Raw genomic sequence first — 72,089 nt, forward strand, 5'->3', positions numbered from 1 at the left:
CAACCTGTCTTTTGAAAATCATATTTCATATGTTACAAGAACAGCCTTTTTCCACCTTAGAAACATTGCTAAGCTACGTAATATGCTATCAGTTTCTGACGCAGAAAAGTTAGTTCATGCATTCATGACCTCGAGACTAGATTACTGTAATGCGTTATTAGCCGGTTGTCCTGCATCCTCAATAAACAAGCTACAGTTAGTCCAAAATGCCGCCGCTAGAGTTCTAACTAGATCAAGAAAATATGATCATATAACACCGATTTTATCATCCCTACATTGGTTACCTATAAAGTCCCGTATTAATTACAAGGTATTGCTACTGACTTATAAAGCCCTAAACGGCTTAGCTCCAGTCTATTTAACGGATCTTCTATCGCCCTATAATCCATCGCGCTCTTTAAGGTCACTAAATTCGAGGCTTTTGGTCATACCTAGGATATCTAGGTCCACCAAAGGAGGGAGAGCATTTTCACATTTAGCACCAAAACTCTGGAATAGTCTTCCGGATACTGTTCGTTGCTCAGACTCGCTCTCCCAGTTTAAAACTAGATTAAAGACGCATCTCTTCAGCCAGGCATTCATATAATACTTTTAATCCTACAGTTAAATCCGACCTCTAGTTCATAAACGCCAGAGGAGAACTGGCCCCCGACTGAGCCCGGGTTCTCCCAAGGTTTTTTTTTTCTCCATTAGGTCACCTGATGGAGTTTTTCGGTTCCTTGCCACTGTTGCCTTTGGCTTGCTCAGTTGGGGATATTTGGGGATATTTAATTTAATTAATCAATCAACGATACTATTGATCAGCATTACCGAACGTAGACGTTCCACTAGAAACAAACATTGATGTATTGTTCTAATTTATTACTGTGAAGCTGCTTTGATACAACCTGTGTTGTGAAAAGCGCTATATAAATAACCTTGACTTGACTTGACTTGACTTGTTTTTGAGCAAAGAAAAGCACACTAGGTTTCATTTTGTGTCACCAAAATAACACAAAAGCTCAAAAATCACACCGTAGTAGACTATTATTAAATGATGTACAAACAAAACACAAAAAAACAAAAAATTTCAATAAATTAGGCATAGGAACTGTTCTTTTACGAGAGATTCTCTCGTATTGTTTAAGTTGCTTACGCTTCGGGTAAAGTCATCTTTTCTCGAGATCTGAAGCCAAAAAATGATCCTTAATTTTGTATTTATTGTCAACACAGTGCGGCAGCCAGCAGACCATAGCAGGCTGTATAAGCGTGCTCATTGGCTGTCCTGCGGCATCTGCAGCAGCCTACCGGTGAGCCCTGCGTGACATCGCGCCCTCCACGCGTCACAGCCCACCAGAATAGGTGTGGCTTAGCTTATATAAGGAAGGGCTCAACTGGCTGAACTCTGATTTTCATCTCTTCGATCTTTGAGAGAAGCTGCCGCCGTCGAAACAAGCGACAGAGCAAGCCTAAGGACAGCGCCTGAAGAAGCCGGAAGATTCTCGCCGCCTTCAGCCATCCGTGCCTGCTACGCTATCCGGCGTCATATCCTTTCTGCTGTGTGTGTTCACCGCTGCGACACACACTCTCTTTTCTAAAAGAGAAATTTCCTACGAGGCGTTGTTTCAAATGCCTCGCACCTCGTCGGTGGAGACCGTCACATCCTCTGCGCTTCCTGTCTGGTCCGTTACCGTGCAGAAGCTGCACTCGCTAGGGCGGCTGCCCTGAATGTGACGAGATGGATCTCCCCACCCTGCACTTCCCGCTCTCTCTCCCTCTGTTCGAGCCGCGCAAACTGCGCCGTTCACAAGGGATGTCAGAAGCGGACGCTCACGGGGCTAGCTTTCTTTACGTTACAAGAAAGCTACCCCGCCCTCGCTGGCTACTCGCCGATTACGACCCCTCTTCCCGTGCTCCCTCCCTTTGTTGTGCCGTGCAAACTGCGCCGTTCACGAGGGATGTCAGAGGCGGACGGTCTCGGGGCTAACTTTCTTTCCGTTACAAGAAAGCTACCGCACGCGTGACTCACCGGCGAAAGAAGAAAGGACTGTTTTAGTCCCGTCGAGGCCAGACTAACCTCCATTTCTCACACGAATCTCAGTCCCCTCTCCAGTTCAGGCGGCTGGAAATATCAATATTGCAGTAAACGAGCCTGTTATAATACATGCACACCTGCAAACGAACGCCGACACAAAACATGATGACGCTCTTTGGGCTACTCGCCGATTACGACACCTCTTCCCGCTCTCTCCCTTTGTTGTGCCGCGCAAACTGCGCCGCTCACAAGGGAAGTCAGAGTGGACGGTCATGAGCAATGATCAGCACCCCGCGTGCATCACTCACTGGCGAAAGGAGGAGAGAGAGTGTTGTTAGTCCCGCCGAGGCCGGACCAACCTCCAATTCTCACACATTTCTCAGTCCCCTCTTAAGTTCAGGCGGCTGGAAATATTAATATTGCAGTATATGAGTCTGTTATAATACATGCACGCCTGCAAACAAACACCGACACAGAACCTGATGGCGCTCTCTTATATGCTCACACTGACCGAAAGCTTATGTGTGTTTCCCCCTGTGGCTCAGTGGTGAAACCTTAGGCTCTCGCACCAGAGACCCGTGTTCAAATCCTGGCTCTGGCGGCAGATAAAAATTATGCTGTTTCTTACATACGGAAAGCGAACTCGCCTCTCGCACCCTCCCGCGAGAATTTATGAGCGTCTAAACATATGAGCCTTCAAAGCATTACTCTGTCAGTCCCCTTGGAAAGGCTACTGCAGAAGTGTATTTTGCAGCCAACGAGCCGGTAATACAACCCGCTCGCCTGCACGCAACCGCCGTTTTCACGGCAACCCAGAGAAATCTCAAAAGAGTGTAATGTCTGGTTATCCGGTTCAAGCCGCTGGCATTTTAAGTGTAGAAAATGTGCCCACGTCTCAGTGCTCACCCCTACACATAAGCACGATAACCTCCGTGTCTCTCACGGAGCCCACTCTCATAAAGCTGGCAAAAGCCGCTGGAGTGTTAGAAGTAGGACATGTGCCCACAACCCCGTGCCCTCACCCACTCACTGCCCACTCCATTACACGACCACTTCCTGCCGGTCACGTTACGAATGTAAGTCTTGTGCCCGCTCACGAGCGCTCACACTTACTGACAAGCATTTTACCCCTGGCGCTGTTCTCGCGCTCCGTTCCTCGCACAATATGCTCCCCGTCCGAAGCCACCGGGACATCGTGTGTAAAGTGGCCAGCCATCGCTGTCTGCAAGCCGCCATATTCAAGTACCGAGAGCGCGCGCACTGCGCGCAGAGTACGGCAATTGGAACCCGGAGGCCATTCTGCCCCAGCTGTACCTGCAAAAGCATGGGAAGCTATTCCAGGCGTGTCAGAATGGGTGCTGAGCACAGTAAAGCAGGGCTATTCGTTGCAGTTCGCTCGCCGTCCCCCGCGCTTTCGAGCACGAACCAAGACGAGAGTGAATGGGGAAGTAGCACACCTACTTCGTGCAGAAATAGCGAAACTTCTGTGCAAAGGGGCCATAGAACTGGTACCTCCTTCTCTGACATAGTCAGGCTTTTACAGCCGTTACTTCCTCGTGCCCAAGAAGGACGGAGCTCTCTGACCGATCCTAGATCTGAGATATTTGAACAAAGCTCTTATGAGAAGACTGTTCAATATGCTCACAACCAGACAGATCCTCGCGCAAATTCGCCCGGGGGACTGGTTTATTTCCCTCGATCTGAAAGACGCTTACTTTCAGATTCAGATAATACCCCGTCACAGGCCATTCTTGAGATTTGCCTACGACTGTCAGGTATATCAATACACCGTCCTTGCTGTTCGGCCTGTCTTTGGCACACCATACATTCACGAAGTGCATGGATACGGCTCTCGCTCACCTGAGAAATCAGGGCATGCGGATTTTGAACTATTTGGACGATTGGCTGATTCTAGCACAGTCAGAGAAAGAACTTATTTCTCACAGAACAATGCTTCTCAGCCACCTGGAAAGCCTGGGTCTCACAGTCAACTGGACCATGAGCTCATTACTGCCCAGTCAGTCAGTCTCTTTTCTGGGTATAGAACTGGACTCTGTGGCAATGACGGCCCGGCTGTCGACACAACGCGCGCGCCGTGTTCAACGCCTGGCCGCGTCTTTCCAGAAAGGCAGCGTCGCTCCTCTAAAAACATTTCAGAGGATGCTGGGTTGTATGGCATCAGCTGCAGCAGTGCTTCAGCTGGGTCTACTGCGTATGTGCCCGCTGCAACGCTGGTTGAACGCTCGAGTGCCTCACCAAGCCTGGGCCTCCGGCGGCATGCGAATCAGAGTGACTCAGAGCTGCGTTTCAGCACTGAAACCCTGGTCAGCGGCCGACTGGTACCAGCAGGGAGTGACAATGGGAGCTGTCTCGTACCGAAAGGTTGTCTCGACAGACGCCTCCAACTTAGGTTGGGGCGCTCTTTTCGAGGTCAGACCAGGAGAAATGCCTTCATATAAACTGTCTGGAGATGATAGCGGTCGAGAACGTGCTGAAGCGTTTCCTCCCACACATACGGGGCCACCATCTTCTAGTCCGCACAGACAACATGTCCGTGGTATCCTACGTGAACCACCAGGGCGGTGTCAGATCCAGGAATCTCTGCAAACTGACAGAACGCCTTCATGTGTGGGCTCATCACTCGTTGCGCTCGCTGAGAGCCGCGCATGTACCGGGCCACGAGAATGTCGGCCCAGGCAAACTGTCCAGGGACAACATCCCCCCGGAAGAATGGTCCCTGCACCCTCAGACAGTCCAGTCGCTGTGGCGCCTTTTCGGCAAGCGGAAGTGGGTCCTCTCGAAGAGCGAGGACGCGCTGGCCCAAACCTGGCCCAGCTGCCCACTGTACGCTTTCCCTCCGGTCTCGCTGTTACCACAGGTAATCAAGAGGATCAGGGAAACGCGCCACTCAGTGCTCCTCATAGCCCCGCAATGGGAGAACCAAACCTGGTTCCCAGAGCTGGTGAGGCTGTCGCACATAGCCCCATGGCCGATCCCGGTGAGAAAAGATCTTCTCTCTCAAGCCGGTGGATCGATTTGACATCCCCATCCAGAGCGCTGGTCTCTGCATGCGTGAATAATCAACGGATACCCGTTGCCTTGCCAGAAGGGGTCGTGAACACGACCACACAGTCTAGAGCTCTTTCTACGAGAAGACTCTACGGATCTAAATGGTCAGTGTTCTCCAAATGGTGCGCTAAAAAGAGCCTGGACCCACGCACGTTTGGGGTTTTGTGGGTGCTTTTCTTCCTTCAAGATCTGTTGGACAAGGGCAGGTCCCCTTCCACGCTTAAATTGTATGTGGCGGCTATTGCAGCATTCGCAGAGTCGACGCGCAGCCGTGCAATAGGAAGGAACGAGCTCATCATCTGCTTCCTTAGAGGAGCCAGGAGGATGAATCCCCCGCGGCCCCCTTCGGTTCCGATTTGGGATCTTTCTTTGGTCCTAGAGGCCCTGAAAGTGTATCCCTTTGAACCGTTAGAATCCGTGGACCTAAAGTACCTCTCACTCAAAACCGTTTTTCTGATAGCTCTGTCATCAGTAAAACGTGTGGGGGATCTACACGCGCTATCTGTTAGCCCAGCATGTCTCGAGTTTGGACCAAATGACTCGAAAGTTATCCTCAAACCGAGACATGGTTTCGTCCCCAAGTCGATTGGCACTCCCTTTAGAGCGCAGATCATCTCCCTATCGGCTTGCCAGCATCCGATAGCGAGGGCAGTGATAATCTCCTATGCCCCGTCAGGGCGCTGAGAGTTTACATCACGCGCTCCGCCACCTTCAGGTGTTCTGAGCAGCTCTTTGTTTCATTCGGTGGGCGCACCAAGGGTCTCGTCGCCTCGAAACATAGCCTGTCCAGATGGATAGTGGACACTATCGCAGCAGCTTATGCGTCCAAACACCTGCAGTGCCCTATGGGCGTCAGGGCCCATTCCACTAGAGGCATGGCTTCGTCATGGGCTTGGTCCAGCGGGATTTCTATTCACGACATTTGTATGGCTGCAGGCTGGGCCTCCCCCTCTACATTCGTTAGGTTTTATAACCTGGAAGTTCCCGCCTTGCAGGCTAAACTTTTATCAGTCTAGGTGATGTGTATGTTCTGCCCAGTCGTTCATGTGTAGGCTACTCTCACGTGACTACTAGCTCTTCTGGTTGAGCTGCACGAAGGGGTGAAATTCTCCATACATAGACCGGCGGAGCCGCTCTGTATTTCCCTATGATGTGCTTATGTACTTGTGCTGGCCCGGGCTGCTGGCCGCCTGTTCTCCACACGTTTATACATAGACCGGCAGAGCCGCTCTGTATTCCTATAAAGTGCTTATTACATGTGATGGTCCACGTTGCTGACCACCTGTTTCCCACATGTTTTTGTGTTCCCCAGGCTTTCCCTGGGACTCATGCTGTGGATGCTCGGCGCGCACGGCATTGACAAGGGGTTCCCGTAGCGTAAGCAACTTACGCAATACGAGAGAACCTCTCTTAAGAGAACGTACTCGGTTACCTAACGTAACCTCGGTTCTCTCTAGAAGAGGGAATGAGTATTGCGTAACCTGCCGTGCTCGCGCCACGAGCTTATTCGCTTCAGTCAATAAAAACCAGAGTTCAGCCTGTTGAGCCCTTCCTTACATACGCTAAGCCACACCCATTCTGGCGGGCTGTGACGCAAGGAAGGCGCGACGTCACGCAGGGCTCACCGGTAGGCTGCTGCAGTTGCCGCAGGACAGCCAATGAGCACGCTTATACAGCCTGCTATGGTCTGCTGGCTGCCACACTACGTTGACAATAAATACAAAATTAAGGATAATTTTTTGGCTTCAGATCTCGAGAAAATATGACTTTACCCGAAGCGTAAGCAACTTACGCAATACTCGTTCCCTCTTCTAGAGAGAACCGAGGTTACGTTAGGTAACCGAGTACGTTTCCTACCAAGAAGGAAAATTCTGGACACACATCAACAACATTCAGAAATGCATTTAATTTACTTGTGAATGGCCTTGTGTTTTATTCATATACAATCACTGTTGATCTGTCTGCGTTCAAGGAGCAGCAAGTAGCAACAGGAACGACAAGATCTTGAGAAGAAGAGAAGCAGAGGCTGTCTAAAGAGGTACAGGCATGTATTACTGACTATTTAAATCGGTCTACTCAATTGTTGGAAAATCCAACCCGATCTCGAATTTTTAGAGGGGGCTAATTCGTACGAATTCATACGAATGACCTTCCCCTGACCTCACCCCTAAACCTACCCATCACTTGGGTTTAGACAAATCGTACAAATTCGTATGAGTGAGGTCGTACGAATTCGTACGAATTAGCCACCTTTTAATCACTCGTACGAATTTGTACAAATTGGTCGTGAGATAGCATTAGAAAATCACACTTTGTTTTTACATTCAGTTCAGGAATGGATAGTTTTTTAGATAGAAAGCAGTTTTTTTTTTATTCCTAGTATTGAAAGTCACTAAAACACTAAAACACTAACACATATTTGATTCACCCACACAATCTTAATCCTACATGTCAACAATTCTGCCAATGATATTATTTATCACCACCTAATGGAATCTTTAATAAGTCTCTAAACTATAAGAGTGGATTGGAAAAGACATTCGTTGTTCAAAAACCCAGGTTAAACTCCATGCAAAATTGCTTCAGGTATCTTATTTGGAAGCAATGCAGCCTCCTTATGTGGCTTTTGCAGTAGACCCAGTCTTCAGAGCTGATTAGGAGAATCATACTTACTACTGCAAATTTCTTTAGTGATAGTAACTTTGGTGTTGTTGAAAACTTTTTCTTCGTCGAAGCAAGAAACCAGGACACGTTGGGGATCACGTTCAAACAAAGTTATTCTTTATTGAGGACTTTGCGTTGATGCGGCTGCAGTTCTTCCCAAATCAGTCTGGCTAACATACTTTACATGGTTTCTTTATAGGCCTTTCAGTGGGCTGTCCTTAAAGGTGCTAAACATACACACAGCCTTAGAGGTAACCACTAAATCTAATCATCTAAAGACAATAGAGGCAATTGCCCCCAACTGAGACAATGGTACTTGGGACTTTAGCTTATTCACCTTATCCCCCAGAGTTAGATAAGTCCATACATACCTTTTTCATCTCCGTGCGTGCTGTAAGTCTGTTTGACGCACCCACCGCTAGCTTAGCTTAGCACAAAGACTGGATCTAAATGGCTACAGCTAGCATACTAATCCCAGAAAGTGACAAAATAACGCCAACATTTTTCTATTTACATGTTGTGATTTGTATAGTCACAGTGTGTACAAATAACAAGGTCATATGAGACACAGCCATTTTTTAAACGTTTAAATACTGGGAACTATTTTCTCAGAAGGCGAAGCACTGCTACTTGGGCGGAGTGATTAGCGCAGCACCCGAGAAGCGCTGTGGTGAGGAGCAGAGAGTTCGCTCAGTAATAGTAATAGTGTCAGCAATTACTATATAGTAAATGCAAAGTTTACAATCATGGGTGTTCGCTGTATTGTAAAGAGCTACGACAATAAACAAGGGAGACCAGGTAATACCATGATGTTTAATAGAATTCCAACCAAAAAGGCTGACCTGATGAATCAATGGCTACTTGCTCTGGAAATAGATCCAAACACACCTGTAAACATCATCAAGGACTATCGCGTTTGCTCAGAACATTTCACTGAGGACGACTATTTTGAAAAAAATTAATTTGCCACATGGACTATGAAACGTGTGCTGAAGGATACGGCCATCCCATCGATAGTAAAGACAGGACAAAGTGGATCACCTGCGGCCGCGGTAAGTGTTCCGTTATGTTTTTATATGACTAGCCTACTGTTACAGTGTCATTAGCTAGATGTAATGTAACCTTAGTGACACTATTACATGAATAGGGTGCTCACTACTATTACAGTTGTTCCTGGGCTTCATGTATCCCCTGTAATGTTAGTATTGTGTTGTCATAAACGCGCCCTATCGCCCTAGTAACAAATAAGCGGCGCTAAAGGTAACTTTCAGCACTGTAGCCTTCAACTTGCTAATGATGTGGAGGGGGGATGGGCAGTTTTAATTTTTGAGGAACAGTTAACTTGTTTGTGAAATAGTAGGCTACTCCCGTTCTGATTCTCCCCTCGACCTCAGTCTGTTCGGCATCTTGTCTATCAGCTTCCAAAGTTTGTAACTCCTCGTCTGTGTATTCTGGCTCAAAACGATATGGTTCTGGATCTTGGTTTGATACCAAATAAAAATTCCTCAAAGTCATCCATGATCACGAATCACGTTCGCTACTAGCTAGTTAGTCACGTTGGTTTTGTTGACGGAACGGCGCTTCTCGGGTGCTGCGCTAATCACTCCGCCCAAGTAGCAGTGCTTCGCCTTCTAAGAAAATAGTTCCCAGCATTTAAACATTTAAAAAATGGCTGTGTCTCATATGACCTTGTTATTTGTACACACTGTGACTATACAAATCACAACATGTAAATACATATGGGGATTTGAATATCAAATCCCCATATGTAAATAGGAAAATGTTGGCGTTATTTTGTCACTTATTGGGAGCAGTATGCTAGCTGTAGCCATTTATATCCAGTCTTTGTGCTAAGCTAGGCTAGCGGTGGGTGCGTCAAACAGACTTACAGCATGCACGGAGATGAAAAAGGTATGTATGGACTTATCTAACTCTGGGGGATATGGTGAATAAGCTAAAGTCCCAAAAAGTCGAAGTGTTCCTTTAATGTTTAAAACTGACATAGTTAAAAGTGTTGACTGACAGGCAGAGTTTGCTGTAGGCCTTCACTGCAGCAGCCAGTAAGGTTCACTCCTGGGGAGAGAGAAGACCTGCAAACCACAATGGTGGTTGCCTGGAGCCTTCGGATATTAAAAAGATTTCTGTCTAGCCTGAAGTCAAGAGTGATTCAACTACTACTTTAAAGCTTGCTATGAAGAAGCTCCATGACACATAGGAGGAATTATTATTAACACACACTCTTGTCATGCACAATTATTATTTTATTTTTTTAACTAATGCTATTCAGTCAGTTAAAGCTGTATTATATTACATATATTGTTTATTTTTGGCAGGCTAAAGACATACTTAAAAGGATTGTCAATGTTATTATCAACATTGTTTCAACATGTGATGTTTTTTTTTAAATAAAATTAACTAAATTTAAAAGCAAACAATCAGAAGCTGACCAATGATGCAATATAAACCTGGTGTTTTCTTTTTTCCATACACAGGTATGATCTCTTGTTTTAAGTGGTCAGAGTTTTATTAACACAAAAATAAGATAATTGGACCCTTGGTGATGTCAGCTGTACCTCATGGTTCAATCTAATCTTAAGCCTCCCCTTGAGTGCTACTTAGTGTGTTTATCGCCAAGTGTTAAGTTTGACCCTTGTTATAGCAACAAAAACATATAGGACCCTTGAGATGGGTCTTGCTAAACAAAGTCCAGTAATGAGTGATGAATTAGAGCTTTCTAAAAGTTCTCTAACTACTGTCATAATAGGGCAAAGTTACATAAAGTTTATCACCATGACTCTTAAATGTCAGTCAGACATTATAATAATTATAATAAACAGAAAAATAATACTTGTAAAAATTGCAGTATTATGAAAGAAAAGTTTACTGCCCATCCATCCACAGTGTTCCCATGCCAGTGGCCTGAGAGACTGGGATAGGCTCCAATTCCCCTAATCTACATAGGACAAACAGTTTGGAAAATGGATGGATAAATGGAAAATCACCATATGCACATTTAAACAGCCTGATCGTATTCTGAACTTTGATCTTTTAAAAGCTGCCTTTCCACAAGTTGATAACACCAAGGGACATCAGACAGAAGTTGTCAGCGATTCTTTCTTTTGTAAAGTCAATGTGAAACCTCCTGTCGCCCATCCAGCAGATGGGAGTTTTACTTACTCAAAAATGTTCTGAGGGCAGAAAGGAAAATGATTGGTTTACAGCTTCAACCAATGAAACTGAAGCAAGGGCGGGGTCAAGACGTTTGAACGTGCGGTGCGAAGGGATTGGGGAATAGTCTGAATACAAGACAGATGTTCCTGGGAGAACGCATTTATTGAAAGGTAAGTGAATTTACTATTAAATTTTGTTAAAATTCGTTTACTAAGATAATTAGCGAACATTAAAATGTATTGTATGCATTTTGATTTGACTGTTTCAAAAGTCGACAACAACAAAGCTGACAAGCTGTTCTGACACTGACAGTACCTGTCAACCTGTCTTTGTTTGAAACTGGTGGACAAGAAGATACAGCATTCATTCATTCATTCATCACATTTGTCATTATTCTAACAATGTTTTAGAAATCTGAATCACCTGCCAAAACAGCAGTCGACACATTAGACCTACAGTCAGATGGATTACCTAACATAATTGAAGGTTGACCACCAGCATAAACACACAGGACATCGTAGTAATTATACTGTTGGTACTATAACCCCATCGCTAAAATGCGAGCAAATTGTCTGCGAGCAAAAATAAAAGGCTAAACTACTGATAGCATACAAGTCTAAACTACATTTAGTCATTTAGCAGATGCTTTTGTCCAGAGCGACTTACAAATTAGGATTTAAAAGAAAAGGAACGTTTTTTTTTTAACTAACTACCTACTGGACTACTGAACTTTTTTTTTAACTAACTACCTAAACTAACTACTGATTGTTAGCTAACGCTATATCAGGTGTCATTAGCAAAAGCTACATATACTACATACCTTCATAATTATGAATAAATCTTAACGTTACGCTGATATTGATGATACTTCATCACTTATGCTTTGAAAGAATTGTGTTGTTGGGATTTCCCCACACAGATGCGTTTCGACAGAAATCACCATCAATCACCATCAATCAACACAATACACAGCCATCCGGCCAAGCAAACACTGAGGAGGACTTCACAAACTACTCAAAGTGCATATTTCTCACTATTTTGGTTACATCATCGACTTGTGTGGCCTTGATTCGACACAGCGTCCGCATGAGCATCATCCAAAACCACGTAGGGAAAACGCGCTGCTCACAGACCACTCTCGCGACACTTCCACCTCCAGAAGAACTGAAGTGAGTGTAACGTTTTATTAACCTTTATATTATTTATATTAATCTTTGCGTATCGCTTGCTGCACGCTTCACGATGAATGCGGCTGTTTATACTCAAGGGTACATTACGCCATGTTTTCTATGTACGACGATCTCAATATAATTCATGATCTCACGTTTATAATGAAAAATGCGTTATGGATATTGTGTTATTGTGTTAGAAATGGTGTACGTACAGAACAGAGGGTGGGGTGAGCAAAGCTCATTATCATTTAAAGACACATGCACTCAAACAGCGTGCTGAAAACAGAGCTGTTTTTTACCAGGTAAAATTTGTGTTTTCTTACAATACTAATGAATTTTTAATTAAAGTATATTACAAACTTTTAATTTAGACCCTAAAGAATCATATTAGCTTGTACAAAATTGGCATTATATGACCCCTTTAAAGGGCCAGCGTAACATTCCATCCATGGATGAGAAATGCACTAAAACATTTTATATGTGCAGTTCACTTAACCCAGGGCTTTAATAACCAGTCCAGTGATTGACTTTAGTAGCTTTTGACCTGGTTACACTCTCCCCTGCTGATAGTCTACGTCCCCGGTGACTACCAACCCTAATCATCTTGCCCTCCTTGAAGCTTTCCTGCGGTATAGAGCAGGGGTTCCCAAACTTTTTAACCCGCGACCCCCATGATAAAAGCGCAGTTCAGAGAATTGGATCTGTTGGATTTACAACACGTGAAATCGTCCACTTCTCTCGAAATACATAAAAGTAAGTGGCTGGTGAACTGGGAGAAGAATAAAGTAAACTTTAAAGTTACTTACACAATGTGTATCTGATAAGAATAAAACATGTCTAATTATAATGGAAAGGATTAATTATTGCCTCTTCCTTTTATATCAGTGCGTATTTTACAAACTCTAAATGTATTGGTTTTTTTTAGTACTTATATGTCTGAAACCTAAAATAAACATTACATGGTTGAAAACAGTAACACTGAAAAGTTGTGATATATGACAGCTCTGAGTGCGCCTGTCTCTGGCTCAGCGCCAGCCAACGCGCGAGAGCACATTTGAATTTCATGTCATGCACTGACCGTTCTAATCACATCGGTGTGATCTTACGCTCCAGGGACCAGCCTAGACTGATCACGTGTGATCGTACGTGCGAAAGGGTTAAATTAATTGCAACAAAAATATATAGGGCCTATATATTTTTTCCACTTTTTTTAATAGAAATCATCTTGCGACCCCTGCGCCGGGGTCCGGCGACCCCCACTTTGGGAACCACTGGTATAGAGGACCATTCCAGCTAGCACCTGGGAGAGCACATCAGGACTAAAAGACACTGCATTACACGTCGACTTGGCCAATCGGTTTGGGTTACTATGCACTCCTGCAGTTGTCCTTTGTGTTCTACGCACAGCAGAACAAGGCACTTCTGGCTTAACACACTCTTTTCTTTCCTTTCTAGGTGCAGGCACTGGTCTCTTCGCTGGATTCTCAGCAGGTAAGTGGACACTCTCTGTTTCTGATTCCAGAGATACTGGCGTCACTCCCAGGGTATCATCAGGGTCCTCGTTGCACTCTGGTTTCATGCAATAACCCCTCCTATCAGATTCCTCTGTTTGATCCTTGAAACAGTCTCTGCGTCCAGGAACTGGCTGTATTTGACGCTCAGATGCTGGTACTACTGTCAGTTTCTCCTTGGGAGAACTTCCTCCACTAGAACACACTCAGCCTCCAATGAGGTCATCTCTGATTTAGAATCTGGGGTAGGTACCTCTTCCACAGACTTTTTCCGACGCCTTGGCATGGGCACTGGGGCTGGATTATTGCAGGGTCTGAGGTTGGATCTGTGCACCCTCTTCACTGTACCTCCTTCGACAGGCTCCACGGTGTAGGTCATCCCTTGAACCTCTAAAACCTTGTACATTGTTGAAGACCACGCCTCCTGGATCTTGTTTCTTCCTAGTGGTCGGTGTCGTAAGTACACATGTTGTCAAATCTCTACAGCAGGGCAAAATACCTTTTCCTCATGCCGCGCTGCTCTTTCCACAGCCTTCCTTTCCGCATATTCCTTTGCTCGAACATGGGCATCTCTGAGGCGTTCCTGGTGTACTTTTAACCAGTCAGGTTTGTCATCGGTTACAGGCTCCTGGCCCAACAGAGCATCAACTGGCAGATGCGGCTGAATTCCAAACAACAGATAGTACGGTGAGTACCCTGTGGATGAGTGTGCAGTCACATTATATGCGTAGATGAGCTCTGATAAGTGTTCAGGCCACCTGCGCTTCCTTTCAGGTGGAAGGGACTTCAAGAGGTCATGAAGTGTTCTATTGAACCGCTCATATTGAGGATTGCCCTGGGGGTGATGCGGTGTCGTGCGCGTTTTCTTGACTACGTACAATTTGCAGAGCTCCGCAATCACAGCACTTTCAAAATTCCGGGCCTGGTCCGAGTGCAAGCGGGGGGGAACTCCATATTTCAGGAACCATTCTCTGAGGAGGATCTTGGCAGTGGTCTCCGCCTTCTGATCACGGGTGGGGAATGCTTGACTGAACTTTGTGAACACATCCGTCACTACAAGAACATTTTCTCGCCCATCCGTGGCTGGTTCGAGAATCGTAAAGTCTACTACTACAACCTCCAATGGACGTGTGGCCAAGAATGAAGCCCAAGGTGCCTTAACTTTTGGTTGCGGCATCTTCGCCAACACGCAACGCTGACATCGTACATAGTAGGATGTCCTGTTACTTCATCCTCTACAGTAAAAGACCTGGGTGTTATATTAGACTGCAACCTGTCTTTTGAAAATCATATTTCATATGTTACAAGAACAGCCTTTTTCCACCTTAGAAACATTGCTAAGCTACGTAATATGCTATCAGTTTCTGACGCAGAAAAGTTAGTTCATGCATTCATGACCTCGAGACTAGATTACTGTAATGCGTTATTAGCCGGTTGTCCTGCATCCTTAATAAACAAGCTACAGTTAGTCCAAAATGCCGCCGCTAGAGTTCTAACTAGATCAAGAAAATATGATCATATAACACCGATTTTATCATCCCTACATTGGTTACCTATAAAGTCCCGTATTAATTACAAGGTATTGCTACTGACTTATAAAGCCCTAAACGGCTTAGCTCCAGTCTATTTAACCAATCTTCTATCGCCCTATAATCCATCGCGCTCTTTAAGGTCACTAAATTCGAGGCTTTTGGTCATACCTAGGATATCTAGGTCCACCAAAGGAGGGAGAGCATTTTCACATTTAGCACCAAAACTCTGGAATAGTCTTCCGGATACTGTTCGTTGCTCAGACTCGCTCTCCCAGTTTAAAACTAGATTAAAGACGCATCTCTTCAGCCAGGCATTCATATAATACTTTTAATCCTACAGTTAAATCCGACCTCTAGTTCATAAACGCCAGAGGAGAACTGGCCCCCGACTGAGCCCGGGTTCTCCCAAGGTTTTTTTTTTCTCCATTAGGTCACCTGATGGAGTTTTTCGGTTCCTTGCCACTGTTGCCTTTGGCTTGCTCAGTTGGGGATATTTGGGGATATTTAATTAAATTAATCAATCAACGATACTATTGATCAGCATTACCGAACGTAGACGTTCCACTAGAAACAAACATTGATGTATTGTTCTAATTTATTACTGTGAAGCTGCTTTGATACAACCTGTGTTGTGAAAAGCGCTATATAAATAAACTTGACTTGACTTGACTTGACATCGCTTTACCCACCGTTCCACATCCTCATACATTCCTCCCCAGAAACATCTCTGTCTCAACAGGCCTAAGGTCCTCTCTATACCCTGATGACCCATCTGATCGTGAACATTCTTTAAGACTTGATCTGTCAAACAGGTAGGTAACAACAACTGATGACATTCTCCAGTGTGGACATCATTGATCACACAGTATAACGGACCATCTAACAGTTCCAGCTTCATGCTGCTGTAGTTTTTATCATTTCTCTCAGCCCCTCTCAACCTTCTACTGGAATAAGCAATCACAGTCTTCTTACCCTTTTGTTGCTGATACAAGACTGCTCCCAACCCCTGGTTGCTTGCATCAGTCTCAATCACAAAGGGAAGCGTAAAATCAGCATAACCGAGCGTGGGTGCACTGGTAAGTCTGTCTTTAAGATGTTCAAATGCCGTCTGACACTGAGGAGTCCAAACACTCTTATACAGCTGAACTGCCTTGATGTGGCTTGTCTCTGTAAGGCACACATTCACCACATCATGCAATGGTCCGGCTATCTGGGATGAATCTCCTCGATGAATCTCCGGTAATAACTACAAAACCCCAAGAACGACGGAGTTCCTTGAGAGTACTGGGGACTGGCCACTCCTATCAGGGTCTGTACTCACGCCTTGGGGTGAAACTTAATGGCCCAGGAATCTCACTTCAGGCTGTAGGAAATGACACTTCTCTATTTTAATCTTCAGTCCAGTTTCCCTTAACCTTCCAAAAACAGTTTCCAGTCGCACCAGGTGTGTGTGAAAGGTGGACGAGTACACCAACAAGTCATCCAAGTAGATGAGCACAATCTGGAACACCAAGTCACTCATGACGGCCTGCATGAGCCTCTGGAATGTTGCAGGCGCATTGCATAGCCCGAAAGGCACCCGCCGGTATTCATATAGGCCAAACGGTGTGATAAATGCCATCTTCGGTCTGTCCTTTTCATAGACCACCACTTGATGGTAACCGCTAGCAAGGTCTATTGTTGAGAAAACTTGTGCCCCGCTCAACGCATCCAAGCTCTCATCAATGGAAAAGCGTCACGTTTAGTCTTCGAGTTTGGTCTCCTATAATCCACGCACAGCCTCAGGCTTCCATCAGACTTGCGCACCAGAACGATGGGTGAAGCATAGGAACTCAAGCTTTCCTGTATGATACCCTTCCTGAGTAAACCCGAGATATGCTCCCTGACCTCGTCAAATTGAGTCGGCGGTATTCTGCGATATGACTGAGCGACAGAAGTCTCACCCGTCAAGTGGATCTCATGTTTCACCCGATCTGTATATCCCAGGTCTTCATCACAGGCCGCAAACATATCTGCATACTTCAAAAGTCGCACTCCAAGCCTTGCTTGCTGTTCCGGTGTACCTCCTATATGCAGTCTACTCAACAAATTACTTAGGTCAGTACCAGACTCTGGTTTGTCCTTCTGATCGACTCTCACTTCTTCGTGATCGGCAGAGATACGCTGGAATCTCACCTGACAAGCTTCACTCTCAACACACTGACAGTGGGTAAGTATTCCAAGCTGAACTTTAGGTGGCAGCCAGACATCTTCTTGGAAGAAGTTGACCACTTAAACTGGAAACACTCGACTTCTGGACGACACTAACGTGGGCATAAGGATCAATCCACCTGGTAATGGGGTGCTTCCCGGTTCCAGCAATAGCCAAGCATTGGCATCAGTGGCTCTCTTGTTTACTCTGGCATAAACGGTGGCTACAGAGGATGCTGGAATATGGGTTTTGCCCCGACAACCGACTCTGGCTGTTGACATTGTCTTCCCTAGCTCATCTTCCTGTACACGGGTGAAGGCTTCTCGCCACACAAAGTCCAACTTTCCTCCTAATGTGGTGTCAGACTCCATCAGTGCTAACTCTCTGCATCTCTGAGTGATATTCATGCCTATGATACCGGGTGGAGTTGGATCCGGCTCTGCAGCATCCACATCTCAGACTTTCAGAAAACCACACTCCGGTATAGTTAGCCCCATCACTTGGATGTCCAATTCAACATATCCCAGGTACGGCAGGGGTAACTTGTTCGCTGCAGTTATTCTTAGCCACTTAGAGGTGCAATGAAGGTCCCCGTCCTCTCCGTGTAGGTTTGCTCTGAAGAAGCTTTCTGTTAAGGTACTCACATTACTTCCTGTGTCTAGCAGACATCTCACTGGAACACCATCAATGCAAATATCGACTTCAGGGCACCTTCCAACGGCACGCTCTAAGAACCGTTCTTTTGTTAATGTACTGCATCCCGAGCCTTCTGGTTTTCCTCGCATTGCTCGGCTCACTGCAACAGAGGGACCCCCTTTCCCTGTACCGCAGAACTTGTGGTGGCAGTGGGCTGGCCTTTGAAACTACGAGGGGTACAGGACACTGTCTAGCTATATGTCCCACTCCTTCACACCTCAGAGAGATGGGTTGGCTATCATCTGTATACTTGGGCTTAACTTTGGGATTGCCAGTCTGGGTACCACTTGAACCAACCTTCTGTACGATGAGTTCACGAACTGCATTAGTAAGCTCTCCAATAGCTTTACACCGTGTCCTAACTACACGCGACGCGATGAAATTCCAGCGACAGGCAGTGTGTCTGTCCACACTAGACGCGGCGCGACTGTGAGACGCCACAACGTCAATCAAAAATCACATCCAATCAGAACGGCGTGTGGGCGGAGTCTCGTGGCAAGTGCACAGCACTAGAGAGTAATCTTGACGGCACTCGCAAGAAAATGAATAAGTAGCTACATAATCAAATTCACAAATATTACACCATTTAAAGAATACATAGGCTACTGAGTTACTAAAACAATCTTTGTCAAATAATACACTTGTTTGTTCACAGTTTGAACGTTCATGTTTCCATTTGCACTAAATGATATTCAAAGTCACATGTCACGCTTTTAAAATTAAATAAATCACATAAACAGTACCTGAGATTATCATTGCCACACTTTGTGTTTGTTGTTCCAGCGCGACGTCGCAGAAAAATAGAAACTGTTTCTAAATTAGAATCGTCGTGTGTCACCGTCGCGGCTGGTTAGGATAAAAACTCAGATTAACATGGAAAAGATACCTTTTATCGCGTATCGCGTGTCGCGGCATCGCGGCGCGTGTAGTTAGGACACGGTGTTACCCTGCTGAGTGATTATCTTTACTACCTCCTGCAGAGCCACAACCATGTCACTTTGTGCGGTACTGACCAGATTTGAAGGTTCTGATATCCCTTCCGAACATGTACTCACGATGTGTCAATTCCGGGCCACATTAGCTCCACGGGGTCTGTCCTCCATAACCCACATCATGGCCTCTTCACGGACATTAAACAGGGTAGACTGAGGCTCCGGGGCGCTCCAGTGCGTGTGCGACCCAGCAGCTCTGCCCATCCATAGTTTGTTTTTACTCGTTTTATTGAGTTTTATTGAATGTTTATCGGGGATGTTAATGTTTATGCGTGAGTGAAAGTGTCAGTGATCCAGAGATGCGGCTTATAAAGACTTTCGATCAACTGTTCGCAATATCTATTGTGATAATGCTACTGCTTGAACTCTCCACCTGTTACGGTCCGGACTCGGAGTATGGAGTACTAGGGAAAATTACCCACAGCCGGGAGTTTCTGATCTCCCTACGAACTGCGTCTGCCGGTATTATACCAGATATTCCGGCAGAGTTGTGCAGACTGCATGCACGAAGCAAACATCGGAAAAGAGGGAGAAGAGGAGGCCTGCATCGGAGATTTAAAAACCTCAGGCTCGACAATCGCCGTAGGCTACCCCCACTCCCCACAATCCTGTTGTCAAATGTGCAGTCATTAAGACACAAGACAGATGAGTTTGAAGCTTGGATCAAGTGCAAACCCGGCATAAAAGACACGTGTCTTCTTGCTTTCTCAGGAAAACATGGCTAAGGGAGTCAGACCGGGACGAGGACCTGATTATGAGTGGGTTTGGTAGCCCGATTCGCCTGGACCGAGATCCGATGACAACTGGGAAAAGTCGGGGAGGAGGAGTGTGCCTCTACGTAAATAAAAGGTACTGTAACACTGTGGTAGTGAGAGAAAGAATATGCACTTCGGATATTGAATTGTTGACTGTGTCTCTCCGGCCGTTCTATTTACCTCGAGAGTTCCAACAGCTGTTCTATACACTTGTGTATATTCATCCGCGAGCCAATGCTTCAACTGCAGCGCAAGTGATCGCTGATGTCACTCACAGACTGGACTCTATTTGCCCAGAGGCCCCCAAGTTTTTTATAGGAGATTTTAACCACTGTACTTTAGACAAGACCTTAAGATCATATGAACAGTATATAACCTGCTCTACAACGCAGAGGAACACCACTTTAGATCTATGTTATGGCTCAGTAAATGGAGCCAATAGATCTGTGGCTATGCCGCCACTGGGTGCCTCCTACCACAACAGTATTTATTTGATGCCTGTGTATAAGCCCGCGTTCAGACGCCTTGAGCGTGAGGAAAAAAACATAAAACTTTGGACAGAAGACAGCATTTCCTCTCTACAGGGGTGTCTGGAATGTACTGATTGGACTTGTTTTTATGATACTTGTAATGATATTAATGATCTCACGGAAACAATGTCTGCCTATGTCAAATATTGTGTTGATATGATTAATCCATCTAAAAAAGTGGTTATTTATCCTAATAACAAGCCTTGGGTAACGAAGGAATTAAAAAGGGTTATCAACAGGAAAAAAAAGACATTCTATTTTGGGGACCTGGTAGAGAAAAAGGCTGTCTCAAGAGAAGTAAAAAATGAAATAAGGAAAGCAAAAAGCCAATACAAGAATAAAATTGAAAATCAATATAATAGCGGGGATTTAAAGGCAGCCTGGCAAGGCATTAAAACCATGGCAGCCATTAATCAGCCAGTGTGTAGAACAGGGCAACCAAGAAAAACGAATGGTATAGATGACGGTGATTTGCCAGATATTTTTAATATTTTTTTTTGCAGGTTCGAAAGGTCCTTCACAGATAGTCTAGTCACATTGAGAGAGACGTGGAAGCCTCAGAGAGGGATACAAATACAACAGGAAAAAGTCACAAGACTATTTAAAAGTACAAAAATAGGTAAGGCTGCCGGTCCCGACGCCATCTGTGGGCGTACACTTCATTATTGTGCTGAGCAGTTATCAGTTTACAGTTATCTTTCAAAAATGTGCTGATAGTGGGGATATACCTGATCTATGGAAAACATCAACAGTAATACCCATCCCAAAAATAAAATTTCCCTAAAGACCTTAATGAATTTAGACCAATTGCATTAACTTCCCTGGTCATGAAATGTTTTGAGAATATCTTGAAGGACATAATCATCTACCTAACGGTAGACAAATTAGATCCACTACAGTTCGCATATCAAGCGGGCAAGGGTGTAGAGGATGCAAAGCTTTTTATCCTTGACAAAGTGTATAAACACCTTGAGAAACCTGTATCACATGTAAGAATTTTATTTGCTGACTTTAGTTCAGCTTTTAATAAAATGCAGCCTCATATTCTGGTCGAACGATTAGCCTCATATTTTAAGTTACCTGAGCAGATTCTATTACTCATCTTAAACTTTTTAACAAAGAAGGCAGCAGGTCTATGTAAATGGAAATATGTCATCTGTTATCGTATCAAACACAGGCTCTCCTCAGGGCTGTGTGCTGTCCCCTCTTCTTTTCATATTATATACTGACAACTGCAGATCATCTTGGGAGAATAGTTACTTAGTGAAGTTTTCAGATGACACAGCCCTGCTGTCCCTTTTACAGGGCAATCAACCGGATCATAGCAGTACCCTTGAGGAGTTTGTTAGATGGTGCGACGATAGTCTTCTTGACTTAAATGTGTCAAAGACTAAAGAATTGATCATAGATTTTAGGAAGGTTAGTGACGAACCAAAACTGAGTTTAATACACAATGAAGGTGTTCAGGTGGTACAAACATAAGTATTTGGGCACAGTATTTGACTCACAATTGAAATTCAGAGAGAACATTGATAGCATTATTAAGCGAGCAAACCAAAGAATATATCTACTGAGGAAGTTGAACTCCTTTGGGGTTTGTAAAAGAATCTTATGTACATTCTATCAGGCATTCATTGAGAGTCTATTAACCTTTTCTTTCTTGGGTTGGTTTAATGGTTTAGCGGTGAAAGACAAAAAGAGTTTGAGTGACATTGTTAAAGTATGCTCAAAAATCACTGGTACCCAATTAAATGATCTTGGTTCTCTCTGGAAAAAAAGAATGGTCCAAAAAGCAGATAGAATATTGTGCCAACCAGACCATGTGCTTAGGAATGAATTTGTTCTTATGCAGTCAGGTCGGCGGTATTATGTGCCAATACGGAAAACGAATCGCTATGCAAACTCATTCATTCCCTCTGCTATAAGATTTTTAAATGATAACTCATAACTACACAAATGGTTCTTGTATTACACCGCTGTTCTGTCACTGGCAGGTGAATGTGTGTGTTGTGTTGTGTTGTGTGTGTGTGTGTCAGGGTATGATCGTTTTGTATACATTTTTTTTTTATATTTATTGTGTGCTAATAATCTTAATTTAACCCTTATTGGATGGGTTGGCTGTAGAACTGAATTGCCCCCTTGGGGACTAATAAAGATATTTGAATCTTGAATCTTGAATCTTTTTTCTCTGACAAGCTTGCACAGCTCCCAACGCAGGGTTGCATCTCTTATGCCTTCGATGAACTGATCTCTTAATGCAAGCTGGGGGTCAGACACAGCGTTATGGGACTGCTGGAGAGCAAAATTAAGAAGCTGGGAGAGAGCATGGGAAAAGTCACGGAGATCTTCCCCCTCTAACTACGCGCACAGAAAGCATGCAACAACTGTGGGGTAGTACATTTCTCCCTAAATGCCCCCCTCAAATATGAAAACAGATCACTGGGTTGTTTGGTCTCCCCTCCCCCCATACACAGCTTGCAGGGTTCAAACCCCTTACTCGAATTACACGTTCAACCTCATCAATGAACTCATCTACAGATTGACCATCTTTAACATGATCACCACTAAATGGCACAATTTGACGTTCCCTTGGAATAAAAACATATGACCTAGTAGCATTATTCATATTAGCCAGGGTTGACATTACTTGGTCGTGTCTTCGACCTAACTCCAGAATTTGTGACTGCAGTTCTGGCCACAGGATTACCCTCATCATCATGGACCGCAGCCCCAGCATTGTCCACATCACGGCTGGCTCCAGCCCGGGCAGCTGGCATATCGTCTACCTGGTCCATGGTCTTGCAATGTCTCTATCTCGAATGGCACATGGTAATAAAACACAGTTACAGTCACTACAGTTTAACCTGAAAGGCTATTCTCTGCGATCGCCTTTGCCAGCAATCTCAGCGTCGAAGGGAACACCCTCCTGCGTTCCTGAAAGCTGGCCCCTTGCTTCTCCGCAGGCTCTCCAGGCACGCCACACTTCACGTCATCAACCTCCTTGGCACCGGTTTCTCGATGCCTCTTCACCACTACTGTTGTCTATGTTTCTCCTACTCTACCTAACTGTCACCCTAAAATTAGCAATAGTACCCCACTCCTGGTACCAAAATTATCTGTAGCCCGGTATGTGAGATAGTGACAACATCGGACACAGAATGAAAAGTATATAAAGGGGTATTTTATTCCAGACTGCACTTGGAACAGCGCAGCGTTAATTAAGCAAAATTTCAGGAACTTAGCGTAGAAAGGTTTGTGTAAAGTGATTAAAATAAATGAAGTTTGCTTCTCACATCAAAATGAGTCTCTCTATCTCTCTTGTTCTCAGTCACAACATTAAATTAATCAATCACAAAAACTAGGCTAGCTAACATAGACAACAGTAGCAGCCTCTCATTCTAGAAAACAAATGCACAAATAATTATAACATTTGTCAGCACAAAAGACCAAAAAAAACTGCTTATGTTACATGCAAAATACATGGCAATGACATTAGAAGTTAATTTTTTGAGTATTTGCAATACCTTTCAAAAATGATTAAACAATTTAACACTTAGTCTTAATAAGACAAAATTACCACTATCAAAAACAGTGGTTCCCTTTCGTTGTCACTCCGAGTTACGTCGGATGACGACGAATGGGGTTTCGCTTAGAAATCCTATCATCTTCGAGTATTAAAACACGAGCCAATGGCAAAGAAATGCCATGGGTCTGCGGAATTTGCATAGCGTATCTCCGCCCCGCCCTGGGGGTATAAAGGAAGTCGCTGGCAACATGCAGATATGTTTTCGCTTCGGAGCCAAGTTGATGTACTTCACTCCACAGCCAAATCCTGAGTTTATCTCTTCATCTCTTCGAGACGAGCCTCTCTCCAGGTGTTGGTGTGACAGCGAGTTCCAGCGAGTGCACATTCCCTGCTGATCTGTGCAGTGATTTGCCAGAGTTTGTGTGTTCTCTCCCTGGTCGCTTCAGCACTCTGCGGAGAAATCTCCTTTCACAAAAGAGCATTGCACACGGCACGTCTTTTTAAAGATGCCTCGCCCGTGCACTTCTGGTTGCGGTCTATTCGTGTCTGACTCTGATGGGCACAATCACTGTCTTGTGTGTCTGGGTGTCGATCACGCTAAGGCAGCGTTTGTGGATGAGTCATGTTCCCACTGCAGGAACATGCCCATCGCACGGTTGAGATCGAGACTCAATGATCTTCATGTGAGAGTCCCCTCATCCGCACCCCGATCTACTGGTCCCGAGAGGGCTGGTACTTCGGCTGGCGGCCAGGGTGATCTGAGGGTTACAGTGTGGAACAAAGCGCTGACTATTCCACGCTCCACACTTCCCTCTGTTCCCGTGCAACCCGCGAGTGTCCGCGTCGAAACCGCTGTACAGTCCTCGGACTTGCCGCGAGTTTCATTCGGGGCTCCAGAGGATGACGTGATGTCGATCACTGCATCACAAGGTGGGCAGGAGTCCTCGGGAAGTGAGGATTCGGCTGTGCTGCCACCCTCGGGTGTCCCAGCATTGTCCGAGTCTGATCCCGAGATGACGGCCATGCTTTCCCGGGCAGCCGCGGCGATCGGTCTAGAGTGGTCCCCGCCACCTGGGCCGGTTCGTTCGCGGCTGGACGATTGGTTTTTGGGTGCGGCTGCTGATCCGCGTCGGCGGCCAACCCCAATGCCTTTTTTCCCGGATGTGCATGAGGAGGTCCTGGAAGGCACCATTGTCTTCCCGTGATCGTTCGGCGACCGCCTCCGCCTTGCCTCCCCTTGATCAGGCGGCCGCCAAAGGGTACACTGGGGTTCCCCAGGTTGAACGCTCTGTTGCGATGCAGCTGTGTCCTCAGAGTGCTTCTTTCCGCGGGGACCCAAAGCACCCCTCCAAGGCCTGTAGGTTCTCTTCCACCCTGGTGGCGAAGGCCTACAGAGCTGCGGGGACGGCGGCCTCCTCACTGCATGCCATGGCGACTCTGCAGGTCTACCAGGCCCAGATGTTGCGTGATATGCACGAGGGAAGGTCTGACCCAGCACTCTTTGATGAGTTGCGTGCCGCCACCGACCTTGCTCTCTGAGCGACGAAGGTGACCGCACGCTCGCTGGGTCAGGTGATGGCCACTTCGGTGGTCCAGGAGCGACACCTATGGCTAAACCTGGCTGATATGCGGGAGGCCGAGCGGACCCGGTTCCTCGACACCCCCATATCCAAGGCTGGCCTATTCGGCGGTGCAGTCGAGGATTTTGCCCAGCAGTTCTCGACTGCCCAGAAGCAGACTGAGGCTTTAAAACATGTCCTGCCCCGGCGGCCCGCTGCTTCGGCGGCGCAACTGTCGGCACAGGTGCCTCAGCCCGCTCGCCGCCGAGGGCACCCTCCTGCGGTTCCCGCCCCTCCCGATCGGCCCCAGCAGTCCGCTGCTCCCGGGTCGCGTCGTAGAGGAAGCCGTAGGAAGGCGCCACAGCCCTCTCCCGCCCCGCGCCCCGCTAAACGCCAGGCTAAGCGGCGCTCCTGAGACGGGCTGCTCAGAGATGGCGATGAGGCCTGTCTGGGCCTTCGGGTCAACTGGGAAAAGAGCAAACTTTGCCCCGTGCAGAGGATCTCTTTTCTCGGTATGGAGATCGACTCAGTCGCCATGTGCGCGCAGCTTACGAGCGAGCGCGGGCAGTCACTGCTGACTTGTCTTCGCCAATTCGAGGGCAAGAGTGCGGTTCCACTGAAACTATTTCAGAGGCTCCTGGGGCATATGGCATCTGCAGCCGCAGTAACGCCGCTCGGATTGCTTCATATGAGACCGCTTCAGCTTTGGCTTCGCGATCGAGTCCTGAGGTGGGCATGGCAACACGGCAAGCTCCGGGTCCCAGTGACTCCGACCTGCCGTCAGATCTTCACCCCGTGGTCGAACCTCAGCTTTCTACGGGCCGGAGTGCCCCTGGAACGAGTTTCCCGGCATGTTGTTGTCTCAACAGATGCCTCCACCACGAGCTGGGGCGCCATGTGCAATGGACATGCTGCCGCGGGCTCCTGGACAGGACCCCAGCGCCTATGGCATGTCAGTTGCCTCGAGTTGCTGGCTGTACATCTCGCCCTGCACCGCTTCCATGCGCTGCTCAGGGGTCAGCACGTATTAGTCCGATCAGACAATACCGCGACAGTAGCGTACATCAACCATCAAGGTGGTCTGCGCTCCCGCCGTATGTCACAACTCGCCTGCCACCTCCTCATATGGAGTCAGAAGCATCTGAGGTCGCTTCGAGCCATTTATATCCCGGACACCTGAACCAGGCGGCCGACGAGCTGTCTCGAGTACGGCCTCTCTCTGGAGAATGGCGACTCCATCCCCAGACGGTCCAGCTGATTTGGGATCAGTTCGGCGACGCACAGGTAGACCTGTTTGCCTCCCACGACTCGTCCCATTGCGACCTGTTTTATTCCCTGACCGAGGGCACGCTCGGCACGGATGCACTGGCGCACAGCTGGCCGCGGGGCCTACGCAAGTATGCGTTTCCCCCAGTGAGCATTCTTGCGTGGACCCTGCGCAAGATCAGGGAGGACGAGGAGCAGGTCATATTGGTTGCCCCATACTGGCCCAACCACACCTGGTTCTCAGAACTCATACTCCTTGCGACAGCACCTCCCTGGCCAATTCCTCTGAGGAAGGACCTCCTTTCTCAGGGACGGGGCACCCTTTGGCACCCTCGTCCCGGTCTTTGGAACCTCCACGTGTGGCTCCTGGACGGGACGAGGCAGGTTTGAGTACCCTACCACCAGCGGTGGTGGCTACCATCACTTCCGCTAGAGCATCGTCCACGAGACATGTCTATGCGTTGAAGTGGAACCTCTTCGTCACCTGGTGTTCTTCTAAACATCAAGAACCCACAAAATGCCCCATCAGTGTCGTGCTTTCCTTCCTGCAAGAAGGGTTGGAGCGAAGGCTTTCTCCCTCCACCCTGAAAGTGTATGTAGCCGCCATTGCCGCACATCACGACGCAGTTGATGGTAAGTCCTTGGGAAAGCACGACCTGATCGTCAGATTCCTGAGGGGAGCCAGGAGATTAAATCCTCCTCGTCCTCCCATCGTACCCTCTTGGGACCTCTCAGTGGTTTTAACTGCCCTGCAGAGTGTTCCCTTTGAGCCTCTGCAATCAGTGGAGCTTAAGTTCCTGTCATTGAAGACAGCGCTCCTGGTTGCATTGGCCTCCATCAAGAGGGTAGGGGACCTGCAGGCATTTTCCTTCGTGCTTACGTAGACAGAACGCGGTGTTTCAGGACCTCAGACCAGCTCTTTGTCTGTTATGGTGGGAAGCTGAAGGGAAAGGCTCTCTCCAAGCAAAGGTTGTCTCACTGGATAGTGGACGCCATTGCTTTGGCTTACCAGCAGCAAGGTCGACCGTGCCCCCTTGGTGTGACGGCCCACTCCACTCGGAGTGTGGCATCCTCTTGGGCTCTAGCGCATGGCGCCTCGCTAACAGACATCTGCAGAGCTGCAGGCTGGGCGACACCTAACACATTCGCGAGATTCTATAATCTCCGAGTGGAGCCAGTTTCTTCTCATGTACTCGCTTCAACTAGCCGGTGCTAGATTCTGCTCAGGTGTCTTCGCTTGCTCGCCATTCCTCTCCATGGACGAGATACGTGCGATATTCCTCAGATGAGCCTCATAAGCCCTGAGTCTCCTCCAGCACTGACGACGTCAACGCCAGAGTTATGCCACTGGCAGCTTTCGCGCTTGGCTAGGTGTCTCCATGTGCATGGTTCCCTTCGGGCGACCCCCACATGTGTATTTCCACTGTAAGCCTCTTTGAGCATGTGTCTTTCCCTTGGCAAGCCACCTTGCCACCCCTGGGGTTGAAATATTCCACCTGCGGCTGGACACCCCAGTGTTACTCCGTATGCAGCCCTTCGGGGTCATATGTGTATTCCAAGTCCCCCCCTTCGGGTTGGGCATGATTGCATATTTCCACTGGATATGCTTCCCAGTGTACCTTGGTATTCCTGTGTTAAGTAGGACTCCTTCGTCCGTGCTAGTCTCACGACAGGGAGCTCAGACTTACGCAGGGCACTGGAAGACAGTCGAGAGGTGGCGTGATTATACGGGAACCCCATTCGTCGTCATCCGACGTAACTCGGAGTGACAACGAAAGGGAACGTCTCGGTTACGTATGTAACCCTCGTTCCCTGAGTAGGGAACGGAGACGTTACGTCTCCCTGCCACTTCCGCTGTACCGCTGGAACGCCTGAGTTCAGTCTCGGCTCCTCAGCGAAGACATATCTGCATGTTGCCAGCGACTTCCTTTATACCCCCAGGGCGGGGCGGAGTTACGCTGTGCAAATTCCGCAGACCCATGGCATTTCTTTGCCATTGGCTCGTGTTTTAACACTCGAAGATGATAGGATTTCTAAGCGAAACCCCATTCGTCGTCATCCGACGTAACGTCTCCGTTCCCTACTCAGGGAACGAGGGTAACATACGTAACCGAGACGTTCACATCAAATTATACACAAAATAATCTTAACGTTACGCTGATATTGATGATAGTTCATCACTTACGCTTCGAAAGAATTGTGTTGTTGGGATTTCCCCACACAGAGATGCGTCTCGACAGAAATCACCATCAATCACCATCAATCAACACAATACACAGCCATCCGGCCAAGCAAACACTGAGGAGGACTTCACAAACTACACAGTAAATTTGAAATCCGTAAATCAACACCAATAGAGTTATTTCAACACTTTAAAAGTGTATATATGGGAACCACCCACAAAGTGTTAGTTCAACACTTTCAAAAGTGTTGCCTCTCGCAACACCGACGCAGTGTTACAATATGAACACTAAGAGAGTAAAATATTAACACCAATGCAGAGAACAACAACACTGTCACAGAGCTGGGTGCAGTTAAAATTCTACACTGTTCTGGTGTTGACCTAACACCTTTAAAAAAATGGAAATCACAATCTTCTCAAGCTTATAGGAGTGAAAATTTACACCATCCTGGTGTTGATAAAACACATTTTTACAAATAAAAACACTAAGGGAGTTACCAGTTTTTTTCTTATTAGTGTTCTGCATCTGCCACTTTAAAGAACTGTAAAATAGACTCTTTGAAATAAACACATCACTCTATATTACTCTTTCAAACCTTTATTTCAAAACAGTCCAGAAAGTTAAATTGTAACCTCAGTCTGGGATCATAGTAGAATTCTGTTCCTTGTAAAATTAAAAATAAAGGCAAAATGCAAGCAGTTGTTTTAACAAACTAGTTTTTTATTAACTAACAAGCCCCTTTACATCATAGGTTAACTTTTAAAATAAATGATGAAGGCACAATATAGGCATTTATGTCACCAGAATTATATGAAAGCTGGTTATTCAAATGGTCTGTAATACCTCAAGTCATGTACATGTCAGTGAATGTAAGTTATGTGTCAGTGAAGTTGATTCAGTACCTTCAACTTTGCAACAGTACAGCAGTGCTTGGGTCAACAACATTCAGCAGATGAAAAACAATTGCAGAATATGAGTGGATCAGTTGTGTCCAGTTGCTAACACTAAAGTTCAGTGCATTGTTGTTTCACAGAGAAGGAAAGGCTGTGCAGATCCAACTTTTTCGAAAAATCCTGGAGTGCTGGTTCCCTAGACAACACAAAACCAGACCAATTACAATCAATACAATTTGTGTTTTATAAATACAGCAAAAGTTTATGGTGGAAATAAGTTAAACCGTTTTAGACTTTCGTGACTCAAACAAGAAACTATTTTGGTAAGATTAAGACTTGAATTTACTGATTTCCAAGTAAATTAAATACTTTATTCATCCAAAAATTTGTATTCTGTCATTAATTATTCACCCTTATGTTGTTCCAAACCAGTAAGAGTTTTGCTCATCTTCAGAACACTTAATGAAGATTAAAATAGAGATTTCTGTCCCTTGATCGACAGCCTTTTCAACTACCACTTCCAAAGCCACGGAAAGGTACAAAGAAAATCACAAGTAATCCATGTGACTCCAGTGGTTTGACCTCAATTTTACGAATTTTTTTACTACAATTTTAACTCAACTTTATTTACAAAATATTAATCTTCAATGCACAATCACACAACAACATCTGCTCTCGCATTAACAACATGCACGTGTTGTAATTATCTCATGAACACATGTTGGAAATTCAGGGTTCTCAAGTTTTACCAAAAGCTTGGAGTGAGATCACATGTGGTTGGGGGAGGAGCCTAATGGAGCCCCGCCCCCACCTGTCCCCGCCGCCCAATTTTACCCATTGTTCATAATTAACCAGCACAAATTGAAATTATAACAATTGGTAAATCTAATAAATGACAGAGCAATTCATCACATCAAATATACTCTTTAATGTTATATTTCAAAATTACAAATAAGTTATACAAAAATTACAAAAATATAACAAATTGCTCCAAACAGTTTGGAAAAACAAATATTTTTGCATTTTGAATGTGTCTAGTTGAAACGGCATAATGATTTATTGTGTGGTGGGACATTGTGAACAAATTACATATTAGTGTATTATTAAGGTGTGTGTGTGTGTGTGTGTGTGTGTGTGTGTGTGTGTGTGTGTGTGTGTGTGTGTGTGTACAAGAGTACACACTCCAGCTTATGAAATGTGTTTTGTGTTGTAAGTGTTTGAAAAATACAAATGCAATGGCAATGATTAATGTATGTTTTGACAGGATATATATTACCCAGAGCACTCTGCTTTAATACGTATGTAGCCTTAATGTAACTAGAAATACTATTAATACAGTATAATATATAATTTAAAATAAAATAAAAATAAATACATTTAAATTTATTTAAAATAAAATGAAATAAAAAGAAATACATCTTCATTCCTTCCCATACCCACTAACATTTCCCTTAGTTTCAGATAACGTAAGCTAGCCAAACTGAGCCAAAGCTTCTGGCCTGGTTGCAGAGTAGTTGTAGAGTTTTTGACTGCATCAATAGTAATGTATACGATGGGCTATATATTAAATGTTCTAGCCTAAAAATGTTAGACGAGCTTTCTTCCAACTTACCTTCTCCATCATCACGACGTGTGTTCACGCGATGTTGTTGGTTACCTAGTAACAAACGTACGGTGGCCGAGAATGTTCCGTCAACTTCCGTGTGTTCGCGCATCTATGTTGACTATTAACGAACGCAATCTGGCCGCGAGATTCGTGCTGGCGCCAGGAAACTTCACTTTGTGTGCCCGCGCCTCGTATACAACGTTATATATAAAGCTTGTAGGACAACTTGGTTGGCATTGCCTTTTCAGCGTGAGAAATACACGGTGTGGCGTGTGAACTGGTTGAATTGCGTGTGTCTCACGGCCAATGCGTGAGACTTGAGAACCCTGGAAATTAATATTTTATAAATTAAGTGGTAACTGGTTTTTGCTGCAAACACAGCACTTGCATAGTTTAATAAAATGTATGTTCAACCACTGAAGTCGCATGGAGTACTTTAATGATGTACCTTTCTACCTTTCTGGGGCTTGAAAGTGGTAGTTGCGTGGACTGTCAATGGAGGGACAGGAACCTCTCAGATTTCATTAAAAATATCTTCATTTGTGTTGTGAAGATGAAAGAAAGTCTTACATGTTTGGAACGACATAAGGAGTAATTAATGGCAGAATTTCCATTTGTGGGTGAACTAACCCTTTAAAGGGATAGTTCACTCAAATAAAATGTTGGTATGTTTTAGCTTACCTCAAGGGCATCCAAGATGTAAGTGTCTTTGTTTCCGCAGTAGTTTCAATTTTGATATTTTTAGGTCAAACCATTCTTGTCTGTCAGTCATATAATGCAGGTCTATGGTCACCACCTCAAAGAGCATGCACAGAGTCCAAATTAAAACAATTCCCCATCGTAAGTACACGAGCGGTTTGTGTGAGAAAACGAACAGTATTTATATAGTTTTTACCTCTTGTACACAACCACGTCCAAGTGATCTGAGGGCGCACGCGCTTCCTGGTGTGTGACGTGTGCGCGCGTTCTGGCTTAGTCTGCGCAAGGGCCGGAAAGCACCGGAAGTGATCTCTCATGCGTATACGTCACTCATTGTTTACACAGAACAGAGATTGTAGGTAAGACGGCTAATAGAAATGGTACTAATTTGCGCTTATCCGGGATGTTTAAACCAACGTAAAAGAAAACAATTACGTATGCTCGCGCGAACTCATCCGGGAGTGGTAAACAATGAGTGATGTACACACCAGGAAGCTCGCGCGCCCTCAGATCACTTGGACGTGGTTGTGTACAAGAGGTAAAAACTATATATTTACTGTTAGTTTTCTCACACAAACCGCTCGTTTCGTGTCTTAGGCCATCAATGTGTACTTACGATGGGGAATTGTTTAATTTGGACTTCTCTGCGCATGATCTTTGAGGTGGTGACCGTAGACCTGCATTATATGACTGACAGACAAGAACGGTTTGACCTACAAATATCAAAATTGAAACTACTGCGGAAACAAAGACACCTACATATTGGATGCCCTTGAGGTAAGCTAAAACATAACAAAATTTAATTTCAAAGTGAACTATCCCTTTAAGAATAAATTAAGACCTGCACCTTAAGAAATCTCACTAAATAGTCAGCTGCCAGAAGAATCTTTGCTCTGTTGTTGTGGCTTTGTGATGTTGGGGGCAGGTGATTGGCAGATTTTTTTCAGATCAGTTGAGTCTAAAATTAAACAGCAAGAAAACATATACCTGTCAAATCATAAAAAGGTTTGAAAACTCATTTTAAGTAAAAAAAAAAAAAGATTTACTTTTGTAAAATAATTTGACTGGACAAATTCAAAATGAGTTATGAAACACAGAAAATCTACCAAATAGCAACAAAGCTATGATTATTTTTTATGTTTGTGCCCATGATTCTCTCATACATGTATGTTATCTGTTAAATCTTACCATCACCAGGTTCTAGTCTGTACAGTCTTTAGACACCCAGCCTGCTACTCTTAGCTACTTGGTGCATCATAGAAATGCTCTAAGCAAACACAAATAGCAAAATCAACTTTTAAAGCATATCCAAACATCAACCAAATATAAATCTGATAAATACATTTTGCATACATATTTAATCTGAAAGAATTACTTAACAATTTTAAGAAAATTGGTCATCCAAATAAGGAAATAAAGTGACAATTTCACGTGCATTGTAAGTCCGCAGTTTGTGGAGTTGTTGTTCTGTTTTTCAGTTAACGTTATACGTTAGGTGTGCTGGCAACGAGAGTAAAAGATAGTTTGAGGATAAATACATAGGCTACTTTATGATATTTGCACGTCACAAATATTATCATAAAACAATATAACATTATAAAACACGTAACGTTATTGTAAATAAGTTAAAACACTTACTCGGTGTTTTCACTGTTAAAAGCAAACTCCGTGTCTGCACTGCGTCATGAGTCAAAGAAGATGGAGGGCCTAACGTCAGTCTGGGAGAAAGGTTTGAGCGCGCACATCACATAAATATCGTTACAAAACAATATAATGCCATGAAATACATGTTGTAAATTAGTTAAAACACTTACTTTCGTCGTTTCCCTGTTAAAAAGCAACACCATCCTGGTCTGCTCCACATCGCGCGTCATGGAAAATGCCCCTCTGAGAGCAGTTTAGCCATGAACGGCATATACATATTGTTATAAAACAATATGATGTTATAAAATGCATGTATAAATGCGATATAACACTTAATTGATGCGTTTTCCCTCCTCGTATGCCTTGCATCGCGAGTCAAAGAGAATGGCGTCTTTGAAAAAAGTTTCAGCTCGTCTGGTCGCGCCCAGCGCGTAAATGTCCCGGATGTAACTAATTACACTCTCTCTGTGTTATTAATTTAACTCATAGGCGTAATTGGGGGACGGGTGGGACATGTCCCCACCACTTTTTGCTAAGGTCGATATTGTCCCCACCACTTTTGAAACATCTCGCGGCACGAATGTACCAATACAAATAAATAAAACATCTCCAGTTAACTAGCAGAGCATTCATTTAGTTCGTTTGTAAGAGGCGATCTACCGCTGAAATGTGTTGTTTTTGAAATCAAGTGGTCAAAGTGCTCGTTGCCGCTGCGATCAGTGGCGCTGATACTGTGTTCTCTTGTGGCTCGCGCACAGTCTTCACTCGGACGCACGCTTCAATCCGTTGTGGAGACTCTCTATTCGTTCTGGTGAAATTCCCAAACAAAATGCATACAAACGTATGCTTGCCTGATATACAACCACTGATAAACATAATCGGTTTTAATGAGAAGAGAAAAAAAAAACTATACGAGTGTGGATTAGAACCCACAACCTCTGACACGCTTGGCAAAAATTCTACCACTGGACCATTTCAATATGCACTATTTCAATCGATTGCTGGACATCGTAATGTTATTGTACATACATCGATTTATGATTCAGCATTCATACCGCCCCCCCCCCCCCCCGTTTAAAAAAAAAAAAACATCCCACCCACTTTTTAAAACAAAGTTACGCCACTGATTTAACTCCACATATTTTCACCACCCAGAGGGTGCAGTTTACACCCTTAATCCCTTGAAATTCAACACCAGAAAATTAACACTTTACTCTAAAAGTCCTTAACACCAGGATTTCAACACTGGAGATTTTACTGTGTACTAAAAGTGCATATTTCTCCCTATTTTGGTTATATCATCGACTTTTGTGGCCTTGATTCGACACAGCGTCCGCAAGATCATCATCCAAAACCACGTTGGGAAAACGCACTGCTCACAGACCACTCTAGCGACACTTCCAGACAGTGACGTTTCTTAAAGCAGCACTCAGTAGCTTCGGGATTTCTTCGCTGTATTCTCGCTTTTTGCTCGCAGGTTTCTCTCTAGAGCTCCCCCCACAGCTTCGGAATAGATATTTGACAACACTGTTGTAAAAACTCTTTGGTGATTCTCAGACACCAGAGGCTAGTAGATCAACGACATCAAAGCAGATGGGACATTCTTTAAAACATCTTCTTCATTCGGGTTCGAACAGCGTGAGGGAGCGCAATAATGACAGCATTTTAGCAGATTTCTTTTGGCCGTAAAGCAATTGTTTACATCGCGAGACCTGATATCACGCGAGACTTCCTGCCGCGGCGGCCGGCGGCCCGCCGGCTCAAAGTTGCAAGTGCGAATTTTCCGCTCACGGGCACCAGGCGGGTGCGAAACGACCACCATTCAACCCGAAATAAGTAATATAACCATTCCAATGACTCCGAAGCTGTTCAGTTAAGGTAAAAAAGTTACTTAGTTCACCTTTAAAGGGCCAGCGTAACATTCCATCCATGGATGAGAAATGCACTAAAACATTTTATATGTGCAGTTCACTTAACCCAGGGCTTTGATAACCAGTCCAGTGATTGACTTTAGTAGCTTTTTACCTGGTTACAGCTACATTACATTTTGCTAACTTTTGTGACGCATTAGTATTATAAGCATCTTAAAGATTCTTGTGTTGAACATCCAATCAGATTACGTTCAAAGACAATGGTCGTAAAATAATTTCCCTCCAAAGGAAAATCCTCTCATTGGCACTTGCACCTCCAGAAGGTGTTACTTCTTCACACTTTAAAAACCCAAGATCAGCTTTTAGCCCCTTGCCTGGCAGGGATCACCAGTGATCCCAACTATTTGTTGTTCAAAATGCATTACTATTTTAAAACATCACACTCTTACTTGATCTGGACAAAATCAGCATCATATGGAAGGTTCAAGACTCCAGCTTCGATATTTGACCACGGTTTATGATTAAACTGGTTTGCAGTGACATTAATTTTTTAATTTATGACAGGAGTGCAAAATAATTCATCTGTAACGATCGTTATTTTGAATAGAATTAATCACTCACACAACATCCATTCTCGTCTTCTCCAGTTTATTTGTGCTCAAATACATATAATAAACAGAATCCGTCAGGGCAATTATTACAATGGTGCGCATATTTGGAGAAATATTGATTAATTATCATATGTTAGTAAAATATTTCGACAATGCAGAATACAATTCCTATTCATTTTTCACTGAATAATACCATATAAACAGCTGAAACAGCGCACGGAGCTTGCTGTGTATCTCCTCTTCCTGATTTGAGACAGACATGACCTCGAAGAAATATGATTCGGCTGTCCATCTGTCAATCACCATCATGTGATTCAACGTGACCTCTTCTGCATGACGCGTCCTGTGTATACTTCCTGATTCAGCACATTCATGATAAACAAAGCGAACGTGACATTTCTTCACCGAAACAAGTTCTAATAAATGCACGATTTAAGTATGTGTGTTTTGTGTGTTATTTTCGTGCGATTTGGGGTATTTTTATATGAATAAAAAATAAAGGTAAGGATAAGCATAGCCCATAGCTTCATATAAAATGCTAAAAATGACATATTTCACATTCGTTTTCTGACTTAAAACCATTCTAAACCGCGACCGGAATATAATACAAACACTCGATGGTGTTTTAAAGTGAGCTTTAAATAAAAGTGTAATATTAATAAATTAAATTGTGTCATGTAGCTTGAGGCTAACTGTTGTGCTAATGCACCTGCTGCAGGAGCTGTCTATTCCATACAATCATTTTTTAAAAATAATTCGCATTTAAAAGTTCCAAGAATATTTTTTAGTTGTTTGTTTTCTGACAAGGCTTAAGTTAATAGGTGGATTATAGTCTATGAGGGTTACACATTATGTGTCAATGGCTAAGCATTATGCTAGAAGAAAGGCTATAATGGCTGCATTCAAACAAAAGAATAAGAATAAAAGAATGATGAAGACCATCACAGGTGTGAAAGCTTGGTCGATTTAAATGAAAAGAACATGAATGGGGCCAGTTATCTTTGCCAGACATAGTCAGAGACAGTAAATAGGTGTTTAGAGTGCAATAAACTATTTGTTGAGAAACTTGTTTGCTTTCTCTGAGAATTCTCCCCTGACATGGTCTCACAATAGGCTTCATAAAATGCATAATTTTAGAGATATCATTCTCAGACTTGAAATGAAGCATGACCACAGTTGTGGCTACACTTTAGTTGTGGTTATAAGTTGCTATCCTAAATTCACATAATATGTTTATATATTTAATAAATATATTTTTAATATTTGTTGTTTTTGTTTTATGTTTGAGCTTATATATCTCAATATTAATAACAGTCTGGTTAATTTTGAGTCTTGAACTGTAAACTCTCAAGGGTTGGCTTTCTAAATATATGTTGGTTATGTGTCTATTCAGAATGACTTATGAGCAGCAACCTTTTTATTTTGGGTATGTCATGTATGCAGCCCTTGCCAAAATTGGGGGTGAGAGGTAAGGGGTTAGCTAGCTCTCTCTTAGTCCCTTTCTGAAATGCTGACGTGAAGATGATGAACTAGAAGCTTCTAAGGACCCACCAAGCTTGTGCCAGGCTGCGGCCTTGTCTTTCCATTCACCAAAGATACTCTGAAACCCACTGGTTCTCTCTCATCAAGACTACATCAGCAAAGATCAACTGGAGCCTCAACAGATTGCATCAGGACAGTTTAATTCAAATGGGCGAGACATGCAAGTATCAAACTTAGTCTCATTATTTGATACATTAAGTATCCTTACCCCTTTTAAAGAAGGGTGTGTTAGAACTAAACTGATGGTTTGCTCAAGGCTGTTGATCTGCTGAATTTCAAACAATGCTATAATTTCTTGCTTTCCTGTATTCTGCTTCAGCTCTCTTTCCCTTGGTAAACTGTATGCATGTATGTGTGTGTATGTTAGAGTAGTTTAAGACTAGTTAATAAAATCTTGTTCATGTCACACGTAAAGTTGTCCGTGTCTCAAGCTCATAACTGGAGTCACTAATCATTTAGATCTTGGTTACTGCTCTTAGTAGTACTGTAAATTAAGAAAGACATTTCCCATGCCCTGGAAATGTACATTTCTTAGAGTTAATAAACAATTAATCCCGAGTGTTCACAGGACAAACAGGTTAATTGATTGTAATATTAATTCACGACATTAAGTTAATTATATTAACTGATCCAAATATTCATAATCAATTATAACAAGTTATTATTGATTATTAATATTTCATAGAGCTAATTTGCTACACTCAAATTTATACTTTTATAAATGTAACAATATTAGCTCAAAGGGGAAATATTAATAATAATCCATAATTACCAATTACGATTAATTATTAATATTTGGGTCGGTTAATTAGATTAACTTTGAGGTAAGCTAAATTAATACTACAATCAATTTATCAGTTCCAAAGAACTCTTTGATTATTCATTTATTCTAAGAAAAGTGTATCTTTCATGGTCACTGAAAAATAATTATTCCTTAGCGTGTACAGCACTTAAAGCATGTAACAAGATCAAGATCGTAAAAGGGACTTTGTATGCAAGCAGAGACTTAGAAACAAAATCCATATTGTGCACACGTTTTATTAACTAACTCTCAAGCATAACTAGCACTAAACAAACATACATGCATAGGTAAAGGGGGTGAGTGATGTGGAACCGGAAGCAGGAAATAGAACTATGGAAAAGATCTATTTAACATTGAAAAGAACCATAAGCTTATCATTTTCAGAGCACCTCATTAAATTGATACTTGCATGGTCAATTCTTGGAGTGGTTGAAGATTGAATTTGTTGCTGGGTCCTTGAGTGTCAAATGTCACTGTATGAGTTGCAATCGTTTCTTCTCTGCTGGATGGAGAAGATATGCTGGACTTTCGTGGTTAGTTCGACACTGTTCTCATAGCTGAAGTGCAGATTGGGGCCTGCCAGCCCTGGGCCGGAGAGGACACGCAGAGCAAAAGGTGGGAGTTGTGATGGTCTTCTTCTGCATTGAATGAAGATGTGGAACTCCTGAGGTTGTCCTTGATGCTGTTGTGGTGGAGAGAGAGTCCTCTCTCTCCAGATGAGCACATGGCTGTTGTGATTCGAGGCCTGCTGAGGCCACGCTGGACAGCACGGCACCCTGAACGTAACAAGAAGGCCAAGAGTTGATAGTTGTCCATTCCGTGATATTCCGTGACATTCATTTCTAGATCAGTTTGTTTCTGATTAATGCAGCGAAGTCTGCAATGGAAGATTGTTTCTGTTTTCCCATTGTCTCTCTCTTGCACATGCGGCCACATTCCTTTGGATCGTAAAACTCTCTGTGTTTCCTGTAACAATACACTGTCCTGCCAGTGTGTTAGCTTCATTTGGGATGTTAGTTTTTGGTGAAAGTTTCACAGTGAGTTTGCTGGATTATTCATTAAATAAATGAATTGTGTGTGTCCGATTGGTCCAGACGCTACATAAACTAAAAAGTGGGCCAATTAAGTCCCAAGTATTACTGAAACAGTACACTTACAAGTATACTTCTAGTACATTGGTATTGGTATACTTACTTCATAGAGCATTCTTAAAAATATACTTGAACTTTACTAAGGTATAGCCTACTTAATAAAATGAACTTGAAGCATACTTATTTTTTTATAAGGGATATATACTGTGTATATATAATGCATAAGTGAAAACCTGTGGCTGTTTCTATTCCAACATGGGAATAGTTTACAGACTCATGGGAACACGACATAGTGTATTTAGAGACCATGATTTCATGTCACGCTTTCATTTCGCTCTTACATGTAAGAAAAAGAATTATGATAGTTAAACAATAGTTATCGAGAGCACAGGTTAATGCATGAAAGGCCTATGTAATTAAACACAACATCATATCTTGTATCTGTATCTTTATCTTTATATAATGAAACATTCACTGAACATCTAACTTGTAACGGTCAGCTTGATTTTTTTCCTCTCTCTTCACAGCAACCAAGTACAACAAAGAAGCCTCACAAATAAGGTAAAATTAAGTGTATTCTAATCATTTCATAATGATAATAGATGAAAAGCACATTCACTGGGCATTTTAATTCATATTGTGAAAGTGAAATCACTGAATAACATAATTGTGAGTAATACTGTAGAATTTTTTATTTATCACTCTCAAATGTAGCACAGCCTACTGGACATACATGGAAAAATGGTTTAGTTTTTATCTTTAGGCATTAATTCCTTTTTTTTTTTTTTTTATGAACAGCATGAAGAATCTTTCTACACAAAATATTTCATTCACAGACTTCAATCTGATTGGTTTCTACAGCCTAGGAGAATGGAGGCCTTTTTTATTTATCCTTTTCTTTCTGATGTTTTTACTGTCTATCACAGCAAATTCTGTTCTCATATATTTAATCATATGTCAAAAGTCTCTGCATTCTCCTATGTATGTACTAATAGGTCTAATGGCTGTTGTAGACTTGATCTCACCTGTATTTTTTGTACCTAACATGCTTAGTTTTTTATTTAATTGGAGTGGGATATCTTTAACTGGTTGTTTGATACAAATGTTTTGCATTCATTTTGTTGCCTCATTTCAGTCCACTTTGCTTTTTTGGATGGCACTGGACCGTTACTTTGCAATATGCAAACCGCTTTACTATCATAAATACATGGAAATTCCTAACTTTCTAAAGTTTATTGTTGTCCCATTATTTAGAAATGGACTTCTGAATATCACCATGGTCTCTATGTCTGGAAAACGTCTCAGGTTACGACTGTAACCTATGTTCCCTGAGAACAGGGAACAAGACACTACGTCAGAATGACGCAATTCAATTCAATTCAATTCAATTCAAATTTATTTGTATAGCGCTTTTCACAATACATATTGTTTCAAAGCAGCTTTACAGAAAGTGCATTTCAGAAATGTACATAGAGAAATACAGTTAGTTAATCATGTATTGATTTAGGGCATAAACATCGCCAGCGTCGAGTTGTCTCTTCACAGGCGCCGAGTCGTCTCTGCACGGGTGTTGGAGAATCTGTAGTTTCCATGAGAGGCTGGATACAAACTGGAGCTGACGATCTGTATTTACCTCGGGACTAGCGTCTCGAGATAACAACAGAAAAGTATATGGGAAATAATTAGCGTAGCTGCTGTTCGCAATATTAATGCATTCAATCTGATTCAACTGTAGTATAAAATGTAAGTATTATGTGAATGCCTGGCTGAAGAGATGCGTCTTTAATCTAGTTTTAAACTGGGACAGCGAGTCTGAGCCTCGAACAATATCAGGAAGGCCATTCCAGAGTTTAGGAGCTAAATGTGAAAACTAGATTACTGTAATGCTTTATTAGCTGGTTGTCCAGCTAATAGGACAACCAGCTAATAAAGCATTACAGTAATCTAGTCTCGATAAACATCCTCAATAAACAAGCTACAGTTAGTCCAAAATGCCGCCGCTAGAGTTCTTACTAGATCAAGAAAATACGATCATATAACACCAATTCTGTCGTCTCTACATTGGTTACCTATAAAGTTCCGTATCAATTACAAAGTATTGCTACTGACCTATAAAGCCCTAAACGGCTTAGCTTTCGTGTATTTAACGGAACTTCTATCGCCCTACAATCCATCGCGCTCTTTAAGATCACTAAATTCGAGGCTTCTGGTCATTCCTAGGATATCTAAGTCCACTTAGATATCCTAGGACAACCAGCTAATAAAGCATTACAGTAATCTAGTCTCGAGGTCATGAATGCATGAACTAACTTTTCTGCATCAGAAACAGATAGCATGTTACGTAACTTAGCAATATTTCTAAGGTGGAAAAAGGCTGTTCTTGTAACATATGAAATATGATTTTCAAAAGACAAGTTGCAGTCTAATATAACACCCAGGTCTTTTACTGTAGAGGATAAAGTAACAGGACACCCTTCTAAATTAAAGTTGTATTGTAAGAGGTTTTGTGGGCAGTTTTTTGGACTAATAAGTAATACCTCCGTTTTATCTGAATTTAATAGCAGAAAATTACATGTCATCCAGTATTTTATATCTTTAACACACTCTGTTAATTTAGATAATTTAGCGTTTTCATCTGGTCGTGATGAAATATATAATTGAGTGTCATCAGCATAACAGTGGAAATTAATTCCATGTTTTCTTATAATATTACCAAGTGGCAGCATATATATTGAGAATAGCAGAGGGCCTAACACAAATCCTTGCAGTACACCGTAGTTTACTGACGTTATCTTCGATTTTTCCCCATTTACGCAGACAAAATGGCAATGGGGAACGCCTCAGGCGTGACAGGTGTCTGAAATCACTATCAAATCACGGCAATCATAATGACCGGCGACAGCCCGTGAATCATTAACGTGAATGATTAACGTGCGACCTGCAAGTATAAAAGGGGGCCTTGCAAACATGACAAACATCCTATCGTCTGAAGGGACTGTTGCAGGCAGGCCCCGAGGCATGGCAGGAAGACGTAGTGTCTCGTTCCCTGTTCTCAGGGAACATAGGTTACAGTCGTAACCTGAGACGTTCCCTTTCGAAAGAGAACTCTACACTACGTCAGAATGACGCAATGGGGAACGATATACCAACGCCACCATGCTAAGGGGAGTGCATGCCCAAAGGCAGTGACAACTGTCAGAACCGGCAATTCAAATGAACGCTAGAACCACTCACCCCCAGGTCACACTGGGCTGTCAGTGACAGCACTCCCTACGGTCATAGCCCAAGCTATAAGATTCCACACAAAACCTCCATAAACAAAGTTTAGTGAAAGATCTACCTGGGCCTGCTCAAGGGCCTAGAACCACAACTTCAACCTCTTAGAAGGGGTCCCTTCTAGGGAATGTGGCTAGGGAACCTGAGGGAACCCCAGCCAGTCACTATTCAGGGGAACGTGCCACCTGAAATGCCACCAGGCAGGCCTGACCTGGTGTCACTATATAAGACACAACAGTCTGGCCACTTCCTGTCTGTCCGAAGACAGAGCCTCTGGACACTTGCCTTTAGGAAGGCATCCAACCCGAGGGACTGCGAAGCAGGCAGTGAACCACTCAGACCGGATCTCAGAGACGGGATTTCCTGGAGAGTATGACTCAGCATAGTGCTTTACAACCCTTGCCAGCGAGGGGAGTTTCTCTACTCGATCCACGGATCAACCCAGTGTTTGTGTTTCAAAACACTGAGGAGGCCTGTGAGGGCCTAAGGACTGATCTAACTGGGAGGCCTCATGAGAGGCCTACGACCGACTGACCAGACTCAGGAGACCACATACTCATACTGACCCTCAGTGAGGGGAGCATTAGATCTACCTGGTAGGCAACCAGGCTGTAGCAGGATAAAGAGGTTCCAGAAGGGAACCCGTAGCAGAGAATAAAAACTTGAGTCGAGCCAGGGCACAAGCTCACCTTCGGTAGCTGTCTGATAAGGTCTGCTAAACTGAAAGTAAGCGGCCACTAGCTTACAAAACCCAGCACCACTGTGAAACTACTCTCAGGGAGACCTGGAGAGGCCTACTACCTGACAACCACAGTATGTGGGAGCTCACCTTCAGAGAGGCCTGGTGAAGCCTACTACCTGATAACCACAATACGTGGGAGCTCACTTTCAGAGAGGCCTGGAGAGGCCTACTACCTGAAAAACCATGCTAAGTGAAAACACACAGTAAGTGGGAGCAAACCCTTCAAGGAGGCCTGGTGAGGCCTACTACATGACAACCACAGTATGTGGGAACTCAACTTCAGGGAGGCCTAGCGAGGCCTACTACCTGGAACACCATGCTAAGTGGAAACACACAGTAAGTGGGAGCTAACCTTCCAAGGAGGCCTGGAGAGGCCTATTACATGATACCCACAGTATGTGGGAGCTCAACTTCAGGGAGGCCTAGCGAGGCCTTCCACCTGATAACCACAGTGCATGGGAGTTCACTTATAGAGAGGCCTGGAGAGGCCTGCTACATGACAACCACAAAATGTGGGAGCTCAACTTAAGGGAGGCCCAATGAAGCCTACTACCTGATAACCACAGTACATGGGAGTTCACTTACAGAGAGGCCTAGAGAGGCCTACTACCCGTTACCAGAAAACCACATTAAGTGGAAACTCAAGGTATGTTGGAACTCAACTCCAGGGAGGCCTGGTGAGGCCTACTACCAGAGAACCATGACATGAAGGAGCTTTCTTTCAAGGAGGTCTGGAGAGGCCTACTACCTGAAAACCACAGCTGACAGTGGGCCAGACTGGCAGTCCAGTTGACTGTCTATGGGGCTTTGCCTTCAGGGAGGCCTTATGAGACCTACTACCTGATAGTTCAACCTCAGGGAAGCCTGTGGGGCCTGCCACTTAATACCACAGTATGAGGGATTTAGCCCTCAGGGAGGCCTAGTAAAGCCTACTACCTGATCACCACAAAAAAATGTGGGAGCCCATCTTCAGGGAGGCCTGAAGAGGCCTACTTCCTGAAACAGTCTAATCAGCTGGATGTAACTGCTGCTGGGGACTCGCCTAACAGGGAGGCCCGGTCGAGCCTACTAGCTGATAGCAAGTCTTTCTGCTACATTAATAAACACTGCTGGAACCATACTTATAAAAAAACTTTTCCTATAGTTTTTTCCTAGTGTATGCTTCACAATGTTGTGACCCACCTCCGAGGAGGCCTGTTAAGACTTACTACTCGGTAGTGAGCCTTCTGCCCGAACTACCAGGGCCAACCACCGAAGGTGAGCCGACCTAGGAGCCCTATTTTAGGGGCTACCCGGTCAAGGAGGCCTGCTGGGGCCTACTACCTAACTGTGCAGCCTTCAAGGCAGAAAAACTGTTACTACAGCGCTTACAGCATCCTGGTACCTAATCACATTGCCAAAGGCAGTGTACTCAGCAAAAGCAATACCCTCATAGCCGGGGAGTACAACATACGCCACTCTGCCTAGTGGAGGCCCCACTTTAAGGGCCTACCTACTATATGCATGGGTGTCAGCTCATGGCAATGCTCTGGCTTCAAGGGAGCGGAGTTCAAAAGACCGGAATGAAATGTAGTTAGAACTCCCTACTCAACCGGAGCCATCATGGTGTGAGGTAGATAATACAGAGCTGAGAATGGACTACTCAAAACTACCCTGAGTTAGCGGGGGAGTAACACCATATGCCCCTGAAATATTAGACAGGGAGCGGGCCTGCAAGTGGCTCCGAAGGGTGACAGGGATTTGTCCTGTGCCCAGCCTGGGGGAGCGGGGCTTGCTTGCAAGCCAACCAACTTTCACCCATCGTTCGAGCGGTTCAGCCTACTTGATTGAGAGGCTGTGAAACACTCAACCTACTGACACCTTACAGAGCTCAGAGGAGCGAAGTACTCAGGATACCAATGTCACAAACCGAAAGGTAGGACAAAAGATCTATCTGAAGCGCCAGCGTCAGTCTAAACCTAAAGTAAAAAAGCTTCTTTTTTTTTTTTAGGAAGACCAACTACTCTACCTCTAGGTGGCTTAAAGCCCTGAGGCTAACATAGAAATGAGTGGTGGCCCACCATGCATAAAAATGTTATGACAGGAAGGCCATCACCTACTCACACGGGAGCCAAATCTTTTTTGAGCTTCCCCTAAATCGTTCTAGCCACAAGCTGGGGGGCTTCAGGGCCCTGAAGTTCCAATACCTTACCTCATTGCTCCTCTAGGAATGACCCCCCTAGGTCTATACAGGGAACAAGGTCTGTAGAGAAATACAAATTGGTGTTAGTATACACACAGAAATTATGTTAAAACCAACCAGTTCACCTACGGCGTGCGAAGTGAAGACTCGCCAGAGAGTTCTTTATGAACCTGGGGTCCACCACTTTACATGCCTGAAAGAGGCGCTCTCACCAACCAAGCCGAGGCGGGCCATCAGAACTTTGTTCTCATCATAGGCCCAGCCCCAGGCCTGGTGTAAAAACGCCTGGGGAGTCGGGAAAAAGAGGAGAGGGCTGGGATTGTAACCACCCTCCAGGAGATGATCCATTACTAACGCTGTGATCGTTTGTACTGGATCACCTCCCTCAGATCCTTCTTTTTCCTGCGGGAGTCACGCCTCCTTTGTGACCTGCTCCTACATGGAGGGGGTGCACGAGAGGCGACACTAGCTCTCTGGCCCTGTCTACGGCCATCAGGTCGTGAAGGGCCAGGCTCTCCCGCCTGTCTGGGCTCGGATCCGGATCTCAGCGGTATACAGGTCTTGAATGCCGCTGAGCGCGCCTTTGCCTCCCTGAACTTTCCAACCCCCGTCTCCACGGAGGTGCCAAAAAGTTCAGAGGGCGAAACCGGTGCATCAAGGAGAAAGGCCTTCTCTTTCTCCCCGATGCCAGCCAGGTTCAACCACAGATGCCTCTCCGTGGCCACCATTGCCGCCATTGATCGCCCGATCGCAGCGGCAGTATGTTTAGTGGCCCGGAGAGCAAGATCTGTGGTGCGGCGCAGCTCAGCCACCGCTTCAGGGGACAGCCCTGCCCCCTGGTCAAGATCCCTCAGCAGGTCGGCCTGGTACGCCTGCAACACCGCCATAGTGTGCAGGGCAGCACCGGCCTGACCCGCTGCCGTGTATGCTCTGCCATTCAAACGCGCTGTGGTCTTGAGCGGTTTGGATGGCAGGGCTGGAGCACTCAGCGTCGACGCCCGCCCAGACACGAGATGGTTCGCAAACGTCTCGTCAATGGGCGGCATCGACACATACCCATACTCGCCGATCCCTTCAACATCAGCAAAACTAGCCCGCTGATGTCGGTGGATCCGAGCAGAGTATGGGTTCTTCCATGCCCTCTCGATCTCAGTATGGAGATCGGGAAGAAATGGAAGGCTCGCCTGAGCTGGTGGTCTATGGCCGGGGAGAAATTGATCGTCCAACCTGCCACGAACAATTTCTCTCCTAACGCGCCGCCATGGCAGTTGCAACCTGTCAGTGGCGCGTTCCATTACATCCAGCAGCTCAGCATACACGGGGCAGGGTGGCTGAGAGGGTTCAGGATCCACCTGAATGACCTCCTCCACATCCATCACCTGCCCGTCCTGAAGAGCACCTGTTGCAGGAATAGTCGGAGAAAAATCTTCTTCGTCATCCACCTGCAACTCACCCTCGTCATCCGCCGAATCATCTGAGAGGTTAACACCCCTCTCAAGACGATCGGCGAGATCCCTCTGAGAACCCCATGACATCAGTCGCCGCTCTGCCTCAGCGCGAGCAGGACCTGAGCCATGAGGTACTGATGGTGAGCCCTCTTCGCTCGAGAAGAGGGCTAGACGAGAGCGGAGCATTTTCAAAGGAAAATGCTCACAGTTTGCACAGACAGCTCCCTCAAGAGCCGCCTGTGCGTGCTCTTTGCCCAGACAGAGAACGCAGTTTGTGTGTATCACCCGGCGTCAAATACCTTGGGCACGGATCTGCACACTTCCTGAAGCTTCCAGCCTTCTCCGTGCGTTTAATTTTTTTCTTTGCCGACTTTTTTTCAAAATCAAACTGACAGTCCCTGAAGACGAAAGGATGTTTGTCATGTTTGCAAGGCTCCCTTTTATACTTGCAGGTCGCACGTTAATCATTCACGTTAATGATTCACGGGCTGTCGCCGGTCATTATGATTGGCGTGATTTGATAGTGATTTCAGACACCTGTCACGCCTGAGGCGTTCCCCATTGCGTCATTCTGACGTAGTGTAGAGTTCCCTTTCGAAAGGGAACTGTCATTTTGTTTAACAAATGTGATTGATCACTGTTTTTGTGAACACATGGCGTTGGTTCAGTTAGCATGTGGAGATATATCTATTAATAACTTAGTAGGACTTTTGTCTGCTTTCCTTATACCAACTGCAGATTTCATTCTCATTATTGCTTCCTATGCTGTGATTTTTACCTCTGTGTTTAAATCTGGGAAGGCCCACATGAAGGCCATAAACACCTGCATTACTCACATCATTGTTATGACATGTAGTTTGATGTTTGCCCTGATTGCGTTTATGTCATACAGAATAAGAAATATTTTTTCAACCAGTAGTCGTGTATTTGTGAGCACAATGTACTTACTTTTTCCAAGTTGTTTTAACCCAATTGTTTATGGAGTGAGAACAAAAGAAATAAGACAAAGGTTTATTCAGTTTATTAGAGAAGTAAAAGTCTTTCCTTTGCAAATAAATCCAATTTAAAAACATCAACAATATAATATGCCGATTCTGGAACATTTTAAAAAGGATGTGGTTGGTTAAAGCTATAGTTTAAAATGGCCATATAGGCCCTATTTGAAAATTTGGGACTGAAAATATGTAGTTAATAATAAACATACTGTAAACACTGATGGTAATTTACAAGAATGAAATTGTTCACAATGTTTGTATCCAGAACTGAAGGAGTTACTGGCGAATTCAATTAGCAAAAGCAAAAAGTAAAGCCTATAAATATAATAATATATTTTTTATTCCATTTATATTATTTTCCTTGTAAGAGAAATACATTTAGTTACCTGTATCTTTTCTAAATAGAAAAGTACCTACTTGCAGTATACACACCTCTAAAAAGCCAATCTCTATGGAGTAAACAAAACTCACTACTAGAATATCGTAAAAAATCAGGTATTCAACCATATAATCATTTTCAGTAATAAAGGGTGTACCAAAGCTTAGAATCTATAGTTATCTGTAATCATAATATGACATGTAAATTAAGCTTCATATACAGATTTGAGTACAAAAAAAAAAAAAAAAAAAAAAAAAAAAAATATATATATATATATATATATATATATATATATATATATATATATATATATATATATATATATATATATATATATATATTATTTTGCCCCAGCAATACAGACTACTACCAGGAGAGGGAGACAATAATGTATGAGATAATTGGAGAAGGAATAGCATGAACCTGCATATCTTTTTCTCATTATTGCTTTATTATTTCACTTAAAGCTTATTATTATTATTATTATCATTATAATTATTATTATTAAAATTAGTATTACAAACCAGAAGGTGCTTTCTAGCAAAGCTTTGGTCATGGCAATCATTACCAAAACAATTTTTGTTATTTTATAAAATAACCTGTTATTTTGTTGATTAGTCATTCATTTAAATATATATATATATATACATTTTCTTTAGACTCTACATTTTTAGATTTCTAATCATGTCTTTCTGATAATTTTTTTTAAAAGAATTCTATTTTCTGCCTATGCTTAAATGCTATTTAACTCGTTAATTATTGCTCAAATACAGTGTTGAAGTGCTCGTTGATGCCCACTCCAGCTGGTGGTGTCCTAGGAAACCTCCTAGGTTGCCAATGCCTAGAAAAGGCCCTGCAATAATCTCATGTATGTAGTGACTGAGACAAATCAGACACAATTGTTTGTTAAATGTAATCTTTAAAACTCTGGGATCTATGGTCCCATTCCCCCAACAAGGGCAAGAAGGGTCTTGGTAACCATGACTGCGATCAGATAAGTTGGTTTTATTGCTGTTAAAAATGTGGTCATGTGGTCAAGGCAGAGACAATAGGGAAGACAGAAACAGATCTCAAAAAAGACTTTGCTGCATTCATTTATTGACAAACTATAAATGAACATCCATCCCAGAAAATTGTGTGAATGATTTACAGTCTTGTACAATGTTTTTTTGATACTGTGTATTTTATGATAGAGCCAATGGTCAATGTAACCTCACCTATACCATGTTTGGTCTCTATAAATTGATACTTTGAAGATCGAAATGATTGTGTACATGATATGCCTATAGCTGCGCAACATATTAGTATTACAAGAATCTTTCTTAGTTTCTTCATCAGAAACCAATCCAGCTGCACATGCAAATGAGCACGCTTAAAACAAAGATTCATAAATCAACCACAGAGGAGTTTTCTGAATGGGCAACCATCTTCGACTTCCTCACTCCTTGGTTGCCTGCATGGCCTTTCTGGCCCAGGGACGGCAGGTCACAATCTGCATGTGGTCAGCCATGTGCTCATGGAGCAAGAGAAAACCTTCAACCAGAGTCAAAGAGTCAAACAAACCACTCAAGTTCATAATTTCTTCTTCATCCAACGGAGAAGAAAACGTTTGCGACTTCCACGTTTGACACTCACCGAACCATCACCATCCTTTTCCAAGAACTTCAAGAATTGTTTCCACTGCAAACACCATGCAAGTATTGTCACAATAACGAGTTCCAAGATCCAAGTGCAAGTAGCAACAGACAGTTTATTTAGACAGAGAAAATACTCTGGTCAGACAAGGTTCGGAGACTGACGAAACTCGACAGACGATACCACAAAGTGGATATTCAGGGTGCACTACAGGAAACTCTCAATGTGGAATCACAGACAAGGATGCTGGTCGATGTAAACCCCGTAATCCAGCGCAACACTGGACTCAGTTGAGCACGCGGGGATCAAACACAGCAAGCAACTCTGACAAGGTAACTGGCAATGAGAAAAAGACATGGAGTAACGAACCGACACCCAGCATAACTCACTCCAGCTAGATATATGCAGTAAACTAGCTGCAGCTGAAGTGACTGATTAGAGTGATGAGCTGGTCACTAGGCAACAAACAAGCACCACACACATAGACCCAGCACCTACAAAAACACCAACAGATACACAAAATTAACACAAGGATTTATGAACCGTGACAAGTATACATTTAATGAGGTGCTCTGAAGATGATAAACTGATGGTTCTTTTCATAGTTAAATGGATCTTTTCCATTTACCTATGCTTGTTTGCATGTGTGTTTAGATAAGTTATGTTTATGATTTAGTTAATAAAACTTGTGCACAATACGTATTTGGTTCTGATTCTCCGCTTGCAACAAAGTTTACTTTACGATTTAGATTGTGACTACAGGCTCTTAGTAGTACTGTACAATAAGAAAGACATTTCCCTCCCCAGGAAATGAATATTTCTTAGAGTTAATAAACAATTAATGCTGATTGTTCACGGGACAAACTGGTGGGTTGAATGTAATATTCATTTTACTACATTAAGTTAATTCTATAAATTGATCCAAATATTCATAATCAATTATAACAAGTTATGATTGATTATTAATATTTCTTTGAACTAACTCATTGCATGTATTATGTGGCTCAAGCTGGTATCCTTTGCTTGTAATCTGCAGCCAATATGCTTGCCCGCTCTCTCTACCGCTAACATTTAAATGATCTGTTTCAGTAATTGCTGTAAGCTGGTGCAGTTTTCTCTCTGACACCTTCCTCTTCCCCCTTGTGTCTAGATCTGCTCATAGGGCATATTATTTATGTATATTTGTACAGCTGCAGAAGAGGTCTGAAATGCTCTCTGAAGCATATGTGTGTATGACTTAGCAGTCTCTGTATTTGTTTTGAAGCAGCAAAAGCAAATTTATAGTGTACCAGGACCAAATAACTACACTACTTTGAGCAGATATACTGAGGTGTTTAGAGCATATACAAGGTCAGAGAGAGAGATTATTGTATTCAGAGGGAGCAGTGTCACAATTATCCACTGAAGGAGAGGTGAGATGAACCCATGTGTAGTTTTATTTAACCAAAAGTAAAAGAGCTGTAAAGATTTTAAACACAAGACCAAGTTATTTTACCAAGTTATTTTACGCCACCCTTGGGAATTTCACCCAGGTAAATGTTAACAATACCCTAAAATTGGTACTAGGTCACACAGGTTCGACTCTCTTATAAAAGATTGTAGGCAAGAAATGTACATATAAAGTATATAGTATATCATATATAGTACAAGTTACAAAAACTTTATCAAGCAATTAATTTTAAAAGAGAAAAGAGATCACTTCTTTAAAATACCCTCATTGATAAATATGCAGGTTCTGACAACTCTTGGTTTCAAATAGCACGACAATAACAATAAACAAAAAAGAAAAAAATGCAACACAAAGAAACCGCAATTTACAGAGACTAAAATGTATACAACTCACAAAAACAAAACAGAAAGTATGCCAAATCACTCAGCTCCTCGTGCCTGCGACAGCATTCAAATGAAGTTTGAATAATTTGTTATTATTAACCCTCTGGGGTCTGAGATGTTTTCTGGGCCCTGGAAGTGTTCTGATATGCTCTGGCATTTGTGCTTATTTCTGTTACTTGTGACATTTTCATGGCTAAAGTTTAATTACACTGTATTCAGCACAAACTCCGCTACAATAATATATCAGCAGCATGTGTGTAAAAGTTTGTTGCTTTGAGATAATGACATTTATGCGTGGTTTGTGAAAATACAAAAAGAAATTCTCACTGAAATAAGGTCATGAAACCCATACTGATTATTTCTTCACAAGACTTTTGAAAATTGTATGACGTAGCCTAGAATATTTGCTCTAAAACCATGTGAAAATCACCCTGACTGCTCATTCAGATAAGACAATATATTGATTTTAAAAAATTTGTGTGAAAAAGCTTTATGCGGGAGCTAATATGTAAGCTTTTCACACCTGAGAAAGACAAAGACCCTCCCCTAACAGCCCTATTAGGAGCCATCAGGCCCTATCATTCTGAGCAACCTTGCACAAAGAATGAGGAGATTTAAAAAAGAATGGCTTTTAGATTTTTTGGATTTATTTACAACACAACATAATCCAAAGATACACAACAAATGACAAAAAAGCACTCATTGAAAACAATAATCCAAAGACAGAGACCTTTGTGCCATTCCTAAAAACATTGTACATACCTTTCATTTCCAAGGTGTTTGTTTTTCATTTTACCATGTTCATGTACAGAGACTCATGTGAATGTTGAAGTCAGCAGGACTCAGTTGCATCTGGGCCCTGAAAGAAAAAAAAGGAGAAATATAGGCCTGCACGATTTTGGGAATAAATTTTAGATTTTTCTGGTTAAAATTGCTTTTTAAAATTCACAGAATACACAGACACACATACACACACACACACACACACACACACACACACACACAAATGTTTCCAACAATATATAATATAATGAACACCAGGTTTGTTGTGCCTTGTAGGCATAGGCTATGCGCAGTGCTGCATAAAATAATAATAACAATCACCTATAGCAGCCTATAAATCTTCCAAAATATTTCAGTAACAACTAAGCTAGAGAAAAATATATTGATCATCATGTTACTTCAAATGTTTCCATTCGTTATGATGATATGAAATGAGATAATAGTAAAAACATGAAGCCATTTGGTGCTTTTCAAACGCAATCGCGATCCAAAATATGATACATTCAAACGCGATCGCACTCAAATATAAATCATTATGGTTACCATATACATATCTACATTTGAGCAGATATCCTTGTGAAGTGTTTTGGTGTTTTGTTTTTGAGGTAATGAGCGCGTTCGCGTTCCTTGTGGAGATTTGCATGACAATCTCTTTTGTGCGAGTGGGCGTGTTCAAATTAAAAATAATTAGGGAGTGTTTGAGAAGCTGGACATCTTGTTGGTTTTATACAAATTACTTAAACAGAGAATATTTGTTTTCAGTTTGAATCCGATCATTTAAAAGTACACACTTTTATAAAGGTATATGGCTGTTACGTGTGGGTATAATATTAAACCGTTAGTGTGTGTGATTTATTTCTTTAGAGTTCGTAGGTGGAGTTTTGAGAAGGGATTGCAGCCCTACCTGTGTTGTTGATTTATGATTATTGTTTGTCCATCTCTTGAGGTGCTTTATTATTCTCTCATTAAAACTTATGGCGTGGTTGACGTCAGAAATGTTACCCAATTGTCTGTGATTTTTGATATGTTCGGTCCTTGTCTTTTGTGTGTTTTTAAAAGAGCCAAAATTAGATTAAGGGCCGTAACAATGGCTCATAAATGTGTGACAAGTATTCGCTGAGTTTTGTTTCAGTTTATAGACATGCTCAAGAAAAAAAAGTTCACCGCGACGGAGAGGCAGAACGCACACCCTGTTTGTTTTTCTTTATTTTACAAAAGCACAATGTTTTGATTTGATTGTAAGTGGACACATACAAAAGTAAAAATATCACAGATTATTTTTTTATATTTCTTTTTTTCTGTATGACCATAAATGACAGAGTAATTTAAGTTTATAGTGCTACAATGTGAAGAAAATCCAGCAAAAAGCGCCGACGTGTTTGCCGACCTCAGAGGGTTAATAGGCTATATATAAAGTCCAAATATTTTTATTTAACCACCAAATTAGAATTACATTTTATGGAAAAACAGAATCCCCTCCTTGAACTGCCACCTTACCGTGGTGGAGGGGTTTGAGTACCTGAATGACCCTGGGAGCTATGTTGTCCGGGGCTATATGCCCCTGCTAGGGTCTCCCAAGGCAAACAGGTCCTAGGTGACGCGTCAAACTTAAAATCGAGGACCGTGACGTCGCCCGGCATGGCGCAGCCAGGGCCCCACCCTGGAGCCAGGCCCGGGGTTGGGGCTCGTATGCAAGCTCCTGGGGGCCGGGCCTCCCCCCATGGGGTCCGGCCGGGCTCAGCCCAAAGGAGCGACGTGGGGCCCAGCTTCCCGTGGGCTAACCACCTGTAGGAGGGACCGTAAGGGGCCGGTGCTTAGTGGATTGGGCGGCAGTCAAAGGTGGGGGCCTCGACAACCCAATCCTTGGACACGGAAACTATCTCTAGGGACGGCGGGGAAGGAGCCTGAGATTGTGCGTGAGGTTGAGAGGTACTGACTAGAGATAGTCAGGATCACCTCCACGCACGGCTTGGGCTCTGGAACCACACTCCTTGAGAGAGGATGCACTCTTTACCACTCTGGAGTTGCCCATGGTGAGAGGCGGTGGGCTGGTGTGGGTTTGCTCATAGCCCCCCAGCTCAGCCGCCATTTGTGTTGGGAGTTTACCCCGATGAATGAGAGGGTCGCTTCCTTGCGCATTCGGGTCGGGGATAGGTCTCTCACTGTCGTGTGCGCCTACCCGGCCTTCTTGGGGTCTCTGGAAGGGGTGCTAGAAAGTGCTCTGACTGGGGACTCCGTCATTCTACTGGGGGACTTCAATGCCCACGTGGGCAGCGACAGTGACACCTGGAGGGGCGTGATTGGGAGGAACGGCCCCCCTGATCTGAACCCAAGCGGTATTCTGTTATTGGACTTCTGTGCTAGTTACAGCTTGTCCAAAACGAACACCATGTTCAAGCATAAGGGTGTCCATCAGTGCACGTGGCATCAGGACGCCCTAGGCCGGAGGTCGATGATCGACTTTGTGGTCGTTTCATCTGACCTCCGGCCGTATGTCTTGGACACTCGGGTGAAGAGAGGGGCGGAGCTGTCAACTGATCACCACCTGGTGGTGAGCTGGATCCGATAGCGGGGGAGGAAGCTGGACAGACTCGGCAGACCCAAACTTACTGTAAGGGTCTGCTGGGAAAGTTTGTCCGAATCTCCTGTCAGAGAGATCTTCTACTCCCACCTCCGGCGGAGCTTCGACCGGATCCCGAGGGAGGCTGGAGATATTGAGTCTGAGTGGACCATGTTCTCCACCTCCATTGTCGACGCGGCCGCTCTGTGCTGTGGCCATAAGGTCTCTGTTGCCTGTCGAGGCGGCAATCCCCGAACCAGGTGGTGGAAACCGGAAGTAAGGGATGCCGACAAGCTGAAGAAGGAGTCTTTTCGGGCCTGGCTGGCTTGTGGGACTCCTGAGGCAGCTGACGGGTACCAGCAGGCCAAGGGGACTGCAGCCCTTTCAAACAAACTCTTTTAAGAGGTTCAGTCCTGTGTCTGCTGGGAAACTTCCCACTAAAACTTTAGAATGTTAGGGTATAATGTTCTACCAATGTTATCACTAAACATGTTTAAAATGTTTTAGAGAGTGTTATCCTACCTTTTAGGAGAACATTCTGGTAAAAATAAAATAATAATAATTTAGCTACAGAAAACATTACAAGAACATAATATAATAGTCTCAAAACATTCATAGAACAAATACAATTTCTAGTTGGGATGAGCTCATATTCTGGCCATAGCATGAGCACACAACCTTTTAGCCTTTTAGTTTGCAGTTTGTGGATCAGACAGAAGTTGTCGGCGATTCTTTCTTTTGTAAAGTCAATGTGAAACCTCCTGTCGCCCATCCAGCAGATGGGAGTTTTACTTACTCAAAAATGTTCTGAGGGCAGAAAGGAAAATAATTGGTTTACAGCTTCAACCAATGAAACTGAAGCAAGGGTGGGGTCAAGTCAATTGAATGTGTGGTGCAAAGGGATTGAGGAATAGTCGGAATACAAGACAGATGTTCGTGGGAGAACACATTTATTGCAAGGTAAGTGAATTTACTATTAAATTTCGTTAAAATTCAACATTGTCTAATGTTTACTAAGATAATTAGCGAACATTAAAATTTATTGCATGCATTTTGATTCGGCTGTTTCAAAAGTCGACAACAACAAAGCTGACAAGCTGTTCTGACACTGACAGTACCTGTCAACCTGTCTTTGTTTGAAACTGGTAGACAAGAAGATACAGCATTCATTCATTCATCACATTTCATTATTCTAACAATGTTTTAGAAATCTGAAACACCTGCCAAAACAGCAGTCGACACATTAGACCTACAGTCAGATGGATTACCTAACATAATTGAAGGTTGACCACCAGCATAAACACACAGGACATCGTAGTAATTATACTGTTGGTACTATAACCCCATCGCTAAAATGCAGTCTTCATCTGATTGTTTTAATTGTCTGCGAGCAAAAATAAAAGGCTAAACTACTGATAGTATACAAGTCTAAACAAACTACTGATAGTTAGCTAATGCTATATCGGGTGCCGTTAGCAAAAGCTACATATACTACATACCTTCATAAACATGAATAAATGAGGAGGCGTAAACTTAAAGGGGACCTATTATGCCCCTTTTCACAAGATGTAAAATAAGTCTCTGATGTCCCCAGAGTGTGTATGTGAAGTTTTAGTTAAAAATACCCAACAGATAATTTTTTGCAGCATGTTTAAATCGTCACTTTTTGGTGCTCAGAAAAACTTGCTGTTTTAGTGTGTGCCCTTTAAATGCAAATAAGCTGCTGCTGCACGGCACAGGGGGCGGAGCTTCATGAGCTCACTCTCAGTCTCTCAGCAGGACAATTTCATCTCACGGAATGATGATAATATCAAAAACTCTCAGTAACGTGTTCATTTTGACCCGGAGTCGGACAATAATGCCTACAGAGTCAGAGAATATATGCTGTATGGAGATGGAAAAGGTATAGTTTAGTTTAATTACGTATTCGTCATCTGCTTGTACAGTATGTATCCACTATTAATAGCCTACAAGTCTGCTGTGTAAGGACATTAGCTCTAAGGGGAAATATTAATAATAATCCATAATTACCAATTATGATTAAGTATTAATATTTGGGTCAGTTAATCAGATTAACTTTGAGGTAAGCCAAATTAATATTACAATCAATTAATCAGTTCCAAAGAACTCTTTGATTATTCATTTATTCTAAGGAAAATGTATTGTTCATGGTCGCTGAAAAATAATTATTCCTTATGTACAGCAATTAGCATGTAGCAAAATCAAAATCGTAAAAGGGACTTTGCATGCAAACAGAGGATCAGAAACCAAATTCATAATCGTGCACAAATTTTATTAACTAAATCACAAACATAACTAACACTAAACAAACATAAATACATTCATACATCCATACATACATGCATAGGTAAAGGGGTGAGTGGTGTGGAACAGGAAATAGAACTATGGAATAAGATCTCAGTATGAGAAGAAGAATCATCAGCTTATTTCATAGCAATCTCATCAAAGAATACTTGCATGGCAGTTGCAATCGTGGTCAATTCGAAGTGGTTGAAGATTGAGTTTGTTGATGAGTCTGTGGCCTTGAAGAAGAGCATGGTGGCTTCGAGCACATGGCTGTTGTGAGTCGAGGCCTGCTGAGGGCACACTGGACGGCGCGCCGCCCTCAAGTGCCAATAAGACTAGGAGTGGATCGTTGTGTCAGTGATGGTAAAGTTGCCGTTATTCTCGGAAGAAATTGAAGAGATTGAAGAAATGTCTGACTCCCTTTTGGGAGTATGAAAGCATGGCAGGCATTGCTAAGGCCTGTTTGGGCCCAGGGAGCTGGGCCCCAGTGTGAGGGGGGGGGGTTCCCAGTAACAGCAGAAACTGCGTTGTTGTTGGCTGAGAAGCACTGAGAGAGAGAGAGACAGGGCTAACGGAAGGGCCTTTTAAAGCTTAACCAAAAGGCACGCCTTGAACCAATCAGAAACAGGGAATTTCTGGCGGGAGTTTCCTTTGTGGGAAAGATTTACAACGCTGTCTCAAGTCCTCTTTTTCTGTTCATTAATACTCAGCTAGATATAACAAATCCACACTGCATTCTAAGAGAAGGTGATGTACATCAAAGCGTGAGTTATCAAATGAGGATTAATTTGATAGGAGACATGATACAGGTAAAGTTACAATGTTGTATAATAAAATACATACTATGGTGTATACATAATAGGACACAAAACATCACAATCATTCACACAGTTTCTGGGATCCACGTTCATTTCTAGATCAGTTAGTTTCTGATTAATGCAGCGAAGTTTGCATGGAAGATTGTTTCTGTCCCCCCATTGTCTCTCTCTTACACATGCAGACACATACCTTTTGGTCGTAAACCCCCCTGTGTTTCCTGTAACAAGACACCATCATGCCAGTGTGTTAGCATCATTTGGGATGTTAAGTTTTGGTGAAAGTTTCACAGTGAGTTTGCTGGATTATTCATCAAATAAATGAATTGTGTGTGTCCGATTGGTCCAGACGCTACAGCTGTTTCGGTCCGAATGATGATCAAAAATATACTGATGAGTTTAATAAAGTTTATTGTACATAACACAAAACATGAAGTGTCAGTTTTACTCCAGAAAATCACCGTAAGAGCTGAGTAAACACAGTATAAGAAGTGCGTAAGTACATAAACGAATTTCGTAGAGTTGAGAGAGCATTTTCTTTGAAAACAAAATAATTCCACCTCGTCTTCAGCGGCTGCCTCAGAATTCGGGAGTAAATAGAGAGAGAGCTATGTGGATTAATACAAGCCACACAACACCTACAACGCTTGGGAGACATTCTCGTCGGTGCAGCAATGGCGGCTGTGTACAACTCGCAGTGAACTCGATCAGGGCGGGTCTATGTTAAAATAGCAGTGTCTGTCAACAATCGTGGGCGGGGCCTGTGGCTTTAGTGACGTCTAGTGATGGGAAGTCCGGTTCTTTTCCGCGAACCGGTTCTTTCGGACAGTTCGTTTCTATGAACCGGTTCAAAAAACCGGTTCACCAGTTCTTTTACGTCATCACGTAATGACGTCAATTCTATCATCCCGGCGTATAAATATACATTCAAATAAAGGCATTTGTAATCATAACTTCAGTTAAATAATAGTACTCATCGTCATAATCATCTTGGATAGGTTTCTTACATTTACGTTTTGAAAATGAACCCAGTAGGCCTAAGGCAATGCGCAAACGCGGATGTTTTACATGTCTTAAAGTGAATAAACTGGTCTTCATCATTTTTATTTTATTTGTAATTAAATAAACTTACATTTCGCCGCTTAAACTTACATTCGGCCCCTCATTCAAGTCCTTGGTTCACCCGTGCTCATGTAACAGCACAGCACGCAGTATAAACACAGCATCAGTTGGCCAAAAGAAAGTTCGGTTCAGAGACACATGCGCAGTCTCTCCAGCTCATCGGTTCTCCGTATCGAACGCGTCCGAAAGAAACAGTATCAAATGCTCGTGCTCATCACTTCTCTCAGCACAACATGTCTCAGTTCAGTGAACTGTTGGATTTACTGGAGTAACATATATGCCTACTCCGGGATATTGGTTTATTTTAAGTCGAAGGGAATGTCAGGACATGTCCGAAAGTGAGTAACTTAACTTGTGGATCAGCGCTGACGCAAGACGCGAACTGTTTCGAACGATTCAGTCCGATTTAGTGTACTGGTTCGACCAGTTCACTAAAAAGAACCGGTTCAAAAGAACGATTCGTTCACGAACCGGCCATCACTAGTGACGTCACTAAAGCCGCATTCTGAAAACAGGTCTTTGGGAGACACTGCTGATGATTTATGTGGATTAATAAAAAAGGAGTGAGTGGATTTTTATCACTATTGGGTGGTTTGTACACACACTGCCAACACACATTTATGTCCAAACAGCATGCAAAAGTGAATTTTGCATAATAGGTCCCCTTTAAATCCCTTCTCTAGCAGAGTACGTCTGTTTGGCAATACGGTGTACATTGGAAATTGATATTAGGGGTAGCTCCTGCAAACACCAGCTAGAAGGTCGCCATTACTATGCTGTGTTTACCTCAGTAGCTGACGGCCGGAAGTAGTTAAACCCGTTTTGTAGAACCAGGAAGAATGTTGCGCATAACCCCTATATGAGCTTCAGTGAGTGCACACTACAGTTACACTTTTTAAGTATACTTAACTTAACTAAAAAGTGGGCCAATTAAGTCCCAAGTATTATTGAAACAGTACACTTACAAGTATACTTCTAGTACATTGGTATTGGTATACTTACTTCATAGAGTATTCTTAAAAATATACTTGAACTTTACTAAGGTATAGCCTACTTAATAAAATGAACTTGAAGTATTTTTTTTTTTTATATAAGGGATATATACTGTGTATATATAATGCATAAGTGAAAACCTGTGGCTGGTTCTATTCCAACATGGGAATAGTTTACAGACTCATGGGAACACGACATAGTGTATTTAGAGGCCATGATTTCATGTCACGCTTTCATTTCACTCTTACATGTAAGAAAAAGAATTATGATAGTTAAACAATAGTTATGATAGTTATCGAGAGCAGAGGTTAATGCATGAAAGGCATATGTAATTAAACATAACATCATATCCTGTATCTTTATCTTTATATAATGAAACATTCACTGAACATCTAACTTATAAAGGTCATCTTGATTTATTTTCTCTCTTCACAGCAACAAGTACAACAAAGAAGCCTCACAAAGAAGGTAAAATTAAGTGTATTCTAATCCTTTATCTAATCCTAGATGAAAAGCACATTCACTCTGCATTTTAATTCATATTGTGAAAGTGAAATCACTGAATAACATAATTGTGAGCAATACTGTAGATTTTTTTTTTAATTTATCACTCTCAAATGTAGCACAGCCTGGACTTACATGGAGAAATGGTTTAGTTTTTATCTTTAGACATTAATTCTTTTTTTTTTTTTATGAACAGCATGAAGAATCTTTCTACACAAAATATTTCATTCACAGACTTCAATCTGATTGGTTTCTACAGCCTAGGAGAATGGAGGCCTTTTTTATTTATCCCTTTCTTTCTGATGTTTTTACTGTCTATCACAGCAAATTCTATTCTCATATATTTAATCATATGTCAAAAGTCTCTGCATTCTCCTATGTATGTATTAATAGGTTTAATGGCTGTTGTAGACTTGATCTCGCCTGTATTTTTTGTACCTAACATGCTTCTTAGCTTTTTATTTAATTGGAGTGGGATATCTCTAACAGGTTGTTTGATACAAATGTTTTGCATTCATTATTTTGGAGCTTTTCAGTCCACTTTGCTTTTTTGGATGGCCCTGGACCGTTACTTTGCAATATGCAAACCACTTTACTATCATAAATACATGGAAATCCCTAACTTTCTAAAGTTTATTGTTGTCCCATTAATTAGAAATGGACTCCTGGATATCACCATGGTCTCTCTGGCTGGAAAACTGTCATTTTGTTTAACAAATGTGATTGATCACTGTTTTTGTGAACACATGGCGTTGGTTCAGTTAGCATGTGGAGATATATCTATTAATAACTTAGTAGGACTTTTGTCTGCTTTCCTTATACCAACTGCAGATTTCATTCTCATTATTGCTTCCTATGCTGTGATTTTTACCTCTGTGTTTAAATCTGGGAAGGCCCACATGAAGGCCATAAACACCTGCATTACTCACATCATTGTTATGACATGTAGTTTGATTTTTGCCCTGATTGCATATATGTCATACAGAATAAGAAATAATTTTTCTACCAGTAGTCGTGTATTTGTGAGCACAATGTACTTACTTTTTCCAAGTTGTTTTAACCCAATTGTTTATGGAGTGAGAACAAAAGAAATAAGACAAAGGTTTATTCAGTTTATTAGAGAAATAAAAGTATTTCCATTGCAAAGAAATCCAATTTAAAAACATCAACAATATAATATGCTGATACTGGAACATTTTAAAAAGGATGTGGTTGGTTAAAGCTATAGTTTAAAATGGCCATATAGGCCCTATTTGAAAATTTGGGACTGGAAATATGTAGTTAATAATAAACATACTTTAAACACTGATGGTCATTTACAAGAATGAAATTGTTCACAATTTTTGAATCCAGAACTGAAGGAGTTACTGACGAATTCAATTATCAAAAAAAAAAAAAAAAAAAACAGCATTCTCCATCAGCTGCAATTTTTCTAAAGCCTGTCTGATAAAGCCTATAAATATAATAATATATTTTTACTCCATTTATACTCTTCTCCTTGTAAGAGAAATGCAACTAGTTACCTGTATTTTTTCTATTAGTGCCTACTTACTTGCAGTATACACACCTCTAAGAAGCCAATCTCTATGGAGTAAACAAAACTCACTACTAGAATATCGTAAAAATCAGGTACTCAACCATATAATCATTTTCAGTAATATAAGGTGTACCAAAGCTTAGAATATGTAGTTATCTGTAATCATAATATGACATAAATACAGATTTGAGTATATATTATATATTATGCTATACATGGAAAGTTATTTTGCTCCAGCAATACAGACTACTACCAGGAGAGGGAGACAATAATGTATGAGATAATTGGAGAAGCAATAGCATGAACCTGCACATCTTTTTCTCATTACTGCTTTATTATTTCACTTAAAGCTTTTTCTTATTATTATTAATATTATTATTATCATTATTATTATTACTATTATTATTATTATTATTATTATAAACCAGAAGGTGCTTTCTAGCAAAGCTTTGGTCATGGCATTTGACCCATTACCCAAAACAATTTTTGTTATTTTATAAAATAACCTGTGATATTTTGTGGATGCCATCAGTCATTCATTTAAAAAAAAAAAAAAAAAAAAAAAAATCTTTAGACACTACATTTTTAGATTTCTAATCATGTCTTTCTGATAACATTTTTTAAAAAATATACATTTTCTTTAGACTAATTTTTAGATTTATAATCATGTCTTTCTGATAATATTTAAAAAATATATATATTTTATGCCTATGCTTAGATGCTTAAATGCTATTTAACTCGGTAATTATTGCTCAAATACAGTGTTGAAGTGCTCATTGACGCCCACTCCAGCTGGTGGTGGCCTAGGAAACCTCCTAGGTTGCCAATGCCTAGAAAAGGACCTGCAATAATCTCATGTATGTAGCAACTGAGACAAATCAGACACAATTATTTGTAATATGTAACAAATAATCTTTAAAACTCACTCTGGGATCTATGGTCCCATTCCCCCAACAAGAGCAAGAAGTGTCTTGGTAACCATGACTACGATCAGATAAGTTGGTTTTATTGCTGTTAAAAATGTGGTCATGTGGTCAAGGCAGAGACAATAGGGAAGACAGAAACAGACCTCAAAACAGACTTTGCTGCATTAATTTATTGACAAACTATAAATGAACATGCATCCCAGAAAATTGTGTGAATTTACTGTCTTGTGTAGTGTCTTTTAATTCTATTATAATCTATAAATATCCCCAAATATATTTGGGGATATTTAATTTAATTAATCAATCAACAATACTATTGATCAGCATTACCAAACGTGGACGTTTTCCACTAGAAACAAACATTGATGTATTATTTTAATTTAATACTGTGAAGCTGCTTTGATACAATCTGTATTGTGAAAAGCGCTATATAAATAAACTTGACTTTGTCACATGCCTGTCCTGTCTTGTGTAGCACATGTGGTGTTTGTGTTCCTGTCTCTGTTTTGACCCCACTCTCCTTGTTATCTCATTATTGGTTTCATTTGTCCCACCTGTTGTTCCCTCATTACCTGCCTGATTTGTCCCTTTTATAAGTTCCTTTGTGTTTGCAGTCTGTGTCGGATCGTTGTCTTGTACACGTCTCCTGTTCTCCCGTGACCCCTTTTGGTATGTTCGTTTTTGAAGTTGTTGTTTTGTATTTAGTTATGTTTTCCCCCTCGTGGGTTTTGTTTTGTGTTTAGTGTTTCTTTTGTAATAAATATCTTTTTCCCTTTGCATTTGAGTTCTCCCTTTGTTTTCTGTAATTTACGTGACAGAACGATCCGACCATGTCAAGGACTCAGCAAAGGGTCTCTTCCCCAGCCACCGAGCGGGAGAGGAGGCAAAGTTTTGAGGGGACCCGGTTGGTCATATTTCGCGGGACCCGTGGAGGCCACAGTAGAGGAGGTGGGCGAGGGGAATTTCAAGACCACTCTCCACTCTGGCCCCTCCTCGACCCAGTTCCGGTGGTCCTAGTTCCGGTGGTTCCGAAACAGAGGAGGAGAGGAAAGAACCCCTCCGTGGCTATGTCGGTGGTCCCTGTTCCGGTGGTCCCTGTTTCAGCGATCCCGAGTCCGGTGGTCCCTGTTCCGGTGGTCCCTGTTCCAGTGGTCCCTGTTCCGGTGGTCCCGAGTCTGGTGGTCCCGAGTCTAGTGGCCCAACCCGAGACTGTTCACGTTCCGTCTGTCCAGTCAGAGACTGTTCAGGTCACATCTGCCCAGCCAGAGATGGTTCAAGCCACGTCTGCCCAGTCGGAGACAGATCGGGAGATGCCCATTCTCATGGCCGGGGGGGGCACTGATCGGCTATTTAGAGCGTTTAGCTCGGATCCTGGAGACGCCCTTCAAACCTTCAGTGTCTGCTCCTGAGCCAGAGCCAGTGTCTGCTCCTGAGCCGGAGCCAGTGTCTGCTCCTGAGCCGGAGCCAGTGTCTGCTCCTGAGCCGGAGCCAGTGTCTGCTCCTGAGCCGGAGCCAGTGTCTGTGTCTGTTCCAGTTCCTGAGCCGGAGCCAGTGTCTGTGTCTGTTCCAGTTCCTGAGCCGGAGCCAGTGTCTGTGTCTGTTCCAGTTCCTGAGCCTGTGTCTGTTTCTGAGCCCTCAGTGACCGCGACACTGGCCATTATGACCACAGCCATGTGGTGTGTGTGGGCTACGCACACACTTGGACCGGTGGTGTCTGTTCCTGGGCTGGTGGTGTCTGTTCCTGAACCGGTGGTGCCATTTCCCGAGCCGGTGGTGCCAGTTCCATTGCCCGAGCCAGTTCCAGTGCCCGAGCCGGTGGTGGGAGTTCCAGTGCCCGAGCCGGTGGTGGGAGTTCCAGTGCCCGAGCCGGTGGTGCCAGTTCCAGTGCCCGAGCCGGTGGTGCCAGTTCCAGTGCCCTAGCCAGTTCCAGTGCCCGAGCCGGTGGTGCCAGTTCCTGAGCCGGAGCCGTCTGTTTCTGAGCCCTCAGTGACCGCGACACTGGCCATTATGGCCACAGCCATGTGGTGTGTATGGGCTACGCGCACACTTGGACCAGTGGTGTCTGTTCCTGGGCCGGTGGTGTCTGTTCCTGAACCGGTGGTGCCAGTTCCCGAGCCGGTGGTGCCAGTTCCAGTGCCCGAGCCGTAGATGTCTGTTCCAGTGCCCGAGCCGGTGGTGCCAGTTCCAGTGCCCGAGCCGGTGGTGCCAGTTCCAGTGCCCGAGCCGGTGGTGCCAGTTCCAGTGCCCGAGCCGGTGTTGCCAGTTCCAGTGCCCAAGCCGGTGATGTCTGTTCCTGAGCCGGTGCCTGTTCCCTGGCCGCCCGAGGGAAGGTCTCCGCCCTGGCCGCCCGAGGGAAAGTCTCCGCCCTGGCCGCCCGAGGGAAAGTCTCCACCCTGGCCGCCCGAGGGAAAGTCTCCGCCCTGGCCGCCCGAGGGAAGGTCTCCGCCCTGGCCGCCCGAGGGAAGGTCTCCGCCTTGGCCGCCCGAACTCTGTGGCCCGCCCTGGCCTCCCGAACTGTCCATTTCCCCTGCCCTACTCTGGTCTGTCCCTCCCGTCCCGCCCTGTTCTGTCCCTCCCGTCCCACCCTGGTCTGTCCCTCCCGTCCCTAGTGGAGCGTCTGGTAGCCGCTCCTTAAGGAGGGGGTAATGTCACATGCCTGTCCTGTCTTGTGTAGCACATGTGGTGTTTGTGTTCCTGTCTCTGTTTTGACCCCACCCTCCTTGTTATCTCATTATTGGTTTCATTTGTCCCACCTGTTGTTCCCTCATTACCTGCCTGATTTGTCCCATTTTTGTCCATCCCCCCCCCCCCCCCCCCGCATGGACAAAAATGCTGATTGAATCTTTTCATATAAATGAGATTTAAGACGACTAAGTACAGTTTTTCTTTACAGTAATCTTCTAAAAGATAAATAGAAGATGCGTATGTATTCAAACTTTAAAAAATTAAACAGTCTTTTAAAAGATCTAATTTAAACTTTTAAGGTTATGCTTTTAAATGAGATAGAGAGAGAGAGAGAAAGAGAGAGAGAACCACTCTGTGATTTTATATTATATTATAAGCAATTCATTTATATACTTTTAAAGAACAGAATGTTTTTTCAACTTTAGTTAAATTAGCAATATAATTATGGTAGAAGAAAATCCAAGGCACTCTTCTTTTAGAAATTTATAAAGTAATTTTCAAATATTTTTTTTCTTTTGTTTATCTAAAACAATTGGATCAATAAGATATTTATTTTATAAGCATTACATGATATACTTTTATAAAGAACTGAATGGTTTTCAACTTTAGTTAAATTAGCAAGATAACTATTTTATTTTATACACTTATAGGCCTAAAGAACGGAATGTTTATGTAATATGATTTTTCATTCTTTTGTTTATCTAAAACTGAATTAAATGGTTTCAGTAGTTTTTTTATTATATACTTTAAATTATAATCATTTCATTTGTATACTTTTAAAGAACATGTTTTATATATTTAGCTAGTGTGAAATATACAACATGATTAAAAAAAACTTGTTTTTCTCACTTTCACTGTACTGGTATGCGAAGGAGGGGGGATCATGTCACAAGCAGAGGACGCGCAAACACAAACAAACACACAGACACATACACACACACACACACACACACACCCACAGGCACACTACTCTGGCTGGTAAGGCATTCAGGAAAAACAGTCTTTTGTTTTACAACTTTTAATAATGTATTAAATTTAAAACATTTTTAATAAGATATCATTTAAACTTTGAAATAATTTTAGCCCTAACACAATGTCTCATTCTGATCGCTGAGTCAGAGACCGACAAGACTTACAAACATGTAAGATGATTTATTTTTATCTAAACATTGCAAATTTTGTGAACCTGTTTCATACACTGCCTTCCACCTCGCTGCCCCTCCGCGGGTACGCCGACGGTGCGGGTGGGCTCGTTGTGGCGGGTTCTCAGAGCCTGGCTAGCGCTCCTGAGGCCGTCGCGCTGGCTCATCCGCACCATCCGGCTCGGCTATGCAATTCGGTTTGCACACCGTTCTCCCAAGTTCAGGGGCATCCACTTCACCCGTGTGCGTCCGGTGGATGCTCCTGTCTTGCGGAAAGAGATCGACGCCCTGCTGGCGAAGGACGCGATCGAGCCGGTCCCTCCAGCCGATATGAGGTCAGGGTTCTACAGCCCTTACTTCATTGTACCCAAGAAAGGTGGTGGGTTACGGCCAATCCTGGATCTGCGAGTATTGAATCGGGCCCTGCACAAGCTCCTGTTCAAAATGCTCACGCAGAAACGCATTTTCGAATGCATCCGTCCCCGGGATTGGTTTGCAGCGATCGACCTGAAGGACGCGTACTTTCATGTCTCGATTCGTCCCAGACACAGACCATTTCTACGGTTTGCTTTCGAGGGTCGAGCATATCAGTACAAGGTCCTACCCTTCGGGCTGGCCCTGTCGCCCCGTGTCTTCACGAAAATCGCGGAGGCTGCCATTGTTCCCATGAGAGAACAAGGCATTCGCATTCTCAACTATCTGGCTCATTCTTGTGCACTCGCGAGATATGTTGTGCGATCACAGGGACATGGTGCTCCGGCACCTCAGTCAGTTGGGGCTCCAGGTCAACTGGGACAAGAGCAAACTCTGCCCCGTGCAGAGGATCTCTTATCTCGGTATGGAACTGGACTCGGTCGCCCAGACTGCGCGCCTCACAGAGGAACGCGTCCAGTCAGTGCTCAACTGCCTCAAGTCTTTTCGAGGCAAGTCAGCGGTCCCACTGAAACAGTTTCAGAGGCTCCTGGGGCATATGGCAGCCGCAGTAATGCCACTCGGCCTGTTACATATGAGACCACTTCAGCGCTGGCTTCACGATCGAGTCCCGAGGTGGGCGTGGCAGAGGGGCATGTTCTGGGTCAAAGTAACCCCGCACTGTCGCTAAACCTTCTCCCCATTGTCGTATCCTGCATTTCTTCGGGCCGGAGTGCCCTTAGTCCAGGTTTCCAGGCATGCTGTGGTTTTCACAGATGCCTCTGCCATGGGGTGGGGGGCCACGTACAAAGGGAATGCAGTCTCGGGTCTGTGGACGGGGCCCCAGCTGCATTGGCACATCAACTGCCTAGAGTTGTAAGCAGTACGCCTAGCCTTGTGTCGCCTCAAGGGGTACCTCAGAAACAAGCACGTACTGGTCCAAACGGACAGCACTGCGACCGTTGCGTACATCAACCATCAAGGTGGTCTACGCTCCCGTCGTATGTCGCGACTCGCCTCCCACCTCCTTCTCCTTCTCCTTTGGAGTCAGAAGCATCTGAGGTCACTTCGAGCCATTCATATCCCTGGTGTGCTCAATCGTACGGCCGACGAGCTTTCACGACAGCCGCCACTTCTGGGAGAATGGCGACTCCATCCCCAGGTGGTCCAGCTGATATGGGGAATCTTCGGAGCCGCTCAGATGAATCTGTTTGCCTCTCCGGACACGACCCCATTTGTTGTTTTATTCCCTGACCGAAGGAACACTCGGCACGGATGCACTGGCGCACAGCTGGCCCCAGGGTCTTCGCAAATATGCGTTTCCCCCAGTGAGCCTTCTCGCACAGACTCTGTGCAAAGTCAGGGAGGACGAGGAACAGGTCCTGCTAGTTGCGCCGTATTGGCCCAACCGGACTCGGGTTTGCAGAACTCATGCTCCTCGCGACAGCCCCTCCTTGGCCCATTCCTCTGAGGAAAGACCTTCTCTCTCAGAGACGGGGCACTCTTTGGCACCCGCGTCCAGACCTCTGGAAACTTCATGTCTGGTCCCTGGACGGGACGCGGAGGTTCTAGGTGGCCTACCACAGGCTGTGGTAGACATCATCACTTCCGCTAGAGCCCCCTCCACGAGGCGCCTCTATGCATTGAAGTGGAACCTATTCGTCGATTGGTGCTCGCCCGGAAGACCCCAGAACTTGCCCAATCAGTGTCGTGCTTTCCTTCCTGCAAGATGGATTGGAGCGAAGGCTGTCTCCCTCCACCTTCAAAGTGTATGTTGCCGCAAAAGCCGCACATCACAATGCAGTAGAAGGTAAGTCCTTGGTGAAGCATGACCTGGTCCTCAGGTTCCTCAGGGGTGCTAGGAGATTGAATCTTCCTCGTAATCAGCACCCCGTACCCTCTTGGGATCTGACTTTAGTGCTTAGAGCACTTCAGAATCCACCTTTTGAGCCCTATCATGCAGTCGATTTAAATATTCTGTCAATGAAGACAGCTCTCCTGCTCGCTTTGGCATCCATCAAGAGGGTAGGGGACCTGCAGGCATTTTCGGTCGACGAATCGTGCCTAGAGTTCGCGCCGGACTTCTCTCACGTTGTTCTGAGACCCCGGCCCGGATATGTGCCCAAGGTTCCTACCACTCCGTTTAGAGATCAGGTAGTGAACCTGCAAGTGCTGCCCCCGGAGGAGGCAGACCCAGCCCTGGCTTTGCTCTGTCCTGTTCGCGCTCTGCGCTGTTACATTGACAGGACTCAAAGCTTTAGGACCTCAGACCAGCTCTTTGTCTGTTACGGAGGCCAGCAGAAGGGGAAGGCTGTCTCCAAGCAGAGGTTAGCCCACTGGCTAGTGGATGCTATCGTCTGGGCTTATGAGTCCCAGGACGTGCCTTGTCCACCTAGATTGAGGGCACACTCTACCAGGAGTGTTGCCTCCTCCTGGGCTTTGGCTCAAGGTGCCTCGCTGACAGATATTTGTAGAGCTGCGGGCTGGGCGACACCCAAAACGTTCGCTAGGTTTTATAGCCTTCGTGTAGAACCTGTTTCCTCCCGTGTACTCGCTTCGGCCAGTAGCGTGAGGAATTAGGTTAGTGTCGGCTTGCTATGGCATTCTCGCCCCAGGGGCCAGATACGTGCGTTATTCTGCTCCGTTGGTTACCCAACAAACGACTGACCTTGTGAGTTCCTCTGTCTCCCCCTCCGGCGACAGGCGAGGCGGATCGCCGGTCGCCAGACCTGTTCCTCTCTGTTGAGCTGAGTTCAGGCTGGGTCCTATGTAGTGGTCCCTACAGCGACCCCATAGGTGTCTTCCACGTTAGGTTATCCTCCGGGTTAGCCAGTGTCTTCCCCTTGACAGACTCTGTCTGTCGTCTCTGCTGAGTACGCTCTCACCCTTCGGGCTGGGACTACCTCAGAGACTGCCATGTGTTCACTACCCTACGGGCTAGCGCACGTGTATTCCTAGTGCCTCCCTTCGGGCAGGCTTTGGGCTCCGCAGCGTTCCCTTCTACATCTTGGGCACGCTTTCCCAGTGTTATCCAATGTCCACTGAGCGGGTTTTGTGGAACAGCAGTGTAACTCTTCCCAGCTAAGCTTCTGCACATAAGAGATAAGTTTCAAGAAACTGCTGCTGAAGCTTAGGCAGGGCGCTGGAAGGGGCCAGCACCATGGCGTTTTAATAGGGATCCCAATTCGTTGGAAACTCCTCTGACAAGACGTCTCCGTTCACTACTCAGGGAACGAGGGTTACCATACGTAACCGAGACGTTTTTGCGCTTGTTAATGTGACGTGACAGACTGCTGTTGTAGAAGCCTCCGTTCAAATGGCACGTGAACCGAATAATATACTAGTTAATAGTAAAACACGAAACAGCTGGAGAACAATATGTCACATAAAGTGTCATTTAACGTACAGGAAAGCCGTGTAATGACCATAGCACGTTAGTTGTACTTGAAAAATTACCTATAGAAAGGAGTATTTTGCTAAATATATGCACTTTATACTGTAAAAATATGTACTAATGGCCCTTACAGCCGACCCGCACCAATGAGGTGCATCTGTGTGGCAAACAGGACTGTCCACATGGGTAGGGGAAGGTGGCGAAGTAATCATCACAGCCACAAAGACGACGACAACAAGTGCACTCAGTACTTGAGGTGCTAAAGTGTATTTAGCACCCAAAAGTGGAAAAGAGGCCGAATTTGAGCAGTGTGACATTTGTGATAAAAAAAGTTCTCGCTCTTGCTCAAGTTCGGCCATGAGTGCATTTTCTTGGGTTAGACGTCAAGCGTATTCAAAACTGCACAAATTCATCTGTCAGAAGACACAAGGGCAAGGGAAGAGGAGGCTCTTTGCCCATCTTCAATGTTTAAAAGTGGGGATGACGCTTCCGGTTGGGCAGTGAAGCACGATGGCAGGTTAAGCTGTGAGCTCCCTTAAAAATAATGATCGTTACAGATGAATTATTTTGCACTCCTGGCATAAATTAAGAAATTAATGTCACTGCAAACCACTTAAATCATAAACAGTGGTAACATATCGAAGCTGGAGTCTTAAACCTTCCTTATGATGCTGAGTTTGTCCAGATCAAGTAAGAGTGTGATGATTTGACGAGTAATGAATTTTGAACAACAAAAATCCGGGATCACCAGTGATCCCTGCCGGGCAAGGGGTAAAGTCAGTTTCAAAACTCCGCTAAACTCGATATATATTTGTTGAGAATTTTCGTTT

The 72,089-nt window shown here is 43.8% G+C and overlaps 2 protein-coding genes across 2 annotated transcripts; both read left to right on the forward strand.

The window, feature by feature from the left end:
• Window positions 1-25,449: 25,449 nt before the first annotated feature.
• On the forward strand, window positions 25,450-51,409 carry LOC308693827 (olfactory receptor 52K2-like; the record flags this gene model as incomplete). The annotated part of the gene is made up of 5 exons (XM_081370921.1): window positions 25,450-25,729; window positions 40,118-40,151; window positions 40,389-40,877; window positions 47,819-48,269; window positions 51,398-51,409. 5 exons carry the CDS (start codon window positions 25,450-25,452, stop codon window positions 51,407-51,409), a joined length of 1,266 nt encoding a protein of 421 aa, XP_081227047.1.
• A 9,952-nt stretch (window positions 51,410-61,361) lies between these two features.
• LOC308693828 (olfactory receptor 52K2-like) lies at window positions 61,362-62,324 on the forward strand (the record flags this gene model as incomplete). The annotated part of the gene is made up of 1 exon (XM_081370922.1): window positions 61,362-62,324. One exon carries the CDS (start codon window positions 61,362-61,364, stop codon window positions 62,322-62,324), a length of 963 nt encoding a protein of 320 aa, XP_081227048.1.
• Window positions 62,325-72,089: the final 9,765 nt, after the last annotated feature.

The sequence above is a fragment of the Scardinius erythrophthalmus genome (assembly GCF_964197995.2).
Source record: "Scardinius erythrophthalmus genome assembly, chromosome: 7".
Lineage (NCBI taxonomy): Eukaryota > Metazoa > Chordata > Actinopteri > Cypriniformes > Leuciscidae > Scardinius > Scardinius erythrophthalmus.